General features: G+C 42.0%; 4 protein-coding genes across 4 annotated transcripts; 2 read left to right on the forward strand and 2 right to left on the reverse strand.

Moving 5' to 3' along the window:
- The first annotated feature begins 507 nt into the window (after positions 1-507).
- On the forward strand, positions 508-6,593 carry gnat2 (guanine nucleotide binding protein (G protein), alpha transducing activity polypeptide 2). The gene is made up of 9 exons (XM_069660731.1): positions 508-613; positions 4,039-4,081; positions 4,602-4,743; positions 4,885-5,042; positions 5,159-5,287; positions 5,388-5,517; positions 5,609-5,762; positions 6,011-6,222; positions 6,558-6,593. Exons 1-8 carry the CDS (start codon positions 508-510, stop codon positions 6,199-6,201), a joined length of 1,053 nt encoding a protein of 350 aa, XP_069516832.1. The 3' UTR covers positions 6,202-6,222; positions 6,558-6,593.
- Positions 6,594-8,758: 2,165 nt separating this feature from the next.
- Positions 8,759-24,768, reverse strand: gnai3 (guanine nucleotide binding protein (G protein), alpha inhibiting activity polypeptide 3). Its single transcript, XM_069659399.1, has 10 exons — positions 24,731-24,768; positions 24,176-24,513; positions 17,584-17,626; positions 16,941-17,082; positions 16,686-16,843; positions 13,932-14,060; positions 12,650-12,779; positions 12,050-12,203; positions 11,044-11,251; positions 8,759-9,686 (listed from the first exon to the last, which is right to left on the reverse strand). Exons 2-9 carry the CDS (start codon positions 24,291-24,293, stop codon positions 11,061-11,063), a joined length of 1,065 nt encoding a protein of 354 aa, XP_069515500.1. The 5' UTR covers positions 24,294-24,513; positions 24,731-24,768; the 3' UTR covers positions 8,759-9,686; positions 11,044-11,060.
- A 2,223-nt stretch (positions 24,769-26,991) lies between these two features.
- gpr61 (G protein-coupled receptor 61) lies at positions 26,992-32,728 on the reverse strand. The gene is made up of 2 exons (XM_069660338.1): positions 32,658-32,728; positions 26,992-30,952 (listed from the first exon to the last, which is right to left on the reverse strand). Exon 2 carries the CDS (start codon positions 30,705-30,707, stop codon positions 29,304-29,306), a length of 1,404 nt encoding a protein of 467 aa, XP_069516439.1. The 5' UTR covers positions 30,708-30,952; positions 32,658-32,728; the 3' UTR covers positions 26,992-29,303.
- Positions 32,729-51,894: 19,166 nt separating this feature from the next.
- On the forward strand, positions 51,895-54,172 carry amigo1 (adhesion molecule with Ig-like domain 1). The gene has a single exon (XM_069659389.1). It carries the CDS (start codon positions 51,895-51,897, stop codon positions 53,437-53,439), a length of 1,545 nt encoding a protein of 514 aa, XP_069515490.1. The 3' UTR covers positions 53,440-54,172.
- Positions 54,173-54,215: the final 43 nt, after the last annotated feature.

Consider the following 54,215-nt stretch of genomic DNA (forward strand, 5'->3'; position numbering starts at 1 on the left):
ATATTACACATTGTATGTATACAGTAATATATTGTAGACTATAGGTACATACATTTCACACATTTTGTGTGAATGTATGTGGACATACAGACTTTAGTTAATTCCACTTGATGATATCAATGACTCTCACGAGCCCAAGTATGTGTGTTTATTTTCTCCTTTTCTTTACATCATTCACTATTGCCCTTATTAGGCTAATTGGATTGACTGGCCAATCAGGAAGAGGCACCTCCTAAGTCAGGGGTTTAAGCAGGGGGAATTAAAGAGTGGATCACTGCTGAACAGAGCTGCTGAATTGATTTGATCCTTGAGAGGGTCCCATCTGATCACCTAATCGAGAAGAAGCCAACCAAGCCAGCAAAGCTCAAGCACCTCCCTCCCAATCCCCTTCCGCTAGGAAATCGCCTTTCAGCACGATTAGTGTTGCACCCAGTTCTCTGCAGCTACTCACAGAGAACCGTCAAAATTTCCATCCTTGAGGATCTTGAGTTTGCGGAGGAAGAAAGCATGGGTGCGGGAGCAAGCGCCGAGGACAAAAAGTCCAAGGAATTGGAAAAACAACTCCAAGAAGATGCTGATAAGGACTCTAAAACAGTCAAGCTATTACTGCTTGGTAAGTGGACTCACGAATCGTTTTGTTGCACCAAGTTTTCCTTTTCGTCTCGGACTGCAGGGGATGCAAATTGCTCAGACCGACCGGTTTAGACTTCCAAGTATGCAGTACTTTACAAACTATAACTTTTATGTCTGACTGAAGAAAAACTTTTGTGCAGGTTCAGGTCTGCAGAGTTTGAGCAGAAGTCTGGTGGTCTGCAAACAGCCAGCAGGTGTAACTGATATAGAAGAACAACAACAACAACAACAACAACATAACTCAGCTTTGGAAAACGCTTTAGTCATCTTTCCTTGAGCCAAGTCTGGTAAACAGTTGGCTCCAAGTTTCAGGATTAAAGTAATGTTACAGATATTTTATTAATAATCATGTAATCGAACATTAGTGATGGATGTTTCACTCTCGGGTTTATTTGCTGCAGGTTTTTCAGGTCTTGGATATGAGCCATCTGACACGGCTCCGACACACCTGTTGTCTGCTTACTGAGATGTAAGATAGGGTATGATCAGAGGCTTTACAGGCTGTGCAGATGATTTGTTTCAGGATAAAAGCCTACATTAGTTTATTAGAAAGATGGGGCGACTGTTTAAGCTTGTGCACAACTGAGAGGGAATTAGAGAGAGTAAAGTGAGGGCAGCAGAGGGAGATCAGAGAGATAAGTCTGCAGGCTGGGGAGCTGATTTAACGCTAAAATAAAGAAGAATAGTTTGCAAGGATTTAGAAAACAGATTTGAAGTGTAAAACAGTAAAAAAGAATTGACCTCATGTAGAATGGAGAACGTAAATAGTGCCAAGACTTGAGCTTTTACTCTCAGTTATGTTTTTCTACTATCATTTGAAGGAATTTGCTCGACTGAATTAGAATCAAAATGATCTTCAAATTTCTTTTTAGACTGTTTATTTTAGGTATTTGAATTTATATCACATTTTAAAATCTGATCGCACCTTTATTTTCTTGGCTGTGTCTTAAAATCAAGAATGACTTTTCAGTTCCGGTGGAAGGACGTTGGTGCTTAAAATATACGTAGCCTTTGGTCTAAATGAATCACAGCACAGCGGTGATACGGCAATCCGATTAGCTAACTGGTTTAGTGCAGATCCACTTGGAGAGGACTTTGTTGATCCCTCAACCTGCAAATTAAGAATAAAATGTGTATTATTGCAGCGTTTGTTTTAACAGAAACATTTGCAGTGTCAAATTTCAGTGAACATTAAGACAAAAATCAGAGACAATGTTCAATAAAAAAGATCATTTGAATTAAATCTAAATGAGCAGGTCGTTGACCTCTGTGCTGCTGCATTAGTCATTGGTGCTGAAAGTCTTTTTAATGTTTCATTTATTTTCCTTATAAAACCTTAAACTCCAAATTATCTAACTTTAACTCTCATTTAAATTTCCTATCTCACAAGACTGCACTTGGCCTGTATCAATGTGTGAAATAAGCGTCTGAAAGTCGAAATAATAACTTCCATTAGCTCTAAAGAGGAGTTGCTCCTCTTTCAATAAGGACTGAATCGCTGAGGAAAACAAGAGTGCCATCTAGTGGCCTGTGGAGGATATTTTGACAGGCTAGACAGAACCAAACGGCAGCTTTTAATGGAGATAAAAGATGTTTGCAGCTGATTTCAGTGGTTTCATTCTTGTGAGCAAGAGTGCTAACAGATAAAAGAAGCATTGGTGAAGTTTGACATGTCCTGACTAATGTTGTAACTACCTAAATATTTGGTTAGATAAAAATAGCTATCACAAAGACTTCCATTAAGAAGATACAAAACCAACCATGTAGTTCATAACAGGGGACTTCCAAAACTTTTCCCCTGCAAGTTACCTCCCTTTTAGTCTCTTTAAAATCAGAGCAATCAGCCCTGAAGAACAGGACAAGAAGAAAAAAACTGCAGACCTCGATTGTTCTCAAAGTGCATTAACTGAGATGGTTTAAAGAAAGTTTTCCTTGCCGTTTGCATACTGGAAATGAAAAAAAGGGTTTGCACCATTTCACGTTTCATAGTTCAATTCTGCTTCTCCTCTTAATTCTAGATCTCCACACCAAGTCACAAACTTCTTAAATATTTGTTGCAACATCTGCAAAAATCATCTATCACTGGTAACTTCTTCAGGATAAGCATGGATATAGAGCTCGCCTTTAAAGCTCAGATTTAATGTCCCTGCAAAGCCTGAGGGCACAGTCGCTAATGAGCACAAGCTGAAAGTATGACTCACAGAGGGTAAACATACTTTTCATTAAAACCCATTTTTAAATTGTCAGAGTGCCACCCAGCTCATCCCCAGTTAGCAAAACACACTTGTTATTGACTTGCTAATGACAGCTAGCAGCAGAAAACTAATGGTATCTGCCTGAGCGGGCTGGATGACGCCTCATGATGTCTTTAAATGCTCAGCAGTAAATCTGCGATGGAGCTTAATGTGGCTCCAGTGAGCGCAGGCCGGCCAGCTTTGGTCCCTCTGTGATGGGATAAATGCTCTCTATCCTGAGCTAGCTTACAGTGCTGCAGACAGCCTGATCTGCCTGCAAGCCTCTCTTTAGCCAGCATGCAACTGTGACATTTTAATTTGACATGCAATAATGCACAAAGCATGCATTTGCATGCACAAGGAATATTTCATGCAGAGAAACTAAGAAATTCTCCTCCTTGCATTGAGCTTGAGCTCGATTTGCTAAAGAGCGGAGATGTCTGTAAACATTGTTTAATGTTACTACCTGGAGGGGCTTGATGTGCAAAGATCTGCAGATAATCAGACATAAGTTGTTAATATTCTTTTATAATATATGAAAAAAAATGTTGGGTAGCAAGATGATTAAGATGTTCCTGTTAGCTAGTTTATCATCCTCTATTAAAACAGAAGTTACAAATGAATATGCACATTTAAATGTGCCCTATCCACAACCAGACAACTCTGTCCCTCTCTCCATCTTTACCTTAGCTGTAGCTGATGTTTCCTGTGCATGCTACAGTGCATCTGTTTGTTCTTCTGTTTTATATAATGTTGCATTGTATTTAGGTAATTGTTGCAAGTCATATTTTATACTTTTGTACATTTGGTTAGGGGCAGATGTGAAACATTGCAAGCAAATGGAGACATCGCTTTGCATGAAATCAAATATAAAAATACTAATGAGGGGAAGCCTGTCCACGATTTCCATGAAGAGATTGGACGTTTATAACTATTGTACAATTTTTACTTTTGTTCCTGTTTGATGTCAGAAAAGTTCTGCAAACTTCAGCAATCAGATAAACAGTCATTTAGGTCAAAGTAACAGCAAGTATTTTCTTTTTTTGTCAGACTGCTCCTTTAATTTGACAGCATCATCAAAGCACATTCTTTGGCTGTCTACTGCTTACACTGTGTTTCTGCTCATCAGCAGTTATGGCCTTGTTGGTAACTTTCTTTTCTTCTCTTCCAGGCGCTGGTGAGTCAGGCAAAAGCACCATCGTAAAACAAATGAAGTAAGTATTAAAATAAGTGTTAACATGAGTCTTTAGTGTCATCCACACAGCATGTCAGTGGCTTTCAATCACAGAGCAGCTCAGAGTTTTTTTAATCTCTTCGGTCAGGCGTACAGCCAGCAGGCCAAAGCTCTGTCTGTTTCACTTACACTGAAGCCTGTTACAAAAGGTCAACAGGGCAAACACCCGCTTACTTTGATTTGTCAGCACTTGTTTTGTGCATTTAGTCTGGCAGCTAATGAGCTCAGAAACACGCCACAGGGGGGCGCTGTGAGCACAAGCTAGAGAAGATATAAGCTAAGTTTCTACATTTCATGAACTTCACTTTTTACATGCATCGGACCCCAAACTAACATATACTTGGAAGATTTAATTCATGTGTTTCAACATGTTTTCAAGCTTTAATAGGCAGTATGATGGGAATATAAATAACCCACCAGCTCAGAAGCAGAAGATTAACGTAGCAATGTTTGACTAGTTTATCCCTGAACTAAAACACTTCACTACTCCTTCACTACAGGATTCTCCATCAAGGTGGTTACACAAAAGAGGAACAATTGGAGTTCAGGGCGATCATCTACGGCAACATCCTGCAGTCTGCTCTGGCCATCATCAGAGGCATGGAGATGCTGGCCATTGATTTTGGCTCACCCTCTTCACAGGTCTTATATGACACTAAAAATATGTACAGTAGACATGATTGACTTGTAGAATTGATTTTCACTGACATAACTCAAACTATAAATAGTTAAAGTACTGTGAAGATGCTGATGGATGTTTGTTCTGTGTGCCTGAAACCACAGGAGGATGCACAGAAGCTGCAGAACTTGTCAGACTCCATTGAGGAGGGCACAATGCCTACTGAGCTGTCTGATGTCATCAAGAAGCTGTGGAAAGACACTGGTGTGGCGGCCGGCTTCGAAAGAGCTGCTGAGTACCAACTGAACGACTCTGCTGGCTAGTGAGTCTATGTCTATGACGGGGGTTGATACAGTTGCGGGGTTACATGTACAAGAGGCAGCTAGCTTGGTGTTAGAGAGTGTGGTCTGATTGCTTTACGGTTTCTGCCACCATCAGCTACCTCAATGAGATGGACAGAATCTGCAAGCCAGACTACCTCCCAACCGAGCAGGATGTGCTGCGATCTCGAGTCAAAACAACTGGTATCATTGAAGAACAGTTCTCTTGCAAGGAGTTGCACTTCAGGTAAGTCACAAGGGTGGCCCTGACAACAGCAAAAACCCTGACTGAACCTGATAACCAGGAGACACTTACTGACTTTGTTGCGACTTTCTGTGTTGAACAGGATGTTCGATGTGGGTGGTCAGAGGTCAGAGAGGAAGAAGTGGATCCATTGTTTCGAGGGTGTGACCTGCATCATCTTCTGCGGAGCTCTCAGTGCATACGACATGGTGCTGGTAGAGGACGACGAAGTGGTGAGTGGAGACTTCACCATTCGAGCGTAAAAGAATAAAAAGACTAACATTTAAACACGTAGCTCACCCTCTTCCTCTCTGACCTTTTCAGAACCGCATGCACGAGTCCCTCCATCTATTCAACAGTATCTGCAACCACAGATTCTTTGCACTGACCTCCATCGTGCTTTTCCTCAACAAGAAGGATCTGTTCGAAGAGAAGATCAAGAAAGTCCACCTGAGCATCTGCTTCCCAGACTATGACGGTACAACAAACCGATGCATGTTTTTATAGCAAACACAGAATCAGGCTGGAGAAGTCTCTAAGATCCAATGCAGACAGTTGGAGCGTCAGTGTTCCCTCAAATAAATGATGTGATTGAACTGAACTTACGTCATACCAGCTGATCGTCAATGATGCACAAGCAGAGGGATTCATGTAACAATCATTGCACTTATTATCTTAACAACGCTGTAAATCCGCTCTTATCTTTACACCCCTGATTTCCTTTAGGCCCCAACACGTACGACGACGCCAGCGGCTACATCAAGACGCAGTTCTTGGAGCTGAACATGAAGAAGGGTGTGAAAGAAATCTACTCCCACTTGACCTGTGCCACAGACACAAAGAACGTCGAGATTGTGTTCAACGCCGTGACAGACATCATCATCAAAGAAAACCTAAAAGATTGCGGTCTCTTCTAAGCAGCTGCCGAGTGAAAAGAGGTACACGGTGACCACATGACACCCGACTCCCGGGGACTTTGTTGATGCAGAGTAATGGGGTCCAGATGAGGCAGACCCCTTGCAATTCAATTTAGCCATCCTGTGTTGCTAAGCAACAACTTCTGACCATAACATGAACTCACTCAAACTCGAACCGCATAGATATTAAGACCCTTTGGGACTACTGAGGATGAGAAAGCTATTACTGTAGTGATTTATGATTCAAATCAGTTCTTCCCAAAAGCTGTAATATGTAGCAAAATGTTTAAACACAATAGAGTTTTAAGCTGATTTAAACATGAGACTGATGTGTTTCATTTTTCTCCACTTTGCAGAACTTCCTTTCCCACCTTAACCCCTCACATATTGGCATTAACTGAGAGAGTACTGATGGAGCTCAGAGGATCCTCAGTTTGTCGTGTTCATGCCATCGCATCCATGCCAAGTCCCGGTCCTTGACTGCTCCTAGCGCATCACCATCTCCAACAGTAGATCTCTGCAACACAGTGCACGCCCAGCTAGCAGTTTAGCAGTGCTAAACAACTATAAAGTCACCATACTGTTGTTGTGGATGTTCGGCTCACATCGACAAGATTCTTCAGTGTTTCTAAAGTACAGTATTTGTTGCTGGTTTGAAGGTATGAAGATGAAATAGTTGCTCACGCAATCCTCGTTGCTTCCTTTTGACTACCGTGTTGTGAGTTATATTTACTATTAAAACCGAGCTCTGTAAAATAATTTAAACCATAAATCCGGGAAATTATTAATATTTTGAATAGCAACATTGCAACCTTGTTCTTCTTTGTGAGTACAGTAGTTCCTGTGGTCTTGATATTTAAACTGTAAAAAGTTGCTGAGCAAATATCGCAGATATTCCCAGTGCTTGCAGTATATCCAGATGACAAACCAAATTGTACATGTATCTAATCTAAATAGTTTTAATGTATTCAACTCACTTAAAATTTTAATGTGATGAATATATTTCAGAAGGTCAAACAAGGTAGAGAAACTTTGTACATAAGAGTAGATAATTCATTATATTTTGAAAGCTAAATCTGTGGAAATATACGAGAGAGAGAGGGTAAAACTAGAGGGATGATGCTTTATTATGAAAAGGGAATGAAAATCTACCGACTTTGTCCTTTCTTATGAAATGTAGAGGCATGAAATAAAGATGCATTAACTTCACTCGTGTCCTTGTTTCTTTGCTGCACAACCACATTGTCAATCACTGAATAACGTATATCAAATTAGAGAAGCAGGGCTGTCAACACTGAAGGAAAGCCTCAGGCTGTCACTTGTCGAGAACAATGCTGCTGTTATGTAAGTTCCCGTTGCTAGTCAGAGGGGAAATCGCAGCGTATGGAAGTTCATTAACAATAAACCAATTGAGAGAGCAAAACAAATTAGAGCGGTAATCTGCGAGGCGAGATTTACTGTAAGATTGTGCAGGGACAGATTCACGAGATGTGACAGCCAGCAAGGACATCACTGAGAGTGCAGCCAGTGTGAGAAGCTGACAAGAGAAAAATGTAAAGCTTCGTTTGCTCGCTTATTAGAAACGACATGTTCTCAGTTTGGGTACTTTGCACTGCATTCAAATTCCAGAGTAGAGCACAATCCATTAGATCTGCCCTGGACGTGTCACTGTGTAAGAACTGAGCGTTATAACATCAAGTCTGTTCTCTGTGTGGTTCATTAATATTTCCATCCACAAGTCGAGATTTTAACTGTGAAAAGATGCAGTGTTATGCTTACAGGGAGGCATGAGAGGCAAGTTCAAACCACCAGCAAACTGATCCAGTCATAAATCCTATGAACCACAGAGCGCTATTATTGTCCAGAAAATACAAAATTAAACATACAAACAGATAACATGTTCTCGGATACATCTTCCTGCAGCTACAAATAGCCTTCAACAAAACATACCCCTTACTCCTGTTTGGTTAACATTTATAAAAACTACAATATCGACCTGCTTTTTAGTTTACTTATTTCTATTCTAGTTCTGTGTTAATTGTTCTTCCCTCAATACACATGCGAAGGCAACAAACTTGATCCCGCTTCACTTTTAAGGTGTAATAGTTCCACAATCTTGGATCCCATCGGCTCTGTAAATAGAGATTAATAGTTCAATAATGTTTATATGATTGGGGATGGGTACAAAAGAGAGGCCTTTAAAAGTTTTAAAGGAACCACTAATAATGGTTTTAGTCTTTTTATGTGAAATATTAACTAATAGCGATCATACCTACATGTCCCTGGATTCAAAATATACCGTTTTCAATTGGCCTCACTCCTCTAGGTCTTTAGAAATCTTTACAGTGGATTATTTGTGATTGACACTGCCTAAAATTGTGTTATATGGTTTGTCTTTAAAACAGGAAAAAAGGAGGCCAGCCTGTGCCTTCATTTAATGATGTTAAAATGAACCAATACAGCTGCAGAAATGTTAAGAGATCTAAACATAAATACACTTTGGTAATGTTTTCTGCCTGGACTTTCTTTGCAGGAATTCACTGATCTAACTCAAGCTGTGCTCCACAACAGTTTTAATGGACTTCTCATAATGTAATGTTCGCGGCGAAAGAAGACAAGTATATCATACTTTTGCACTTTTATGTTTAATATGTTTGTATTTTCACTGATATCCATAGGATTAAATATTACCTCGAAATAAAGCAACATTCTACATGATTGAATAGTATTAGTATTCAAACTCCTATGAAAAAAAAAATCATGGTCTCCCTTTACAATTTGATCTGCAGTGATGTGTCTCGCATATAAAAATTGTTCAATATTTGACTTGTTAATAATTAAAATAGCAGTGCTGCTACTAAGTTCATTAGATTAATCCCAGACCCAAAATGTTATATACATCAAAACCGCTCACACAAAAAACTTCTGCATACTTAAGTTATGGCACTCAAACATCCTTAAGTGGAAATACTATATAACTGCAAATCAAAAATTTAAAATAAAATATAAAAAGGCAAATATTCAGTAAAATGATGTGAAAGACTTAAGCTATGAGAGGATGCAACACAAAAAGTGAACAGAATTTACATATGAGCTGTGAAACTCTGAAATGCAGTAATGGATCTGATAGACAGGCTCTTTTGGTCCTTGTACATTTGACAGAAAAACTATTAATGTGTCAGAGGCATCAGAGGGGCTTTACCTGCCAGCCCCTGCGTGATGCAAAGGTCTTAAATACGACAGGACTCCACAAACTCACAGTGATCATTTCACAAGCCTCCTCCACTTATCACTTGCTCTCAGTATGCTCTGCATCAAAAAACTATTAAGACATAAGTGATCATAGCATCAAGTCCCCAAATTGTGGAATTGAGGTCCAGCATTCAGCATGGCCACCAGCTCAGTCCTTTGTAAGACCTACTTTGCAATTCGCCTTCTGCAGACACGACATACCAGCCCAGAAGTCCTGATTCTCCTCCGGACACCTGCAAGGACGACAAAAATAATTATTAATCGTTACAGTTACAGGAAATAATGAAACCTTTAACACAGCACACAAATATGAACACAAAACCCTTAAATATGTTATTTAAATTTCCATTCATAAGCTCAATAGCACTTATAAGATCCATATACTTCACCAAGGTTCAAACTTATCATTCCAGGCTAATGTTAGCATGGCTAAATGTACACAGTTAGCATGGTAGCCCTGGATGGTAACATGCTGATTATCTGACTGTCTGATTTAGCATATTAGCATGCTAATGTTACCACGTCACTCTTTATCATTTCGTATTCGTTTAGCATGTTTGCCTGTTAACCTTAAACTTATGTTAGCATGTTTTCTTGCATACACAAATACACATTTCTGCCTTATTCATTTGTTAGTCGTGTCAGCAAAACGTTTAGCATGTAAGCATTTTAACACCAACTTTGCCTTTTCTTCCTAATTTTAAATTTGAGTTCATCCTCATAGTCGACTTTGATGTCCTAAACAGTAAAGCCAAACACTGTTTGTAATGGTTAACTTTGTTAACACTTTTAGCTGAGTTAATACAGTTTTCATCTTCACATTACCATTACTCCTGAGTCTGAAGGCGTCCTGTCAGGGTTATGCTAACAGTGCAACTGATAGCTCGTGATGCTTTTGACGTGAAATGTTGAAGGCTGGTTAACGGGTGATGCCAAATAGCCATCACAACAGGGGTGTGAGTGGAAGGGACCACTTGTCTTTAAATGATTTTAAGTTTCCTAAGCATTAAGTAGATACATTGTGTTCTTGTTTTCTTACTACTGATGAAGTTTAAGCTAAGTATTTAGTGTACTTTGTATTTGTGGATATTTTGATAGTTTTTTGTTACAGATTTTTTGGCCATTTTAATCTTTATTGACAGGACAGCTGAAGATTGAACAGGAATATTAATAATAACATTCTAGTTTTACGAATTGCAAAATACTTCAAATTTAAGGTCCACTTAATGTGCTTGCACTTACTTTACAGAGCGTTTAACTACACCACACAGTCTCCATTAGTTGTTTGATTTAATCATAAATTAGATTACATTGTTTTTCGATTGTTTGGTGGCATTATATCAAAATCAGATGAAAACCAAGGTAATTACCATTGATCCTCTAAAGGCATCAGTGTGTTGGCAAAATTTAATTGCTATTGATCCCTGAAACTGACGCTGTCATCACATGAGCGAAATCACCCTGTGCTGATGCAATAGCCATTGTTAATCATGTCATTTTTGACTGTTAGCTTTAACAATGACACCATGTTTTCACATCTCTCCAGTATTCAGCATGAACTTTACTGCAGGTGAAAGTCAGTGTGCCGACCTGCCGGGCCTGAAGCTTTAGAAGAGCCCGATCTCCCTCAAGTTGATCTTGATGATGACGTCGGTGACAGCATCGAACACAAACTGCACATTCTTGGTGTCTGTGGCACAAGTGAAGTGGGTGTAGATCTCCTTGGTGTCCTTTCGTTTATTTAAGTCCTCAAACTGGCACTGGATGTAAGCTGCAGCCTCTTCATATGCCTGTCCAGCTAAAGCAGAAAAATGTCAGTTATAAAGATTAAATGTGGAAATGGAAAAATCACACTCAACTTATTTGTTTTTAATAAAGTGGGTCCAACAAACCAAAGTGGAAAAAACACACTAAACTGACAAAAATGTGCCCTAAATCTATGACCAGGTGTAGCTTATTATTTGCTCCTGCAAACTGACAACAAGTTATTTTTGCTCTTTCCCTATGGGATGTACTGTAAATTCCTCTGAGCTAATTTTTTGAGCAAAAGTGGAAAACATTGTCAACAAAACTATTAAAATACAAACAGGGACACTCATAGTTACTGATGATCTTTTCAGGCCCTTTTTTCAACAAGTGGCTGTTAAATTCTGTCTGTGCCTATTGTGACTAACAGCTTTAGTGAGGCCCACTTTCAGGAAATTAAAAATGATGAACCCTGACAGAAACCCTTGAGTTGCATATCTATAAATAACAGCTTCAAAATCAGTCATGGACATCTTGTTTCAAAAGTCCTGGTTCATAAAACTTACAACAAAAGTGGCTTACAAAGGATTGTTAAGAACTAAAATCATTAATGTTAGGCTGTTAATCAGGGAATGTTTTCAGTGTATATAAACTAGCTTGTCCTACAGGAACTAATAAATCAAGAGCACACACATCACAGTCACACATATACAGGAAGTCAATGCTCAAACACAGCAGAAAGATAAATAAACATTTCCTCAGATCAAAAGACCGGAGGGAATGATTACGCACAAGCTGACAGTACCCGTACAAACTAATATAAATGTCTAATGCACAAAGTTTGTCTCACCAGAGTACTCGGGGTAGCAGATAGTGAGCGGACTCCTGCTGATCTTCTCTTCAAACAAGTCCTTCTTGTTGAGGAAGAGGATGATGGAGGTGAGCGTGAACCACTTGTTGTTACAGATGGAGTCGAAAAGCTTCATGCTCTCGTGCATCCGGTTCTGAGAGAAGAGCGGAGCTGAACTTACACACTGTCGGCCTTTTTAACAGATGACATTTTAACATTTAACATTAAGAAAAGCACATGTTTGGATTATTAAAAATAGGCTCAATGTAGCACATTAATCTTACACCATGTGTGTATAGCAATGTTAATGACACAGACTAATAAAACACATGTAACACAGCTTGTAGTGTCTGAATCCCAATAAAAAGGGAACTGCTGTTTTTGCCCGCTCTTACAAGCTGCTGTATAAAATCTGGCTCACTGTCATGGCTTACTGGGACACTTGAATGAAAGCCATCTTAAGCTTATTAGTAACACCTGTGCTTTCCTTTTCTGAGAAATCCAAACGTCTGCTGTGAAACAATCCCAAAACATGAAATCTACTATCAAATGTATGTGGAAAAAAACAGTGCACAAAACCACAGTGTATCCATCACTTACCATCTCCTCATCCTCAGCCAAGACAAGGTCGTAGTCGCTCAATGCGACGCAGAAAATGATACTTGTGACTCCCTCAAAACAATGGATCCACTTCTTCCTCTCCGAGCGCTGACCCCCAACATCGAACATCCTGGAGAAGCAAACACACACACACAGGCACAAAAGTAGCATAAATAAATGTACAGTAAACGTGCTCGTTTTAATTCTAATCTCATGTAAATGTGTGTTTTATGATGAGTGCCCCATAAAACACACACATTTCGACTGAAACAGAAATGAAATAAAAAAACGTGCTTCAACATTTTAGTGATGACACATTTACAGATGCTGAGGGCTTTTTATGGGGTAACAAAGGCAGGCCACAGAGGCTATTACAGTTATTGTTTCAGCGAAGTACAAGAGCCAGACAAAATAATGTCGAGGGACTGAAGCAGTGTAATTATATTTACTGCGACAGAGGTGGTTCATATTAGGCCAAATGCCAGTTGAGTCATGTGGGAATTTCCCGGGGATGATCAAGGGGGGTAACTCGGTTAAATTTGAACTTATATGTAGGGGCAATTTATTTTATGACCCCCGACTTTCCCCGTGGAGATCAAAGAAGGATTATCTAATCTTGTTTACGAAGGCGAGTCACTGCTGTACTTCTCTCCATGCTGCATGTAAAATGTAAGTAAAGCGACTTGATTCACAACATTGGGTTGTCAGTTTTTCAGCAAATTATCTTCAAGAGGGGAATTTCCCTCACAATCATTTGTGAGTTATAAAAAAGGGTTAAAATCAGCTCTTAATTACTCAGAGCAACATGAGGCTTTTAACAGAGCTCTGAACAAGCCAAACCACCTGTAACCAAATGCAGGTGCATCATTAAAGAGATACTTAAAAATGATTCAACTTAATGAGGGGACAAAATGCGACAGACACAAACAAAAGGCTCACAAGCTGCAGAATAACAAACACGGATTTGGATACAGTATAGAGTATGAAGAAATGTAAGATTCTGCCCATTTAACCGAATATCAGTTGCCCTTTTTGTGCCCTCTTTGTAAACAAGATTACTAAAACTAATTTCCCATGATGTGTTTCCTCTCTGTTGCCTTTGACTGTAATCATCAGCAGCCCTTCATAATGAACTAAAAACCTCCAAGTTGAGAATCATCATGTTAAAACCTACATAGATGTAAATGCTGATCGATACGGGGCACCAGCTCAGGCTCTGACTGTCTGTAATAACTTCTTCCTCCCTGAGAGCTTGTGGCCTTCAGTTTCTCTTGATACTCACTTGAAGTAGAGTTCTTTGAAGGTGAAGTGAGTTTCGACGATGCCGGTTGTCTTCACTCGTGTCCGCAGCACGTCCTGCTGAGTCGGGACGTAGTTGGGCTCACAGATCCTCTCCAAGTCATTCAGGTAGCTGAGAGACACAAAACATAACTATGTGAAGAAGAGCCTGACTGATATATTGCTCAGCCAATAATATCGGGGCTGATATAGGCCAATCACAGATATATCGGTCTAAATCTTTTTCTGTTGATATGTAAACCTTTTTCACAATCATGTAAGGCACAATGCTGTGGGTTATTTAAAATCTGAGGCGACCATGGTCCGCACCAGAATTGGTTGACGATGTATTATGTTAAATATTGTTAATTTAAGTTATTTGTTAAAAACAGCAGCCTTCTGAGTACCTTTGCACGGCCAGAATGCTGCAAAATCAGAGCATCATCCACAGACACGTGATATAGATGATACACTTTATATTGGCTACGTAGTGGTACACACAGTGCTTCTGAGGTGCGTTGGTGTTGAGATGATCAGTTCTGTAGCACGATAGAACGAGTGAGAGAGAACGGAAGTGTGTGTGCACGAGTTACGTGAAGTGTCGAGGAACAGATCAGCGGAAGAGCGATCGGTAGCTGTATAAACAACAGAAACCATGTACAGTTTAGGCTGTGTTTGTGCATAATAAAGCCTACGACTCCTCAAGACTCAAGCCGCGCTCCTGTGTCTTGCTTTCTGTATGTTGCTGGTATATTAAAGTGACGGGAGTTGGCCTCGAAGCTAGCTACAGCTTCGGCCCTGGAGCAGAACAATAAGTCTCCCTTGTGCTTTCTGACTACGGTCGGACGCTGAAGCAGGAAAGGTTAACAACCGCTTGGCTCGTTACTTTCCTCCATTGGTTTGTAGCAGGCGGCGTATTACCGCCATCTGTTGGAATACAAGGCACACTACTTTAAACATGAACGCATTCTGGGACTCTGGACAGTAGATTACTATTTTGTTTGTGGGCAAGCGTAATCATTACAGTTCGAACTATTAATATCTGACCAGGTTCGATACATCAAATTTCAGTTGAAAAGTGACCTCCCTAATCAACTGTCATATAGGTAAATGTTGAACATTTACCCTTTAAAATCAGTAACGGTATTGATCTCAAACATCTGTCTATCTCTGGTGATCCCTAACATTTTGTGTGCCAACAAAATCCTGTCTTTTTCATTTGTAAACACAACGTGGCAAAACCAGGCGATCCAGGGGCTTTCCAGACCTAAAATTGATTTAAAAAAAAGACAAATTAAATATTATGTCTGGTTTAGTGGAGGGCTTCCTCTACAGACATCCCAGGAGTCCACTGAATGATACTAAATATGGGCTCATATTTTGGTGCGTTATAAACACTGCCTGCTTGTGGGTTGAGTAAAAACAGACTAACTCCACTGGTTCCTCTTGTCTTGTATTGTGGACTGAGAGTTATGACAGCTCAACTGTTTTCAAAACAAGAGCATGTCCTTCACACTGAGCTACTTTCTCTCAGGGGGAGTGTGATATAAACGCTGCAGAGGCAGAAAACCTTGGGACATGTCTCATTAGTAATACCGCACTATATTTAGCTCAAACTGTCTGTTTTGCATGTTTCACTGAATTTCAACAGACTGTTGTATTCAGTGGTTAGAAATCAAAATAAACTTTAACCATTTTGTCAATTGAAGTGAAATCTTAACAGCAAGTTGACAGAGACATTTCCCAGTTGTCAGTTTCTTCTTCATGTTTCTCCTTTTTCAGGAATGCATCAATCTAAATAACAAGCCGACACAAGACTGTGAGGAACAAGACACATCTTGCCTCTGTCTTTGTTCAAGCGGTAATGTTACACACATGAAGGAGAAAAGCTCTTAGCCAACCACTTCCCAAAAATGCCTTCAGCTGGCTTAAAAGTAGGACCTTGAAAATGTGTGACGCAATTTAAAAATGTACACTTAATCATCACGGCAGTTTCATTTCCTTGGGAAAATAAAGAAAGTTAACAAAACATGTCACTCCATTGGACGTTTTCAAATAAATGAATTGCAATCAAGTAGGGCAGAAACAAAAGATGGATTATTGATTAATCTGCAAATTATTATTATTTTCAACTGTTTGATTCCTTGTTTGTTAAAAAAGGTCCTCATATAATAATAAGCTCATTTAAATTTCCAAAGGCCCAATATAATAATATAAACTGTCTAATTTTGGTCAACAGAAGTAAAAAACATAAAGATGTAACTACCAATCCTGACAATAGAGAAGCTGGAAACTGTAAAGAGATTAAAGAATAAATAGTTTGTTGTTTTAATTCGATTATTTGTCGGTCTACTTCAATGAAATATACACTCACCGGCCACTTCATCAGGTAAACCTGAAAAATGTAATGTAATCCAATACTCCAGATCAGTCATAAGATTTGCTTTTATGCTACCTTTAATGTACAGGCTTTTTCCTTAGCTGTCATGAGGTGTTTAATTCAGTGATAAAAGCAGAATCCATGGCAGTGCTGTTGTACTGAACTGCATTAGATTTATCAGGTGTACCTAATGAAGTGGCCGGTGAGTGTACAGGAAGGCTGTAGACCAGATTAAATGATTTAAAAGCCATTTTCTGGGAGATTTTGTCACCTTGAATCACTGAGATAAAAACTGTAGTCATCTGCACATTGACTCATTTAACAACGGTACTTAGTGAGTCTTTGGAGATCTGTATGTGTAGAGAAGTGAGTCCTCACTATGCAGCCGAGTCGTTGAGCTGATACTCTCGTGATCGATCGAAGCACGCTTGAACTCCAGCATCGCTCCACAGCCGACGAATCACGCTGGTCAGCTCTGCCGACATCACACCTTCCTCCGCCGTGCTCGCCAGGGCAAACAGCAGGCGGGCATCGTCCTGAAAATGAAGATGATTATTTCCTGTCATTGAAAACTACTTCATGGAGTCATTCATATCATGAATGAGGAATTGGATCTGAATGTAGTCATCTTACCGTCCGCGCAGCATCTACGAAGTCTATCTTTAAGCGGCCCATCGCCCTGATGATGGCCATGATGGACTGGATGGTGTTGCTGTACACGACCACTTTGTACTGCCTGCACTCTTCTTCCGAGTAGCCATCTTCATGAATGATTCTGGTACATTGAAAAATCCAAATAGGGTTTTAAGAGTTAATATTGGACAGTGTGAACAATGGCTCTAACAAATGTGGGACAAATTACAGTTTGGAAAATAATTTCATGCAACACTGTCATTAGTGCTGGAATTTGAGCTTCAGTGTGCATGCAGCATGCCTAATGTGGGAACTGGGGGACTCTATTCAGGTCCTGCCAGGCTACGACTGGCCGCCTTTGTTTGACACATTATGCAAAAGGGTGCTTCCTCCTGTGCCGGAGCCCAGTGAAATGAGGCTCCTGCTCTGCTTCCAATGAGGGATGAACCCTGTTTGCAATCACAGCTCTCCCCACGCCATTAACCTCTGACAACAAGGCTGCAGCTCAAAGAACGAGGGAGGGAGCGCCACTGTCTTTTGTCAGCGAGGTACAAAAATAGTGCCGAAGCCTTTTACGGGATGCAGCAGTTTGATATAATGTCATGTTGCCTGTTACTAGGACTATGTTTAAGCTGTTACTTACTTCATCTGCTTCACTATCGTGCTTTTCCCAGATTCCCCAGCACCTGGAAAACAGGGACAGTAGTTAGGACAGTCATACAAGGGACGACAGCAGCCACAAAAACACAAACAAATACTATCAAATCCCTCTCACGTGGGCGACACATCAGGACTGTTCATGTTAGCAGAACGTAACGTATGTTTGTGTCACAACCCCAAAGAAACTACAGCATTTTCAAGTAATTCAATGGCAGACAGCTAAATCGGGCCTGAGGGAGCATATACGGTCACGACCTTGAGTGTATGAGTGAATTAATTCTTCCTTAAGCTTAGCAATTTGTCATTGGCCACAAAAAGACACAGACACAGTGTCCTATGGAGGAGTCAGATACGATCTGCTTACCCTAAAACGTGTACAGTACACCACAGCCTGGAGCTTAAGAGTACAGAGAGGATTATGGGAAACAGAAGTGCTATGAGCTGCATTTCTTCTTTAGGGAACGAAGACTTTAACAATCTGTGACAAATGATGGTACCATTGATATCAAAGCTTCTAACACAATAAAGGCCACCGTAATAATGTTTAGAGGGGAAATGATTTCACATGAGGAACCGCCACAGTATTTCTACAACTATCAGCCAAACAGGAAACAGTTGTCACGCTTCTGGCTGAGCCAGTGTTTTTCCACTGGAGAGACAATCCCAGATATCATGCTGCTCTGGGCGTCAGAGAGCAGAGGGGCCATAAAAACCTCTCCGATTATTTAAAGAGTCTGTCAGCAATCTGAAGCCCCACAATAAACACCAAATTCTTCTCTGTCCTAAACCTTGCTCTACAGTACGAGAGAGGCTGCTCCTTTTCTATTTTTGAACCCTTCTTCTCTAAACTGAACAGCGTCATCATCCCTCTATTGCAGTACTGTCAACCTGAAAAGACCCGATCTGTATTGATTGTAAAGGTTCTTCTTTTCATGATCAGAAATTGATTAGAATGTCTTAATGATAACAGTCAAATCAATTTCCCAAACTTGATGTTGGCAGCCACCACCCAACAAAGAATTTCCTCTCACTGCCTTCAGAATAGCTCATTTAAGACATTAAAAAATATGTATTAATTTTGTATGAAAGAGTCACAGAGAGGGTCAATGTGAAGCTGGAGCCAGCAGCCTCTTAGCTTAGCTTAGCATGAAAAGCTATATTGGAGGGTAACAACCACTTAACTTTGCTCTGTCCAAAGGTAAGCTAGCACCTCTACAGCTTACTAACTACATACAAATCCACACTCAAACAGTGCAAAAACAAAGCAGTGACACCTGCTGGGGGCTAGCTCAAAAAGCGAGTCAATCCATCCTTTAATAAATGCCCAAGTTTACACAGGGAATAAAGATGTTTACAGCCTGGTTTGATCAGCTCACTTACATTTTTCATACAGTTATGCACAATAAAGGGCATGGCGGCTTTGAGTTACAGGTGGGTGTCGCGGCTATGTGTCACTGAAATTGACCTCTTGGGTATCCATCCGCTCTTTCGAATATGGTCACTTCCCTTCACACAAATGGCGATGGCCAAAAAGCCGAACTTACGGCTTCAGAATTGTCCTCCACAAACCAATGATTTTATACAGTCTATGATTTGAAAACAGGTTTCGGCAAGTGTGAGTCGGTGCTTTGCTGCTGTACTTCCTGTTGACTCACTCTAGAATGAGAATTTTTTCATGGCTTAATTAAAGTGGCATAAGCATGTGTGGGCACGACACATTAGATGTCAAACTCATCCAACCATTGTGAAATGATTACCAAAAACATCGTGGCTAAGTTTATACTGGCAGAGAGTTTCATTTTGCTTAATATAACCACAACAATGACCTGAAACCGCAGCATGAAGACGTTTTCAGAACATGGAAATTGAAATATTAATACCTGCTTCTTTAAAGCAGCGAGGAACAAGTCATAATGTAAGAATGGCTTTAATAGGGATAGTTTGGAATCCTGTATTTTGTCAAGGAGGCGTACAGTGGAGAGATATATTAAGATGGCCAGGCAACAAGAATTAAACCCATGAATTCTTTGGTTAAACTGTCACCACCAGAGGAGATTTACGCCGGCTCACCAGAGAGGCAGCAGCAGACAAATTGTGTTGATCCCTCTCCTCAGTTCTGTCAGTCACCAATTATCTCATTCATGGTATTTTTTGGCAGCTTGTCAAGCGTGGCTTCCTGCCAGCTCACACAGACGTTCACAGAGACGTGCAGGACTCCAAACCGAGCCTCATTTAACAAGAATCTCAAATGTAGATTCGTTATGAATCGCTGTTCGTGGTCAAGCAGGGGAACGTTTTCATTGGAAGGGTGTGTTGGCTCTCCAGCTCTGTGGTCGAACAGCAGCTCAACTCCTTTGTTTTTCCCTCATAACTCTCTCATACCAGCTCAGACAGGGAGAGGAGGGCACTGCCTGGAAAAATCACTCCCCTCTCAGCTCTTTTTTTTTTTTTTTTGTCAGAACTTGAAATGAGTGTTAACATACGATGAGATTTCAGCCTGTATTGTAATGTTTCACCTCTAAACCTATCATCAGCTAAAAGCTAATCCTCACAGATCAGTGAGCTGCTGATCAGAAGTCGTCTTTATCGTCGCCAAACTGATGCCACGACCGCATTTATGTGACTTCATGTGATATCTATTTCCGGTTTCACTTCTGTCATTACACACAGAGCTCAGTGGCCTAAATCGCCTTCTACACAACAGAACTATGGAATTGGCTTGTAATACATCAACCAAACAGTGGAAACAGTTTGATATTAAGTATCCGTGAATGTTAGATGGTACATTTCCTGGCCTGGTTTCTGTTTTGCCCTCTCTTCTAGGGGAACATGCAAAAGAAATCAGTGCAAGCATGAAGGAATACCCACTGATGGGAAAGCTGCCTGTAATTCTGGCTTAATGCAATTATCTGTGATGCACAGAAGACAAACAGCAAAGACACAAGAAGGAAAATCTTTAAATGACTGGGAAATCTTGTTAACTTTCAAATACAACTGTGCTTATAAAAATGATGGACTTCCTGTTATGCTGGAGGGATGTTAATCAGTTACATTGTTATTGTGCATATAATAAGCTCCTCCTACAATACACTTAGTGTGCAAACAGTCCATATTTTCCCACAACAAATCTCAGACACCATGTTCAAGGGCGGATCCAGACTTCTTTGACTGGGGTGGCCCGGGGGGGAGGGAGTAGGCATGAAGTACGTGTTCGAAAATACACATTTAATTACAATTTCTGTCCCCACGTATCACATCTACTTCAACTACTAACAATAAGGTATCATACAGACATTACATTCGTGGGTATAGGTTGCTGTAATTAAAAAATAACACAAAGGAGTGGCACCCAGCAAATCTTCCATCATTCATTCTTTGAAAGCTAAATAACAAAGGTGTATCTCTATAGTCGCACTTCAAAGTACCAAGAAAAGATGATTTTCTGCACAAAAATGTCACAAAGCATCCAGCAGCTGTTGTAACACAGCCCAAAAAGCTCGTTTGAACATAACACCCGCCTCTCACCTGGCAAATAGCCAATTAGGACACCCCAAGCGGCAACCTCCGATGTTTAAAAATGAAGCCAATGCAGAAGTGCAAAAAAACTGCGGTTCTTCTGGCTGGCTCCAGAAGCCTAGAAATAACATTAATGCAGACTGGAAATGCCCATTTTTACAGCAGGAATAAACATGTTTACAGACTGGTACAAAAAATGGTCTTGTCATAAATATTAATAATATTGAGCCTTAAATTTTGTGGTCACTTGAGTGACAGGTGGATACTGCTGGCTATCTGTTAGACGTCAACCTTTTGGGAGTTTTTTCATGCAAAAATCAGGCAAATAATCTGACTTAGCTTGTGATTTATAAAACTATCTGTGCAGGAAGTCTGAGCTCCAGCTTTTCAGTGAGTTAAATTCTAGTATTATTGTATTGATATATTTTAGCACTTCGTAACAGCTATAATGCGCTGGCCATACCTGGCTTATTAGCCTGTTCAGTGTTTATCATACAATTATTTATTGGTCGGCCAGTGCATAGGAGTCAGGATTGTTGTTGGCCTTTTCCTGGAGAGATTATGGCTGACTGTGATGACAAGATCGGTTCTTTTACTTTTCCAGGTACGTGTCGTTCACCCACCACTCTCTCACTGGGCGGGTGAGCTACTTCTTTAGTCTGATAAATAAACAACTGCAGTGTGTCATCACAAAAAGAAACAAAATGTGTGGGAAGCACAAAGTTAAACTAGCTTATTCACAGGCTAATGGATTATCCACAGAGACAGACTGATTAGCTTTGATAACTTGCCGCTTGCCAACATGGCGGCGGCCACATCCCGAACTAGAGGCTCATTTACACAGTCGAGTAACCAATGGGTGATGTCACGGTGGCTACGTCCATTATTTATACAGTTAATAGGCCACCCACTTGGACACACCCCTCATTATGTTTACACACCAGTGATCAAAACCAGAAAATTCATTTGACTAATTTGTTATAACTTTAGTAACTTGAGTTACACTTTGGTGTAATGAACACCTTTGATTGTAGTTAAATGAGTCACATAGAGATTCCTTCATGATCAATAAGGATGATGCAACTTGAATCCCGGATGTCAGTGCATCATATCCCATCAGTGCATGATGGTACAGCTTTCTCAGGAAGTCCTTCTGCGTGAATGAATGTAGTGATGTTTACATGTCAATGACTCATGCAAGAGCTAATTCTTTACTCAGAATCGTCCTTTCAGTGACATACTTGGTACTCTCATGTATTCTAGTAACGTGTCTAATCAGATTACATGAGATGACGTTACACACATAATGAAGCCCCCAGAGGGCAACTGCACACTACACAAATGAACACAGTGATGACATGCTGCGCTGATCACATTACACGACTGTCAGTGTTATGATGGGGTAACTTAAAGTTGTCATTTGCACATTACGCGAGTGATCGGTGAAACACATTACTCCACATTTCTGTAGGAGGAATCCCTGAAAACTTAGTCCTGTCCTGAAGTCAGCATCCCGAAAGGCAAATTCCCCTTAAAATGTTTAGTAGCATGACTGTCTCCACCAAAAGGTCAAAAGCACATCAACTTTACAACACTGCATCAGTACAATCGGATCCTGTAGTCCACATTTGTTACAGCACGAAAAGTTTTGGAGATTACACGTCTGATTCTGCACAGGCTGTAATTATTCCAACCTATTAACCCTTACAGTTCAACAGTTTGCCAGAGACAAGACTCCAAAACAAAAGCCTATGTTTCTCTAAAGACAAAGGCCAAGCTCACCTCAGATAGCGTAAAAACGTTCATTTGTATAACTGAGATAGTTTCATCGAATTGATGTTGAATATTTTACGATGAAAGTTTTATTAGAAACTTTAGTAATAAACGCACCAACATACAACAGCATGTTGCCTTATGCACAGTAAGTTAATAGTTCCTTTTCAGAAATATTTCATCACATTTACTGTATAGATTTATTTCTTGTGAAATACTCAGTCAGTACTTTCACTTCTCCAAACCTTGAGTTATTAAATGAGCTAGAAAAACCCACTGGTGTATGAGGCACATATGTTTTTAGAAAAAGGGGATGTAGAGTTAAATAACTTTTTAAATACTGGCATGGGACAGAGAGAAGTTAGTTCCTGCTAGAGGGCACAGAGAAAAAAATGTTGCTAGTCAGGGGGGTTTTAATCCCTCTGGCACGCCTGTGCAATCCACACCCACAGTGTCAGGCCCACTGAGAGTGTGCCAGTAATACAGACCAGCAGGCCGTGCAGTTACATACAGAAAGTGGCCATTGCAGTCTTGACACTTAGTGTGGAAGAGGTCATGACACTGAACCTGGAAGCCACCGTTGACCATTGCTGCTTTTGTTTGTCTTATATGACGGTGAATGGGACTTTTCGGAGTCTTTAAATGTTGGTTTTACAAAACCTTCATAGGAGAAATCGGAGAAATCAAGAAACTAATCGTCACCTGCAGCCCTGAAGATAAGGACAGAAATCTGGTCTCTCAGAAATTGTTCCGTATCATTGGCTTAAAAACCAAAATGATCTGGAACAGTTACAGCAATAAAAATATCACAACGAGTATTTGTACAGGCCAATTTCACTACAAATCACAACATACAATACTCATTTCTCCTCATTGCTGACCCAGAGCGGTGACACCAGGTCACATTTCCCTGCAGCTGTAAAGTTGAGTTATAATTACTGAAGTAAAACAGGCCTGCAGGAGTTACGACATGCTTTGTGACAAGCGACAACACTTGACAACACAAAGTCTCCTCTGAGCATGAATCTACCCCCTACATACTAATAACTGATAGAAAGACAGGGAGGTAGCAGCAGAGGAGTATTTCAACACCAACATCTGCTTCACTCCCACAAGTTCTGTCAGTGCAGACGTGATGTACCACAGCTGCATTGACCCAACAGTACGAGGAGAAGGGGGAGTGTGTGGAGTCAGATAAATCAAAGATTGCAGTTACAAAGTAAAAATTAAAAGTACCCAAAGATTAACGAGTTGATTTCATGCATTAAAATGATCCAGTAACCTACCGAGCAGGAGGAGTTTCACTTCTCTGGAGGATTTCTCTCTGTCCTCCCGCAGGTTTTTATCAATCATTTTACTCCTCTCCACCGCAGCTTTGTCCTCGGCACTGATCGTGCAGCCCATTTTCACTCTCAAACTACTTCTTTACCGTCGGACTGTGGTTTCAGCTGCTCATGAGTTGTAGGAAACAGCCCTCGGGGCGGTGTGAGCGGAACTTTCCCAGCCGAGGAGGAGAAGCGGAGAGAGGGGGGAAAGGCGTTGGCACCGGAGGCTCGTCTGTCCAAAGTGAAGCCAGAGTCTGATGCTGAGCTCACACAGCTCCGGTCAACACACTCCTCTCTGTCTGCCCGGGTGATGAAATATAAGCAAATCAAAAATCCCCAAATTTAAGTTTGATTTTTTTTTTAATCCAACTTAGCAGTAGTTTAGACTAAAAAATAAACTAAAAATGTCTTTAAAAGAAAACAAAATACTTTCAGTTAAAACTTCTTTGAAAAATCATTCGTATAATCCCACGTTTAAACAAAACCCGCAATAAAAATCACTAGTTTGTCGTATACTTAGACTTGCTGCTGCGCAGTCGGACGTTCATCCAGCTGATCCAGCTGCGAAGAAAACGGCACTGAAAAAGGAAAATTGATGCGCTTCAAGGGGCTGACGGGAAATGTAGTCGCCTCCAAACCACCATATCTGTGAATCCTAGCGTACTGTATATATGTGTAGGATAAAAAATGCTCAGAATCAGGCATATTCCTCACAAGGCTTCGTGAATGTAGTCATCATGTTGTTTAAAAGAAAGCCGAAGTCTCGTGGGCACGTTGTCTCATCAGTTATATTGATTTAGTCAGAAAAGGTTTATGTGGTGTTAGCGCGCCCCCTGTGTGTTCGCAGCTGGACTGCAGGCATTAATGCAGGCATGGACTCTTAAATGACAACAAACAAAACACAAACGACATTTCTTCGGTCAAGAGGTCAAATTAAGTTGAACTCCTTTTGTGTTCCTGGCGGTGTGCATACAAACTATGAACTCAGCAGCTTCGAGGTGGGTGAAGAGAATCGTTGAGTCGATTATTTTAATGCAAATATGCAACCGTGAGAACAAAACAGGTGAAGTATGACAAAATGTTGTGTTTCAGCACACTTTGAATTTAGCTCATTAGTGTTCCCGTCAGGCTCTGAACTCTTAGTCAAACATAGGCTACATTTAGGTAACAAAATTTCACATGGTGTCGCCATTTTGAGGAACCTTAATCAACCTTTGTAACCATAACAAGGAATTAGCTGTTTTCCTATTCCTCTTCTACAGCTGCCAATCATGTTCACATACTACTGTCTTCTTTGTACGGTTGATACAGCGGTGGAAGCCATGTCTAACATGGTTAAAAGATGAAAAAGTCTTTACTAACAACTAATCTGTGGCAGCAAAGTTAGTAAAAACGTTTTAGTTTTTTTTTTCATGGAGTACAAAAACGTAGGACTCAAAGAAAGACTCAAAGCAACAAAGAAACCAAGATGTGTTCCTTATGGCTTGTAATTGATTACATTTTCTAACCACTATACCATCAGATCATGTAATGGGTTAGTTTAAGTAAAGAGTTGCAGATTTGTGAATGTATTTAGAGATGAAATAATTTTTTGTACCGCTAATAGTGTCTGGATCATTAATAAATAGACTAATCAAGTTCTCAGACTTCTCCATGAAACCAGTATGGTATATCATGCCTTAACGTGTTACTATAATCTTTTTAATTTCCTTCTTGTCATCTCCAGCCTCCTGCTCCTCCGTCTCCTCCTGCCAAACACACCCCTCCAACCGTCAGCAGACGAAAAAGCTGATTCCAGGAAAGTCATTATATAAACGTAAGTGAGAATATCATGTGCGTGAGTTCATATCTGATCCAATGAGGGAGACTTTTCACTGCAGACAGCCTCCACACATTTCAGGACGGCAGTTTGCGGCATCCTGAAATGATCACAGCTCCATTCAGGCGTTTAGATTATAAAACACTGCGCTGTGCACCCATCGGCCCCCCCAGAGCGACACGGCGCTGGCATCCGTCCTTGAGCACCTTCGCTGGGCGTGTTGCCGCTGTCACAAAGGTCAGGCTGTTTGAACTGAGCGCTGTGGGAGGCGCCCTCCTCCGCTCCACATGAAAGCTATGAGTCATTGCCACCGATGGGGAGCAGCACAGGAGAGGGTAAAGGAGGATAATCACAAAATAGATCAGGCTTTTTTTCCCTCAAAAATAACCACAGTTACATGCCAAAGCTGAAAGCTGTCCCTTAGAGATTACAGGGATGTTTCTGGTATGAATTTGTCTAAATATTCATGTACGTCACTCAATCTTTATTTATATTTCTGGGTTTTTCATCACTAAATCTAAGATTCATGTTTGGAAGGAGAGGGATAGTGTCTTGGATATTATTGAAACCAGTGAATGTCCTTACTGTTTTGTGCGTTTAGCATTTCAGTTGTGTTGACTTGTAGATCCTAAATCTATGGTCACAGGTTGCTTTGGTTATTGTTGTAGAGTCATTCAGAACATCCCCCCACTGATGAGCCTCAGCATCCTCTAAATGTCACTCCTCTTTCATCCTTTGCTTAGTACACCACACCCCCTGCCTGCACCACACACACACACACACACACACACAGACACACACGCTGAGGCAGGGAGAAGGAGGTATAGCTGGAGGGCCGAAGAAGAGAAGATGACTGACAGGATTGATCCCGTGATGAATGCAGTTATTGATGTGAAAATGTGTCGAGACTACATCAACAAGCACGACACTCAAGTTAATCTTCTCGCTTTGTCTTTAATCATTTCAGCGGATGGAAAACCGATACACAGGGGAGTATTAACAAGGGGGAAACAAACCAGAATAATGAGGAATCCAAACAGTCTTTTCAGCTCAGGTACAATAAAAAAGACAGAGAGAGGAACATTTACATATTGCAGGTAATGATTAAAAAACTGCAGCTAAAAACGTCCATGAATATACCATATAAGTGGGAAAGTTATCTGCCACTCGCTGCAGAACAGCTTATTTCTCTGTCTGCATAATCAGCAGATGGACGCAGAAAATAGAGCTTAAAGTATTTAGTCTGATTGGTCGGGGCAATTTTGCTGCACTGGTAGCAGAAATCCAGCTGATTGAATGTTGGATTGATGTGCAGCGAACATGAGCGGGTTTGTAATGAGTCCAGACTGTGTGAAACATCAGTGAATTAATACAACACTGTACCGTGAAGAGGAGATGATCAATGATGGTTGAAGAGGAAGATTTGAGATAGACAGTTTCTGTGTGCTGGTGTAATCATGTAGGTAGTTTTATGCAACTTATTTTCATAGGTTTAACACTGCAAATAAAATCTATTTAAAGATTGTAGAAGATTGAGGTTTATGGCAGTGGTTTGGTCTTGTGCTCAGTTTTGATATTTATGTCACTTTATTGGGGCCTCTCCATCTTTTGGCGCAAAAGGAGCATTTTTTAATCAGACGAGATGCCGACCCCGCTTGAAAAACAGTCAGCAACAAAATCTATTTCAAGAAGAATGAATGAACAGTGTGTCCCTGCAAAACAAAGGGACCTTTTTTTTGTATTCTGACTCCCAGCAAACGATCCTTTGCGCCTTGTGTCGAACATCTTGTGATCCCACCAGCGGTTCGTTATGAGGCAGTCCAAAAAAAGATGAAGGCAGCAAGAAGTATAAAAAGAGACCCAACAAAAAAAAAGTGTTTAGTCAGAGATTTGTGCCGTATAATTCTCTTTGGAACATTTGTCACTGCTCGTGTGACTTGTGCAAACTGTATCCACCTGAGATCAGAGAGAGTATCGCTCATGTCGTCCATTTGTGGCTAAATGAGGCCAAAGGCAAAGCTTGCCATGTGTAAGCATCGCCTCACCTGTGTGCTGTGTAGCCACAACAAGCCTGACTGTTTGCAGCACAAACACGAGCACTCGCACTGCGCCTGTGTTTACCTGTAAACAACACAGACGTCTTGGGGTGACGGAGACCGGTCGTCATGTCAGAGTCTATCCACATCAGAGCCGTCATTCAACAAACTGACCGGTTTTAATGAGTGTTTAGAGAGCTGAAATCCTTAACACCGCCGCTGTCAAACAATTTAACCCAGTCACAATGTGTTTCTTTGAGTGGAAGGGGCTGAAATCACGAGTCTACCAATGTGAGATCATTTTGGTGAGGAGGTGATAATCACAAGACTGAGAGCAGATCAACATGATAATAATGTTCCAGGAAAATGGTTAAAAATAAACTGGTGTGTCAGCCTGTTTATTATAAAAACCAGCAGCAGCAACAGCTGTGAAATGAACCTTTTAACACGATGAACATTTCAGATTAAAACACTTTTTTATTGGCTCTGAATATTTAAACCATTTCACTTAAAAAACATTTTTGCTATAAGTTGGTATGTGATACGCTATCCTTCCTTTACTTCCTCCTCATTGTCTTCAGTTTTCTTCCATCAGACAGTTCTATAAAATAACACTTTGTTGGAGATGGCCTGAGGTCTAAACAGAGGTGTAGCAGTTTGTATATTTTTATGGTTAAATCAATATTAAAACGTCTTGTCAAACAGAGAACCTGCAGTATCACTGAGTCAGTTTGAATTGATTGTCAAAGGGCTTCTTCAAATCCTAAAAGACAGAAGTGAGGAAACATGTTGCCCCCTGGTTGAAGTAAGAAAGATGGCAGATTCCAGGGGAGGAATAGAGCAGATGGACGTATTTTCAATGTAGCTGCAATAATGAAATGCATGGCTCTTATAGTTTTCCACACACTGTGAACTCTGACGTCCCCCTGAAGTTTGCTCCCTCAGAGCTTCAGCACGTCTGTATGTGTCTGTTTTGTTCGTCACTCCTGTTTGGCCCGCACACATGTAGCGCTGCAGCGTCATGACTGTTATGGACTGTTGGCAACATGAAAGCTGCCTGACTTAAATCCAAGAAGAAGATACCAAGTTTTGCCGTTCACTGGATGGATTTGTTTAAAAACACTCTTGTAGGATGAACAAGAGACGTATTAATTTAACAAATTTAAGAAAATGTGGATAAAATGAGATTATTTATTGGATTTTAAATGGCAAAGAGACAGTACATGAGAGGTAGCTACAGCTCGGGTACAGTCCTGCAGCAGTTCTCTGAGACATGCAGCTCATTGTTCGGCTGTTGCCGCTGTATGTACTCTGAGGTTTCCTCCAGAATCTGCCCCGGGATGTGGAAGTCAGCTGGCGTGTTCTGCTGAACAGCTGATTCCTGAAGGCCCTCAGTCTCCTGCTCCACCGGGCTGACTCTGCTGTGAGAGTTGCAGGGCTCCAGATTGCATCCAGTGCCCTGCAGAAACTGCAAAAAGTTTTCCTCAATGGAGGCCTCACGGCTGGCCAGCTGCTCCCCCTCGCCGGGCCCGGCCCGCTTGAAGAGGCAGGCCAGGTGGCGACCCAGCTCCTCGCGGATCTGCCGGTTCAGGCAGCCGTAGAAGAAGGGGTTTGAGGTGAAGCAGAAATAGCCAATCCATGTGACCACGTCCTCCAGCGGTGCCAGGGAGACGGGAGAGGTAGATGCAGCAGCAGAGTAGAGGTGGAATGAGAAATATGGCAGCCAGCAGCAGAGGAACTGGCCTCCCACCGCCACCAGGACCACAGCGGCCTTCCCTCCGCTGAAGCTCCTCTGAGGGGTGGAGCGTGCACCAGTCCCCCCGAGGCTGGCCGCCATGGTGGAGTGGCTGCTGATGGACATGGACCTTTGTCGTGGCGTGTCCATCCATGTAGGAAGAGGGCCGTGCTGCATGGCTGCGACCCGTGCCACCTTGAACATGTTGCAGTATACCACCAGGATGATCAGCACCGGGCACAGGAAGTAGATGAACGTAAAGAAGACCATGAAGAGCAGCCGGGTGGTCCTGCCTCCCGTCCAGTGGAGGGAGCAGCGTCTCTGACCCTGAATCAGGACTGAAGGAGAACCCAGACCCTGGTTCCCCTGCAACAGCCACCCCAGGAGAGGCAGCACCGACATCACAATAGCTTTAATCCAGATTCCCACCAGCACCATCACCACCACCCCAACTGTCATCTTCACCTCATGACGCATGGGGTGGATGATGTAGTAGTAGCGCTCCACGTTGATGGCACATATGGTGAGGATGGCAGCACTCACGAGACACACACTCAGGCAGAGGTAGCTCCGACACAGAGCCTCGTCCACCAAGATCCGGTCCGAGAGCATCCCGAGAGGCATCAGCACCAATGCCGCCAGCAGGTCCACCAGGCACAGGTGGAACACGAAGGCAAACTTCCTTAGCTGTGGTGTTTTGGTGATGACGATCATCACCGCCAAGTTCCCCACCACTGCCAGCATGTCCATGATAATCATAGCGCACAACGCCAACGACTGGTTCACATCTAACCCACCTCCGAGGCCAGAGACAGGCCGGGTGTCGTTAGAGATGTTCGGGTGCGCTAAGAAGCCAGAGACAGAATAGTTCCAGGAGGGGCTCGGTGTGGTGGGACGATCCATGAGAGGATGGGAGGAGGAGGAGGTGAGAGTCCGCTGAAGTTCACAGGCCCATCACCCATCCTCCCCTGTCATAGGGTGTCACTGAGAAGCTCAGGCGATGGTGTGTGTCATTGCAGCTTACAGGCCCGGACCCTGGTGGACTGTAGCCTTGACCTCAGATCTAGACCGGACGTTTCACTGAAGTCTTTGTAACTTTTTATTGAAGGCGTCCTTCTCTCTCTGATATGATGTCAAGTTGAGAAGATCTGAAAAAAGAAGAGATAATCCTGATTAAAAAGAAGGCAAAGGGGAAGATTTTGATGTCGTTTTTCGCAACATTTCAGCATGCTTTTTATGACATGTAATAAATATGGTCACTTAATGATTAAACATTGTTTGGAAATGTGACAACTTAACACATTTGTGATACCGGACACCAACAGAACATTTTGTAGCACAAATAGAAATACGTACCAAAAATACAGGCGCTATATTCCTCCTGTTTTGACTTCATTCCCTCTTGTCAAAAGACACATCAAAGCCCTCATTGTCCCTCATATCAAACTGCAGTACACTTCTGTAGCTGTCATGCTCATCTGGCATGTCTACATTAAGTCACACGACTATTTCACTGTGGCTAGCTGTCAGACTTGATGCATTCTGCACTCATTTATAGCCAGGGTCGTAATTTACAGCATATCTGACATCTGCATCCTCAGATGTGTGTTTTCAGGGCAGCCGGGGCCCCCGGGGAGAAGCTCAGAGGGCGGTGTGCAACATATGTCCCCTTTAACAGAGTCAAGAAGCAAACTGTGAGCCTCAGTACACATTGAACGATCAAAATACACTCTTTAAATTGACGTGAAAATATAAAATGTTCAGTTAAGCTTCTTATTTCTAGTAAAACAGAACATTTCACCAGTGCAGATATATTTTCCTAACGACAATGCTACATGAAATTGTCTTAAATTCTTTTAAACATTGGCAGAGCAGCTTTCGTAGTGGAGTCGTCAGGAGGCCCCACTCTGTGTTTACTGTCACAACCTCACCTCGACACAACCCCACACACGGTAAGAGCCATGGAACGAGCACTAAGCCTTTGGTACATTTCCATATGCTGCACACCTGCATGAGCAAGTTTTCCATTTCACAACTGTGACAGGCTTCATCCCTGCAAGGCGCCTGGTCTGCTCCTGCCCACGTACACACACCGAGCAGGACGATCACCTGACACACACAGGCACGAGTGGGTGGCCCTTCTCTGAATAGGTCAAAGGGTTACAGTCACCTTCAGCCCAATTAAAAAAGCAATAAACAGCCTCTCAGCTATGATGTAGCAACAACTGTGGAGGAGCCCTCTGGAGATTCTGAGTCGCAACAGAATTGATTGTCTTATAGCTCTCTGGGGTCCAGGGTCACTTTGGTGCTCTGAGGACCACCGAAATTGAAATTCTTGCCGCCAACATATCCCTCCCTCTTCTCCCTTAAAAGAGCCTTTTATCACACATTAAAATCATCCTAAAAACCTGTTTTAAAGTAGTCAATTTCACTAAGCCAGAACACCACAAATAGAGCTTTTTAAATCATAAAAGAGGGACGAAGAAATCCAGACAAATTCGCACAAAGCTCCAATATAGGATTGCAGCACGCTCTCTTGCCTGCAGACTGGAAAGCATATGACCCTTTAATATGCACATGACACAGTGTTTACTGCGCGGACAAAACTTGCCTGTTGTTCCCTTAATTACAAAACACTTTGACTCGTCAGCAGCAACAAGCTGGTGACAACATGTGTGAGATACCTTCCAAAGTGTTCCCTTTCACGGATACACAAACTAAATGTGATGAAAGAAAACACTGGCTCTAATATCTTCACTTCCACCCCAAAACACACACACATCTCCCCAACACACTCTGCTAACAGGGCAGGTGTGTGTCGGAAGTGTGTGTGGCGATACATCGGTGACATACCTCAGTGTGAAGAGGGTCTCCTTCCTCCTGTGCAGGTTCAGCGTCTACTGAAGGAGCCGACCTGTTTCTCTCTCCCTCCCACACACACAGTAAACACACACACACACCACGTCACAGAGAGAGAGAGAGAGAGAGAGAGAAGAGAGAGAGAGGGGTGCTCCTGTGTCTCCTCCTCACCTGGCCCCTTTCATCTCGTCATCACCTCCCACTCAACCGACAGACCGCCCACCTCCCCATCCCTCCAAACACACACACACCTCCTTGTCCTCCTCCTCCCAGCTCTTCTTCGATCCAGATAGGAGAGATGGAGCAGGAAAAAATAAGAAGAGTGAGAGAAGGTGTCCTGTCTTCCAGCCTGTGATGCACACACACACACTCCTCCACCTCACACACTTACACACACTCATGTAGTGTCTCCAGCACGCGCTCAGAGCGACTGCAGAGCCGTGCAGAGCACACAGACAGGCAGGAGGGGAGGCAGCACCCAGCCTCCTCACTCTCCACTGGGTCTTAGTGCCTCGTTGCCTCCTCTGCTTTTCACCCCAACGACTAATCCCACCCAAGGTCACATCAGGTCCCACTAACAGGTGCGGAAGTGGTCAATAATGAGGAGAGAAAATCACCTTTATTCTCAGGATCAGCATTTCTGTAATTCTCTGTCTCCCTCTGCTCGGCTCGCCAAGATCTCCCTCCATGCAAAATCCGCCAAAAGCCGTCTCACGAGGAGGATTATTGATTTGCAGAAAGGGAAAGAATCCCGGTGGTTAATGTTAAAGAGCTGCGGATTAACATTTACTAATGCCCGGCCCACGCGTACATACATACAACACTCACTGAACTGTTTGTTTACCGCCGCAGTGTGAGGCTGGAGGGTCCAGTGGAGAGAGTGTTTCAATCCCAAACAATGACTAAAAAGCTGAATTGAAATAGTCAATCAATTATTTTTTGATTGACAGAAAATTAACTGATATCCTTTAAGTTGTTCAAAGAAGCTCAAGTAGCAGATGCTTGTGTGTTTCTATTATTTTGCACAGAACAGCTTTTGAACTGTTCGATGGACAAAACAAGACTTAATGAGGACTTAAAAATGTTAAAGGCAACAAAATTAATATACAACATAATCAGCATTAATTGATAATGAAAGTGTGTGGGGGTGTAAGTAAATGACACATTAATCTGTAGTTGTACCCACAAAAAAAAGGAACTATTTATTGCAAAACAACACAGCGGAAAACAAACCCAACAACCTCGCACAGACTGAAAAGGCGAATGCTGAAGCTTAACAGCTTATTACGCCTACTCTTCTAACAATAACCAATAATACATAACCTATTTGGCATCAAATTGAGAAATATGAGGGAAAAATATCTGGTGTTGAGTAATGTTTGGATGGAGGCACGGATCCAGGATCTACCATGAGCATAGGAAAAATATAAATGAGCAAGTTTGGGAGCTTTTACAGTCAACCTTTATGGATGTCATGAGAACTTTGTGTTTCTCTTTAAATGTGGATATCCTGTTTTTATTGAATTTTATTTTGGGATCGAAACCTTGTAAACAGGTCGGCCCAATGTTAGCGTGCTCTGTGAGTCATACCTCCAAATGAGGCAGATATGGGGTGGACAGAAGCCCAGTCTGTAGGGACTTGGCTTGGGAACCGGAGGGTGGCCGGTTCAAGTCCCGGACCAAACATGGAAATTGGTGCTGAGAGGTGTCTTGTCATTACCTGGGCACTGCCGAGGGCCCCTGAGCAAGGCACCGAATCCCCTAACTGCTCGGGGCACATGTCCATGTGCAGACCCCTCACTCTCACATCTCTCCATTAGTGCCTATTAGTATCTGTTTGTGCATGTGTGTATTTTGGGCATATGTGTGTATCATGTTTGTGATAATAACAGTGAAAACATTGACTTTCCCCTCTGGGATTAGTAAAGTATTTCTTTATCTGAATGTCTAACTGCACTTTGGATACAAAAACAACCTTTTGAAGTATAGAGATTTTTTCTCATTTATTTTCACATTAATGTCTCCTCCTCTGTACATCCCCTCTGTATCAGCGTAAAGCGTCGGGGCTGTATTTTTAGGCGTTCTTGTTTCAACAATGATCTGAACATTGTTTTTTTCTTCCCTCAGGATTTGCATGAATGGACTCTCCCACAGCTCAGTGTGATGTGACAGCTCTCTTTCACACAGGGTTTCCTCATTCCGCAGAGTAGCTAAAAAAAACACCCTGATTAGTTTGGTCATTGGCCTTTTTTTGTTCTGGTAGATCAATTGTTAAATTGAACACATGTTGATTTATTGCTCCAGCTAGTGTGTTGCTGTTCATATGAACAATGGTTACATTGACGTGAACCGGCTTACTCTTGCATGCTGTTGTTTTTTTTTTGTGGTTGATTTTGTAGCTGGGTTGATGTTGCAGCTCATGTGATGTGTAAGAAAGGGCTGAGACATAAAGCCATGCGAGTTTCTGTGTAAGCTGTGCTGATGGTGTTACTTGAAGATGGTAATGGAGAATAGAGGAGTTTTTGTTTGTGTTTGTTAATGCGCCACTATTTAAGTGCTGTATTCAGTGTGTGTGTGTGTGTGTGTGTGTCCTGTGACTGCGCTCGTGTCTGAGGTGTTGAATAATGACAGAAATAGCAGATACTTGCTCACGCCTGCAGCACCAATCACAGGGGAGGAAAATACAATGGTTTCCACGGCAACCCCGACTTCAGCCTCCCTGCTTGCCTGCACCCCCCCTCCCCAATCTGCACCCCCCGCCCCACCACCACCCCTCCCATCTACCCACAGCAGATAAGAAAGTGAATGAGGACAGAAATAGACACCTCTCACACACGCTGCATGCATCAGCAGCCTGTAGGAGACGTTGTGTTCATTGTGTTCATTGTGTTCATTGTGTTTTACAATCATGGGTCGCTGATTATTCTCAGTTTCCTTTTTCCATGTTTAGTTGAACACAGGTGGGTTGATTCATGCTCAGTTACAGCTGCTGATCTGTTATTGTTTTCCATTGTCATCTCATGTGTCGTCAGTAGGGGGAGCTCTCACATTTTATAAGTAACTGCAGCTCTCGAAAACCCACCAAATATCCTTCATATTCTGCACATCCACACTGATTCATACTTACAGATAGACACAGACTTTATTGACAAGTATTTGCTTACACAGATTTTCAGCTGTTTTATCATCATGTCATTTTATATTTCACATTTAAATATTTCCTCTCATTCAAGTGCACGCTGCAGGGAAAAGATCTTGAACACAGGGAGTGAGCTAAACCAGAGTCAATGCAAATTCTGCCCATTTTTAAGAGGCGTGTGTCTGAGGGGAAAAGGAAGAAAATGCATTATGGGGGACGGAGAAAAAAATGTTTTGGATACATTTGTCAGCACATTTTAGTTGAGCAATTTGACGTAGGATGCAGTGGAGCAGTGCACACAGTCATGCAGGAAGAGCTCAGGTTTGGTCAGCAGATTCTTTTGCAGATTGTTTCAGTCAGGGCCGCAGCGATTAAATGTGCAAAAATGCATCATGCCGAACATTTTTAAACACAGCAGTATTTAGACTTTTACATCATCCTCTGTGGTGCCTTGTAGTCAGTACATTTATAAAACATGTGGGAAGCCAGTTTCAGAACAGAGTTAAATGAGCTTTCCTCCAGTTTTATCCTCCCACGGATCCCCTGAGAACAACATCCACCAGGAAGGTCACATCAGCCTGATTACTAACAACCCATCATGCACCTCACCAGACGGAGGAGGATGCACACACCTTTTTTGAGCTGATACGACCCTCTGAGCGAGACTGTGCAGCCTCACATATTGCAGCTTTACCGCTCATGACAAATTATTCTACTTTCAGTCGAATAAGTGAAGCTGCCAGGAATTTCAGAGCCAAAATACATTTATTAGGATGTGTCGAGTCTCTCACCGTCTGTTACATTTACAGACATTTCTTTTTCTGCACTGAGGAAACAACACCTGAAACACCAAATACAAAAGTCTATTTTTAGAACAGGACTTTAATGAAATATTTATAATACAGCCGTGATGATTCACTGCGGTCCTTTCCTTTAGAACTGACTTAAAAAGAAAAAGCATAAATACAATTTTTGACATGTTGCGAATGCTGGGACACTAACCAGTGACGGTAACTGGTCTGTGCTGTTTGATGTCCCAGACTCCCGCATTGGAGTCCAAACAGACAGATTAGCGCTCTGTCGGCTCCAGGTTGGCACCGTCATCCTCTGCACACACTGAGTCACTGATGAGTGCCAACGATCCGGGCTGCTGTCTGTCTGGGGACGAATAATTACACTGAGGAGCCAAGGGAGGGATGTAAATAATAAAAAAGAGGATTAGCAGGCAATTCTTCCTGCTACAGTATCATTTGTTTTTCTGCTACAATATGCTGTATTTCTTTCTCTTGTCTGGCCTGCTCAGAATCGTAGTGATTAAATTAAATTGTTAGGCAACTTTTTAACACTTATTTGCTGCCTGGAAAAATACAACGCACCGCCACAGATGCTCCGTGACTCTTTTCAGAGTCACACTTTTCATTGTGAGAACATCATGACTCCGCTCCAAGTCACAGTTTTTTTATTTACTTACCCACAGTGAGTAATTTCATGACATAAGACTGGTTCATTTGTTTATTTCGGATTATCTTAAAATGTGTCTTTCCAGTAAAACTCTGTAGTCAGTGACATCTTTTGATACGTCAAAACACAGCTTTGCACTCTCACTGTGTCCTTCCTGAAACGTTTTTGCGCTCTGACTTCTCAGAACGACAGCGTCCATGAATGAGGACTTTCAGAGGATTTGACTGCTGGTGCAGTGAGGTGAGATGTCCTTGGTGGAGTGACAAATGGACCACAGAGGCTTTGCTGCTGGTCACTGCGGCAAGATACAACCTTCATGTGTAAGAAGGACACACAGCTCAGAGACACACAAAGGGACCGAAAACACAGACACACATTAAGATAACTACAGTATAAGTCAGAGCAACAGATCAGACCTGACACAAACCTGCCTGTTCTTCTTACCACAGTTATTTTTGATGCTTAAGTGTGTCGGATTACATTACATTATGTAAACCCCCTCCTGTATATCACTGAGATTAACAAAATAATGGCTCCTCTGCCTGTTAGGAGTAAATCAAATAAACACCTACTTTTATTTTACAAAACATCAGCGTCTCTTTTTTGTACATTATAAAACATGAACAATGTGGTGCCATTAAAGCATCTGAGGTGTGTTAAAAACATTTAAGGCTCCACAACATAGAAAGAAGAGAAATATCTACTTTACTGAAACATGGACGAAAACTAATACGTCTTTAATATGTCATCATGTGTTAAGAAATCATCAAAACTGGGTTGTCTGGGTTAGCTTAGCTTAGCATAAAGACAGGAGTCAAGGATATAATACTACACTTAACAAACAAGATATAAGCCTCTATTTTGTGAGCTTGTACCAGGTGGATTTTTGTACATTTTGAGCCATGCAAGGCTAGCTGTTTCTCTTTGTTTCCAGTCTTTATGCTAAGCTAAGCTAATTGTCCTTGTCTCAGTTTTCTCATCAAAACAAATACGCACCAAACCGTTTTTACAGCCAGAAGATGGTACATCACGGTTTCGTCTCACTTTGTCTTGAGCAGCGTATTAAATCTCGGATATTCTTCTAGAGCTTTTCATTTATTGATTGCTGTAGGGATGTGAAGATAATTTATAAAAAAATAAATTGCCTACCCTTCCTTTAACAAGCATTTCTTATTTGACCATTTTTTACAGTAGTATCAAAAATATATGTAAAGTGCTGTTGTTATTTTTGTGAAAACATCTTGGGTTATACAAAATAAAAGCAGCAAACTCAGGGGATGTCCCAGTGCTGCAGTGTAATTTAAATAGAAGCCAGTCAGACAGCTGATTAATGACTGAACCATCATTAAGACTCTCGGCTGAGGCCTTCACGTCCCCTCCCCTCTGCAGGTTACCCCTCATAAATCACATGTCTCTCCTCTTCATTTATATTCTGGACCCTCTTTCCATCCTCACTTGCATCAGGAAGCTCGACCTCAGCAGTAATCGCTGCTACATCAATGTCTAAGATAAATCTTTTGATGGAAGTGCATTTCCTGTCAGAGAGCATCTGCTCTAAATGGCAGCCCTGTTCAGTCCGGATGTTTCTTCTCTCAGGCCGTCTTTCCCTTTTTGATGTATCCAGTTTGATGTTAGCGGAGTGGGTGTGATCTGTAAGTTTTATTTTACAGAAGAAGATTATTTTCCTTCTGTAATGTACTTACATGACAAACAAGCTCATTCTTTTCCTTTGTTAGAATATTTTATCATCTGAACATGAAAATGTGAAAATCCAGCATCATTCAACAACAGTTGTCCAACAAAAATATTGAATCCATCCCTTTTATGACGCCAACTCACAAAGTGCCTATGATGTGAATACAGAACATGATCAGAGATGATGTTTGCATGGGGACTGACCTTGTTTCTCCCTGCAGGCGAACGCCGAAGCTCAGCCTACAGAGATCAGAGAGTGACGAACATCGGGGCTCACACAGGTGGATGCAGAGGTGGAGGTAAGAATTATGAAATGCTTATTAAACCAGCAGCAGTGTTACAGCAGTGTTTGTCTCTAGTGTAGGATGTTACCATTTCGCTGAATGTTAGACATCTTAGTTTAATCACCAAAGATGTTATAACTCATCCTGGTGGAATCACAAATGATTGTGCCAGATTTACTCACCGTCTATCTGATATTTGTTCAGTATTTCTCTGCAAATCACAAATTTGAAGTGTTAATTTGATGAGTTAAAGTCAACGGATCACAAGGGGATTTTTAGGATTCATCATCCAAGACTTCATGGCGTCCATCCAAGTAGTTGAGATAATTCAGTCAAGAGTAAAGTGGTGAATAATGTGGCAAACTAACATCACGATTCAAAGAGCAAAGCTGCTAATATGTCTTCTACTAAAGGTCAGAGGTCAACACATTATAATACTTCCATTTTGGTCTGTAAATCATTTGTTTAAGCTTCATGTTACCAAGTTTGTGCCGATAAAAAGTATTTTAACAAACAAAAAAACCTGAAAAGAAAAATCTTTTATCATTCAAAAGAGTAGAGAGAAAAATAATTGAGTGTTTCTGTTGCAGGTTTTGTCTGGAGAGAATCAAACACTGTGACTACTGAGGCCGAATGACATGTTGAATTTGAATTTCATATGCTAATAGTAAGTAACGCTGTTTAATGATGTAAGTCAGTTCCTCAAAGGCCACAGAGTGATTAGTGAAATAAAATGTTATTGTGTGTTCATGGCTCACACTGCTCGCTGTCACTCTTCCTGTTTGACAGCTGATGAAAAGCATTACTCACTCGAACTGTCCGAATGAACATTAGGTGACAGAAATAGTCATGACATACATATTTATGAGAACATTACAAATGCCGTAGGTCTGCAAAAGTGAAAGATTGACGCAACAACTTGGCGTGTCTTTGGTACAGTTTGAGAGCTTTTCACTCAAATTTAATTAAAGGCAGTTTTATCGGTGGCTCAGGAAGTGAAGGGCTTACTGCTGGTGATTTCTTTATATAACATACTTTGTATTAGACATGAAAACCATACGAACCAGGAGAGGACTGTGTAAGACAACTGTGATTTTTTACTCTGAATCCTACTCTAAGTCCTTCTAACATAAGTCTTCCTCATGTCTTCTGACCTCATTAGAGCCAGTGAGAGCTGAGTCCAGCAAGAGGGTCAAAGAAGAGGAGGGAAGTGTTGATGTTGTTAAACCCAGACAGATGCTGCATGGTTAATAATGCAGGCCAGCTGTCAGCTTTCAGAAGGGTGAGAAACAAGAAATCAGCCAAGCAGGCCTCCAGCTTGTGTGGCACTCAGACACCGCAGTTCAACAACCTAAAACATATTTTAGCTTTGTCCGTCGTAGCAGCAAAACAACAGGTCAGCAGTGATGGATTTTAAGTCAGAAACACCACCAGGGACAAGCTAACTTCATCTGCCGACTTAAAAATACCACAAAAAAAAACAACATGGATATTATGTTTATGTTTTAACCTGTAGTTAGATGTTAGTATTAGCCAAATACCACACTTTTATCTTTCAATATAAGGCTACAGCCATGAGCTTTTTAGCTTAGCTCAGCTTGTTAGCTAAGTTTGCCTCAAAACTGGACACGTAGGAAAACAGCTAGCTAACAGTGCTGTGATCATGGTGAATATCTGTAGTGTTACAATTCCCTTTCAATACATCAGATGTAACTGGTAGGATTCTGTTACCTTTAAACAAAGCCAGGCTAGCTCTTTACCTAAACTAAGCTAAGCTAGCTCCTGGCTGTAGCCTTTATTCTTTACAGACAGAGCTAATATTGGTGTCAATTTTCACATCTTGCTTTCTCCTGTAAGTGAATGATTGAAGACTTATGTTCCAAAATGTTGAACTCTTAGGAGGCGCACGTTCTCAAAATCTTTCTAGGGCCATAAACAGGCTACATTAACAGAGGTGAAAATACACCTAGCTGAACATTGCTTTGTTTCCCACTCCTCTTTTATTCTACGTGGTCAAGATAATTGACCTCTAATTTAGGAAATATGGTTATATAAATTACAAAATACGGTTAAAAATTGTACAGCCAACTTAAAATTTTTATATCAGTAAAATACAAGAAAAGCATCGAAGGTTAATGTTCCTCTGTGGTTTCTGACAGTAATCTCTCTCTGCTGTAATTGTAAGTGAAATAATCACCTGTGATAATACATCTGCTTCCTTTATTGCCACCTTTTTTTTAATCATTGACATTATCTCAGTCCTGTCTAATAATCAACTGATTACCAGTATTTCAATATGTTATACGTGAAAAATAATTAATGCCTGAAATAATCTATTATCATGAAAATAAAACGACTGTATGATTCTTTCTAATAAGCCAGTTTTATTCCTCAGTGACACCGTGTGTATTACAGTCAATATCTTTTAGGAATTACAGAAAATAAGGAGCTTAACCCACAGCATTTAAAATGTGATTCATGCCTGAACACAGATTACAAAATAAAAGCCTTAATACCGTATTTAGGAGGTGAAAAAAATAAGTATTGTGCGCTGCTTGTACAGGTTTGTAAATCATCAGGAGGAGGCAAGATTACACAAAAGGGCAAATGTTGTAAACCACAGGATTTCATACACACTCTCTGCTGCTGTATATTTATATATAAGGGGAGTCCTCAAGGGAAAATCATTTTCACTGTGTGTGTTTGGAGCTGTAATAATGACCCTGCATTAAAGCCCTGTTTCCCAGAAAGCGTCCCACACTTCAGACAGCATAGATTATTAGAGGCAGCAGAAGTAGTGCCTTTTAAATCCCTTAAAGCTCATCACAAGGCTATTCCCAATGCAGATTATTACTGAACAAACAAATCTGCTTTATTAACAGTAGCACTCTTCCTGTCGTGATCCCCACAGCGCAGAGTCTTTTCTCTTTATTGTGTTGTTTTTGTTGCAGTGTGTAGGACACCCCTGGACCCTGGGTAGCCATTATCATGACACAGATGTTAGAGGCACAAATGTGATGGTGGAAGGGTTGCAGAGGCATTGTAGGTTCCAAAATGAGTCATCTAGTTATATTAGTCTGTTTGCAGATGCAGGTGGCTGTTTTTAGTACACTACATTCTGAACACTGAGTTACCAAGTATAGTTTAGTGTAGCATTTTACAGTAAAAGGGCCATTTTTCAGAGGTGGTTGAGACCAAAACAGAGTGTATATTGAATTTCTATTTGTCAGGTTGTCAAAACAATGACTTCAAATGGATTAAAAAAATGCTACAAAACTGCTGATGTTAATAGATAACTTACATGTCCACCATATCAACATTAAAGGTGATAATAGATCATGCACTTACATATGTGAATCCTCAATAGCCTATTTTGATCATATACCTATGTGGCTCTATGGTAGAGTTAGTCATCTTTAAATCAGAAGGTTGGCGGTTCGATCCCCTGCTGCTGCAATCTACATGTTGAAGACACTGAACCCCAAATTGCTCCTGAAGGCGTAGCCATCGGTGCTTGCCTGTGCACGGTTAGCTAGATCCTGATCTGAGATTGGCACTTATAGCATAGCAGCCTCTGCCTAGAAAAGCACTATATATGTGCAGTGCAACACAATGCAACACAAGCTGCCCTAGTGTAAATAGTGACACTAGCTACTATGACAAGTCAAATGTCTGCTCTGAAAAAGGCCTGTAACTGTATACTTTCTCGCACATTTTGGTATTTTAAACTTTAATATCTCTCTATTATTTGTGATTTATTTTTTGTCTGTAAGGACCATTTCAGCCTCTTGATACTGACTTTTTCTTTACTGGAGGAGTGATGTGCTGCTCTTCTACCGCTGATGAGATGTGAGTGTCCAGTCTTGGCTGGAAAATGTTCATATAGGCAAACCTTCATCTGAATAATAGATACATCCCCCACCACCTTAAAGTCATTTAGTCCCTCATCATATTCTGTCAGCAACATCAGCAGCTGTTACATAACAGCTGCAAAGGCCGGTTCAAGATGAGCACCTGTCCGTCTGTCAATCTGTCTGTCAGTCTGTCTGTCTGTCTGTCTGTCTGTCTGGAGCTCCTACTGAATTCATTCTTTGGGCTGTCATCCAATTTTTTAAAAAATTACATGCTGGCTGCATAAAGAGCCAAGAATAAAGGTTGATATCAGGGCAAAGTCTGTAACCTGTGTTTTAAATCCTCTTACTCATCTTGCAGTCGGTGTCATGCCTTCATCCGTGAGTCTTATGTAATCAGGTTTGTTTTGGCTGGCGCAGTGAAGGCCAGAGTTCAGGGGGAAAGCGAAGACGCAATACCGCTCTGGGTGCCGACAATCCAGTATCTGATGGCCAACCAGCTAATGATGGGAATTGAGAAGGTGCGTTTGAACACTCTGAGAAGGAGGTCTAAATTTAGAAGCAGCAGAGAGCATCGACGTGTCCGTTAATCGAAGAGGTGTGCGCTCAATTACAGGAGCAAACACACAAGTGAGGTGTCTGGCACGCATACACGCACACACACAAAAGAAGAGCTGATGCAGTGGAAATTAAGTTCAATTTTGAGGTGCTTGTACTATTTATACTTCTTTTACACTACATTACAGAGGGTAATATTGTACTTTCTACTGCACAATGTCTATCTGACAGCTGCAATACTTTAAATACTACACACTCTATAATGCACGTTATTGCTGCTATCACTGAGGTAAAAGATCTCAATTCTTCTTCCACTGCTGGAGGATTGATTCCCCTCAGCTTCTCACATTGTGCTCCATTATTCACAGCCCAGAGCTGAATAAATAAAGACACACGGTAAATAAACACCTCTTATCTGATAATGCAACAGGACACTTCAGTTAACCAACAGATACATCTCTTCCTTATTCTGCCAACCTTCCTTCTCTTCTTCTCTCCTTCTCAGCTCTATTAAGGCCTATGAAACACCTCCCCACATCCTGATCTGATCTGACTTCTTGCTTTATGGTTTGGAGGACTTTTCCCTCAGGATTTCATGCGAAAAGGCGCAGCTTCTTTATGTTCAGGCTCCTTAATCTCTCTTGGGTTATGACTCCAGAGGTAGAGCCTCTCAGCCTCTCAATTACACTCCCTTCCTGTATCATGCAGCACTCAGCCCATTATAATGTAATGTTTCCATTTTTAGCTGGAGGAGGTTTTGCAAAAGCAATCCACTATTGAGTCGGGTTCTCTGCAAAAGCATGCTTATTCCTTTGTGTTGCTGCAGCAGTGCATTCACAACCAAACTGTATTACTGTGCTACTTTTTGCTCTGATAATTAATCTGCTTTTTGTCTTTAAAATGAAGGAAAATGTGTCTTAACATGGCAGCTTCATCTCCCAGTATAGAGATATGCAGTCCCTGGTTACTTCCATGCATGTTCTCCTCTCAGCTTCATTACACCGCTCCATTCCAAAACGCAGATGCAACTCTCTCTCTCCCCTGCAGCAGCATTATTGCCATTTGACTGGAGAGCTGTATAGAAGACCTCTCTATCCCGGCTCAATGTGCCACAGACACAGGCTCAGAGGAGTGAAAGAAAAAAGTGCTCGGCAAACAAGCCCCGCAGGTCGACGTTTTAACCCATCCACTCCTGCCTGATGGGCTCTTAGCAAAGACAACGAGGGGGACTCGAGGTGTGCACAGATTCAAAGTCACTTTGTGAAGGACGGTTAGTCCTCTCTGCCAGGTAATGGACTTTGTGTTGACACGCTCCCAAAATGGCCCCAGAGCAGGGAGTTAGAAGAGTGTGAAAAACTGAACATGAGGAGGAAAGCGCCGAAGCACGAGGCTGAGTGTTGCATACAGGGTGAACTGTGCGCTAAAAACAGCTGTTATCGTTCTCAACCAGCAGCACGTACATGCTTTATTCTTAATACAAAATCAAGGCAGGGACTCACTTACTATTTGGAGGACCTCATCTTATTGCCCGAGCGAAGGGGCACGTCTCTAACTGCAAAGAGAGACAATTATTCCTGTAAAACCCCTCTAGTTCATTAGTAGTGAATCATGTGTTTCCTCTGGGAGCACACAGCGTGCATCGACTGCTTCATCTCGCCCTGAGGATGGGATTAACAGGTATTAGTGGTACAGACTGGGAAATGCTTCGCCTTCTAATATCCCTCTCTATTCTGAATGTCAACACAATAATTACACCCTTTGTTTTTGCAGATTTTACAGCTTGAAATAGATCTGTAATTAGGTCTCAGCTTGACATTTTCACCTGACAGAGATTATTATGCTCAGTTATTACAGCAAAGCTTGTAACTGCATTAGTGGCAGCTGTAATTGTTGAGTAAAAACAATGTGAGCCCGGCCTCCTGATTACATCCATTGTTAATTCTCCCAGCGCCTCAGTGTGGGCCGACACCTGCAGCCTGCAGCCTGCAGCCTGCTCTCCATGATTCAGAGGAGGGGTCTCACACTGCTAAGAGTACAAACAGCTTTTTTTTATCCAAGCATGTGCTGTCCATGTGGGCTTCTTCTCTGAGATACGATTGTCGACTGACCTTGTTTCATCCTCGCACTCCTGATCAAACACACAACTGAAAGTGCTGCCATGGAAACCAAGAGCAGTCCAGACGCAGGCTAAACAAAGATTACGGTGATATTTCTTTTGCTCTTTTCCTCAGGAGACTTTCCTCCTGCAATCTGCGCGTCTCTGATTCTGTCTTCAGGGAAGTGTTCATTTAGCAACAGCTACCTGCGTCAGACACACTACAGTTTGACTCATGTAGTTTGAGCTGATACATTATTAACAATGTCTTCAGTGCAAGCTGTTTACCTGCATGATTAACAACAAATGACACTTCAGCCTGTTAACACCTTGAAGTGAGAAAATGAACCATGAAATCGTTTGGAAGCAGTTTACACAGATACTTCATCATGTGCGATTACAAACCATTCACCGTTTTATATTGTAGTTACTTTAAAGCTGCTGTAACACACCTTTTATAATAATGTGTGACAACTATAAACTATTTAAATGTGATGGCTTGGCAAAACGAATCAGCTCTACATAAAGATTTATTGAACTCGGGGCAAGGTGAAGTTCACCCTTATTTATTTGTAATAAACAAGGTTGCTTTTTTATACAGTGTTTGCTAACTGAAGAGCCACCTGCTACCTTGCAAGTGTGCCTACAGCATCTCATGAAAAGTGGTGAAGTCTTAGAAGCATCATTTTTATGTTGCTTCCAGGTGGCATTCATCGGATTCCTACTTCCCGTAGATTCTTGTAGCTGTACAACCTGCAACTTTTATGTACAGTTACTCGAGGTCAGCAAACGGTATTTAAAAAAAAACAGTGTACAATACCTACGGACACAGCTAATGCCCAGCCGTATAGTAGAGCATTAAGTAGCCACAGAGACTGATATTTCCCTCAAGAGGTGGTGGAGACCAAACATGGAGAGTGAACATGGGATGTATATTCCCCCGGTGGCTGGAGACATGGTTGCAAATGAATGATTTGGTTGATCTGCATCTGTTAGATGTGTAATAAAATACAAATTTAAAAAAGTGATGTTGGGGCACCAGTTCAGCTTAGCCCTCGACACAGTGGCCCCAGGTTCAACTCCGACCCTCGGCCCTTTGCTGCTCATCATCCCCACTCTCTCTTCCCTCATTTCTCACTCTATCCACTGTCCTATCAGTGAAGGCAAACGTAAAAAAAAAAAAAAGAGCTGGTGATAATGATTTATGCTGCCCCCAAGTGGCCATATAATCACTTATTGCAGCTTTAAAAGCCTGTTGACAGATTCAGTGGGACAATAACAGTAATTACGAGCATGGGTAAAAATAAACCTTTGTATTTTGTGCCATGTTGTGGACCCAGCTGCAGGTCTGATGTGTGCAACCAACATGGAGTCTAGTTACATTCACTGGTGTATGTTGTGTAAACCAGTGAGCTGGGAGATAACAGTGTGTGTTTACAGTGTCAGCAGAGGAGCAGGTGGAGCACAGGCAGAGCTGCTGTATGTAAATATCATTTACATCCGTGTGATCGGGCTTCAAATACTGAAGCGATCGAATGATTATCCTCCCAGCCGGAGAATGAGCAGAATGAGCACTGAGTCTGTTGTATATACATGTGACTTCATTCGTGAAATATGATCGGGTCATCTCAGGCGAGGAAGTGGCTTCCTGTCTGCTGAAGTGCTGGTTACCAGAGACAGTCCCTCAACAATGCTGCCTCCACTTAATGATTAATAGGTGGTGGAGTCTGGGATTTCTTCCTGCCTCAACTGATACCTCTGCAGAGAGAGACAAACCTTCACTACTTTAAATATTTTAAATAAACTGATAAATTATGGAATAACGAAGTAAATTTGAAGTAACTGAGGTTTGTCTGTGTTCATGGACGGCACTGAGACACAGACATTGTTCTGTGCCAGAAACCTCGTTTGAGCAGGTACACAGAGACAAACACGAGGAGGCGAGGCCACCTCAGATTTGCCACTGAGCCAAAACAGTCAACCAAAGGCCGCAGGCAGTTGCCAGGCAACACTATCCCTATCGCAGCAGGAAGTGGAGTCGAACTGAACATTAATCACTTTCAGCTCCATCTCACAGGAGTCACAGCGCTACAACGCTACGGTCAGAGAGCGGATTCACACCAGGTTCACTCACTCTGCTTCCTACCTGTATGTCCTACCTGTGTTATACTGGATAGTGAGACAGAGGTATCTCTAGCAGGTGTATTTACATAATTCATGCAACACTTTTATTGTAATAAATATCATGTCTTGTTTTATTTCTCAACTTAAGTTTGAGTCCTACATATGAGGAAGTTTGCAGTCTAAACACCTTTTTGTTTTTCTTCAGCCTGTTTCAAATGATTCATCTTGTCCTCGGGGGAATTTATTTGGCATTGAATTTCCTTAAAGCAAATCACGAGGGGATGTCGGCCTGCAGCTCAGCCTGCTTCCAATCTGTTTGTTTAACCTGCCAAAGCCCATCTTTTTTCAAGGCAACGCCAGCTCCAACAGAGCGTCTAAAATTACATTTGCTTTGCCATGCTTATTCGTCTCACACAGCTGGGACAAGGACTTGCAGCAAGACAGAGAAAAGATGGGCTTACTATCTCAACATTTATAAAAGGAAACAAAAGGTCAGAGTGTCACGTGGTCTGTTCTTTTTTTACCCCGTGCATAACAAGAGAAATGCATTTCAAAATGACCAAAATTTCAGGGTCCGACCGATAGCTGTGAATCTTTGATATGAATTTAAAGCAAAATCTGAACAGAATCCTAACGTCACACGGTGTCACACTGTCAGCTGCGATCTGGGGGACAAAACTGAACTTTAAGATAATGCATTATTTACAGGAACAGCTGAGCATCATGGGAAGTATCTTCATGCAAACTACAGTGAATGAACACTAATTGTCACAGTGAGATACCAATCATTGTACTTAATGGAGCGACGCCTGCGAGCAGGCAACTCAAGCTGCACTGATTTCACACCTGGCAGGCGTCACTCTCCACAATCACCAGACAAACACTTCCTCCTAATTTGGCGCTCTATTAGGAGGAAGCTGCTGGTTCTAGCTGCCCTGCACCAGTACTGCGCTCATACAAACTGCACTTTCAGCCCCAGCATGCACCTGCAGGCTCTCATCATTTCCGTATGTAAATGAATCTGCGAGGAGTGATGCAATAAACATTAAAACTATTACAAACATGAGTTGTCTAACTGAAATGCAGTCAGATGCAGATGTAATTTCTCAGTGAGAGTTGCTCTCATTCATATATCGTTATATAATAAGGTGATAATTCATGTGACATTAAAATGATCCCGTGTCCCCTGTTGCTATAATCTCCATGTATTAAATGATGTCTGGAGGCACTCTGAGTAGGAGGCTACACTGGTTTAGCAGCTTATTGGCAATGCACGGCCTCTCACTGCAGCACTGCCAAAGCCAGGCTCGCTGCTGCTGATCTGTGAATAGAGGAAAACCCGAAAAAATCTCTTAAAGCAGCATGTGGGAGGATTCACTTGAGTAAAAAATGACAAGGTTTTCCCCGCTCAGTCGGTACACATAAACAGACCTAATCAAATACTCAAATAGGGTCTGCTGAGTGAGGAAGAACGGCAGCAGGTCAGTGTGGGGAAGTTGGACAGGCTGGTGGCCACCTGTATGATGGAGAAATAAAGTGTAGTATATGTTAACTATGCTAAATAAGAAGTTTAAGTTCTTCAACACATCACTGCAGTAATGAGGCATGTTACCTTGATAACATGCAATTTTCTGCCATAAAATTCAAGATTTTTTCAAGTGGTGTCCGCCTTTGTCCATGTTTCTGTTACAACTCCCGAATACAGAGAGGCTTAAAAGCAGCGGAATCGCCAATCTATCAATCACAGTGACAACAATAGCCAAATGTTTTACTCATTCAAGGCACAGGGATAATAAATCAGCCAAAAAAAGTCCATTCAGGTTCTTTAACAATTAAAATGTAGTGCCTTATTTTACCGGGCAAGCATACAAGGATATCCAGCCACTTCATCTTTTTCTCAGTCAGGGAAAATAGTTTTAGCTGTGTGTTTACACATTATATATGGCACACATAGTAATGATGTTGATAGGGGAAAGGTCAAGAGGTCACCAAGATGAATATACGTCTACCTAGAGCATATAGTTGCCAATGTAACCATTCCGGTTGTTGTATTAAATCAATGACATCATAAATGCTTCTTTGTAGAGTTGATAATAATTGCAGATGTAAAAACAACTACATAAGCTACCTGTTATCCCACAGGCATAAAATATAAACCTTGAATAAACTTGGATTTGTATTTTCTTTTTTCTTGTTTTTTGCGTAGTGCGTTTACGCAGCGCAACTTTTGGTACGCCCACTTCGGCCAAACAGCGCCTTCTGGCTTTGAGCGCACTGACTCGCCGAAAACACGCCATCCACTGCAGCAGCTTCAGTACAGCACATAGACATCAGGAGGCCAAGAGGAACCACAGGGAAGCTTGTCAGCCACAGACTGCTCATTCCTTATTTTCTCCACGGCTGCTGATGAGAGCCGACAGGACCCGGACCTGCTCAAACTGCGCCAATTTTCTGTGAAGGACGGACGCGCTGCTTCATGGCAGTGTGTGTACAGAGCAATATGTTTCATTAAAGGCAAAGGGGCTGATTAATAGAGTCGCTCCTCGGTTGTGGTCAGCGGTTAAAGGGACGCGCTGTCTGCTCTTTACGTAACCCTTTTTGCGTAATTTTGCACTGGATGCCGCGTGGAGCTGGATTATTTTGGCGAGGATAGCTCGAGTGCTCTCTCTCCTCCCTGCTTCCGTTGTTGTCCTCATCAGCAGCGCCTCAGACTCTGATTCAGACGGAGACTATCTGAATGCAGCAGCGTTGTAAACAGACGAGGAGCTGTCTTAATGAAAACCAGCATCACCGCATCCCGCTCGAAGGTAGGAGTATCCCTCCATTCCTCTCTCCATCTCACCGCTCACGTTTCCATGATGTGCTCGTTTGTTTTCCAGCAGAATGGTGCAGTGCAACGCCAGCTCAGCTCGTCCACGTATTGGCAATGACATTTCACATGATGACACAATCAAATATTTGCACGATTTCACATCGTGATGCCTCATGTATTTGTTATTCTTTTAGTTATTGTGTATAACAATATATTTGTGTATGTCAGTGGAGAAGAGGGAGGGAGAGAGAGAGGGAGATGGAGAGAGGAAGAAAATCAATGCATGTCTTCCAGGAGTGTGAATGCACATGGGTTAGCGTGTGTACAGAGAGTGAGTATGTGTGTTTGCATTAAAGAAAGAGGCGCATTGTGCAAAGCAGCAAGAGAGTTTCTACTGTTTACACTGTAGCACAGAGAGACAGAGCGTACTGTACATGTAATGCTGTTTGTTTACATGGGTGTAGAGGTGGGACTTATCTGAGGACAGGAAATACTGTGCACTTTGCACAATACAGATACTTAACCTTAATTCTGTATGACTTGGCATGTGAAGGGACTGGAGGTACTGGGGACAGTCCATGCTGTGACTTCATGTGATGCTGAGGCTGCATCCTTCTTTATTTGCATATAAGCTTTTACTTGCAAAAGCTCATGAAATATGATGCACTACCCTACACCTTTATGTAGCAGTTACACAGAGATACGATAAGATTCAAAGGGACTTTTTTTTAATGTATTAATAATAATATTTGTTCATTTTTGTTCATTCATGACCGTGCAAGTTTTGTTAGAAGAATGATATCTATGAATGAAAGATAATAAATCCTGTTTGTCTAATAATTTAACATAACGGCATGTTTAAATTTAATAGCTCTTGAAACTGCAGCATCAGAGATCTAGTGGTCGTCTCTCTAGAAACACTGAGCAATGTGGGAGAGGCAGAACGTTCACGTGTCTTGACATGTGGTGGTAGTAGGCTGGCACTTTAATTCATGTTTTTGTGGTATTGTTGGGATTTGAATACTTTGTGTGCCACGTGTTTGTTTTTATCTATTGATTTATCTACCTATAACATCTACATAATAATGTCTTTTTATTGCTTTTTTCAGCCATTAATCAGCGATGCCTGGGAATCCTCCAGCTGCTCTCCCATGCTGCTCTCTGAGGACAGGATCGTAGTAAACCTCTCTGGGATTTAGATAAGCTACGAGCATGGTGCAGCCTTCCTCCAGAACAGGTGACAGCCTGTCGGAAACATTACCTCACTGGAGTAAGTGTTCAGGATGGGCCATTTCTCTTGCCGTCTGCCTGGCTCTCCTCTGGCTTCCAGGGGCGGCAGGATCCACCCTGAACTGCCACAAGACATGCATCTGCGCCTCCAACATAGTGAGCTGCTCCAAGATGAATCTGAGCGTTGTCCCGACAGGTCTGCCGCTCTACACGGCTGTGCTTGATCTCAGCTACAATGACATACAGCGGCTGAAAGCTGAGTGGACGCCGATGAAGCTACCGAATCTCCATAACCTCCTGCTCAGCCATAACGGTCTCATCTTCCTGTCGTCAGAGGCGTTCATATACGTGAAACAGCTGCGCTACCTGGACCTGTCCTCCAACAACCTGCGGCAGCTCGATGAGGTAATCTTCGAGCCTTTGGTCAACCTGGAGGTCCTCTTGCTCTATAATAACCAAATTTCTCAGATTGACCGCTCAGCTTTTGTAACCATGATCAACCTTCAGAAGCTCTACCTTAGTCAGAACCAAATCTCCCGTTTCCCCCTGGAGCTGGTCAAGGAAAGGTCGCGCCTGGAGAAACTCAGCCTCCTGGATGTGTCCTCCAACAAGATCAAGATTTTACCCATCGATGAGCTCCAAGTGCTGCCTGCCTGGTTTAAAAACGGCCTCTACTTCCACAATAACCCGCTGCTGTGTCACTGTGATCTCTACACGCTCCTAGCCCACTGGTACATTCGAAAGCTCAACTCAGCTATGGACTTCAAAGACGAATACACATGCATTCTGCCCGGCCCGCTGAAAACCCAAGAGCGAGTTTTTGATCTCAGCGGCAACAGCATGAACTGCAGCACATTCGAAGAGAAAGATGAAGAGGCTTTTCTGGAGCAAACGCTGACTCTCGCCTGTGACACCAAACACAGGAACATGTCAAAGACCTGGATGATGCCTGGAAATGTGATGGTGACGCACGGGAGGAACAGCAACCTGACAGCCAAAATGCTTGATGATGGGAGTCTGAGGATCAGTCCAGTGAAGCAGGAGGACTCTGGGACTTACACATGCCTCGCGATGAGCAAGGCCTTTAACGAGACCATCTATGTGGTGCTGAAGGTTCACAATTTCACCATGCATGGGAACGGGGAGACCCTGAACACAGCGTATACCACCTTGGTGGGCTGCCTGGCCAGTGTGGTGCTGGTGCTCGTGTACCTTTACATGACGCCGTGTCGCTGCTTCTGCTGCCCCAATAAGGGTAAAGGTCGGGGTGAGGACAGCATCCACTCGTCCATGCTCAGCGTGACACCAACCCACGAGGACCCGGAGCTCAAGGCGGAGCTGAACCGACACGTGGCGTTCATAGACTCCAAGGACCTACAGGGCCAGAACGGCAAGCTGAACCCCAACGGGGAAGAGGACGATGATGATCTGGATGCAGAGGCTGGTTCTCTCATGAAGGGGAAGAGGAAGAAGTCCGTAGCAGAGTCCATCAGCTCCGTCTTCTCAGACACTCCCATGGTGGTCTGAGATGATGTTGGTGAAGGTGACGGAGGTGACTGGACATCTACAGTATAATGAAAGCCATGTTTAGTTCATCTAATCTGTGACAGTGAACTTGTTGACTGAAAGGACGAAGGATGGGACTAAGGATCTAAAAGGGAGTAAAAACACTGTCTTGTTGTCTGCAATGACAATGAGCAAGACTCTTTCCAGCATTTTAATGTGTAGCACTTGTTATTCATACTGTGAAGGAATGGCAGCGGACATGAAAACTACTGAAGTCTTAAGAGAGTAAAGAGTAGATTATATGTTAATATCAGCGCTCAGGAAGTGATAAAATAAACTGTTTCAGTGTGGGGAAATACATAAGACACACATAATGCACGGGTTTAAATTAGATTCACTTTATTGAAACCATGGCTGGCTCATAATTATGCTTATTACAACAACAAGCTAGATCACATCTTACCAACATTAGAGCAAAGATACTGAACCCCTCCTCAATCTGGACAGACACTTAGACAGACAAACCGCCATCAACAGACTGTGAATCTTTACGTTAGGCTTGAGTCATCTGTAGAGAGACAGCATGTCATAAGCAGACATTATATGAGGTCCCAGACTGATCTGCGCAGGTCAGCTCCATCCTACGTCAGATATAAGTCATCAGCCTGTTTGTTATTTATAGTTATAATGATATGTGTAGCCATATAGGAGAGAGGTATGTTTTCCTATCCTCAATTTAAATATAGGTCTGAGGTTTAATAGTTGAGCAGTTGCTTCTTAAATAATTCATATCTACA

This window comes from Semicossyphus pulcher, unplaced genomic scaffold (genome assembly GCF_022749685.1).
Source record: "Semicossyphus pulcher isolate SPU_LCO1_2020_fin unplaced genomic scaffold, fSemPul1.0.p SCAF_13, whole genome shotgun sequence".
Lineage (NCBI taxonomy): Eukaryota > Metazoa > Chordata > Actinopteri > Labriformes > Labridae > Semicossyphus > Semicossyphus pulcher.

Coding starts and splice junctions, on each gene's coding strand:
- gnat2 (XM_069660731.1), top strand. CDS start 508: ATGGGTGCGGGAGCAAGCGCCGAGGACAAAAAGTCCAAGGAATTGGAA. Junction 4,082..4,601: donor ACCATCGTAAAACAAATGAA/GTAAGTATTAAA, acceptor CCTTCACTACAG/GATTCTCCATCAAGGTGGTT. Junction 5,043..5,158: donor CTGAACGACTCTGCTGGCTA/GTGAGTCTATGT, acceptor TGCCACCATCAG/CTACCTCAATGAGATGGACA.
- gnai3 (XM_069659399.1), bottom strand. CDS start 24,293: ATGGGCTGCACGATCAGTGCCGAGGACAAAGCTGCGGTGGAGAGGAGT. Junction 17,627..24,175: donor AGTGAAACTCCTCCTGCTCG/GTAGGTTACTGG, acceptor CCTGTTTTCCAG/GTGCTGGGGAATCTGGGAAA. Junction 12,204..12,649: donor TGGCTGAGGATGAGGAGATG/GTAAGTGATGGA, acceptor CTCTTCTCTCAG/AACCGGATGCACGAGAGCAT.
- gpr61 (XM_069660338.1), bottom strand. CDS start 30,707: ATGGATCGTCCCACCACACCGAGCCCCTCCTGGAACTATTCTGTCTCT.
- amigo1 (XM_069659389.1), top strand. CDS start 51,895: ATGGTGCAGCCTTCCTCCAGAACAGGTGACAGCCTGTCGGAAACATTA.